Source organism: Aegilops tauschii, chromosome 7, assembly GCF_002575655.3.
Source record: "Aegilops tauschii subsp. strangulata cultivar AL8/78 chromosome 7, Aet v6.0, whole genome shotgun sequence".
NCBI classification, from domain to species: Eukaryota; Viridiplantae; Streptophyta; class Magnoliopsida; order Poales; family Poaceae; genus Aegilops; species Aegilops tauschii.
This window is the reverse complement of record NC_053041.3, coordinates 17,609,652-17,681,740: the sequence shown is the minus strand read 5'-3', so window position 1 is coordinate 17,681,740 and position 72,089 is coordinate 17,609,652. Positions and strand designations below refer to the sequence as shown.

At 45.7% G+C, this 72,089-nt stretch overlaps 3 protein-coding genes across 3 annotated transcripts; 2 read left to right on the top strand and 1 right to left on the bottom strand.

Annotated features, from left to right (window-relative positions):
- Positions 1-25,413: 25,413 nt before the first annotated feature.
- Positions 25,414-28,825, bottom strand: LOC109748312 (desmethyl-deoxy-podophyllotoxin synthase-like). Its single transcript, XM_020307348.1, has 2 exons — positions 27,917-28,825; positions 25,414-26,031 (listed from the first exon to the last, which is right to left on the bottom strand). Exons 1-2 carry the CDS (start codon positions 28,823-28,825, stop codon positions 25,414-25,416), a joined length of 1,527 nt encoding a protein of 508 aa, XP_020162937.1.
- A 5,596-nt stretch (positions 28,826-34,421) lies between these two features.
- On the top strand, positions 34,422-36,399 carry LOC141020640 (G-type lectin S-receptor-like serine/threonine-protein kinase LECRK3). The gene is made up of 2 exons (XM_073505603.1): positions 34,422-35,740; positions 36,306-36,399. Exons 1-2 carry the CDS (start codon positions 34,422-34,424, stop codon positions 36,397-36,399), a joined length of 1,413 nt encoding a protein of 470 aa, XP_073361704.1.
- Positions 36,400-47,786: 11,387 nt separating this feature from the next.
- On the top strand, positions 47,787-48,536 carry LOC109748307 (G-type lectin S-receptor-like serine/threonine-protein kinase LECRK4). The gene is made up of 2 exons (XM_073505604.1): positions 47,787-48,036; positions 48,127-48,536. The coding sequence occupies exons 1-2, from the start codon at positions 47,787-47,789 to the stop codon at positions 48,534-48,536; spliced, it is 660 nt and encodes a 219-aa protein (XP_073361705.1).
- Positions 48,537-72,089: the final 23,553 nt, after the last annotated feature.

The window sequence follows — 72,089 nt, the reverse complement described above, 5'->3', positions numbered from 1 at the left end:
AATAGAGAGAAGTGTCCTCGCTTATCTCCGTGCTTGGTCGACGCTACGTAATATACATAGAGAGGCCCTCGACACGCTAGCTAGTAAGAAAATGAAGGAAACCATTAAGTACAAAAGTTCGTCATGCATACCGAGAGAAGTGATCGACCTCTCCTTCTCCGAGAGATTGGTCGAACAACAAGTTTTCGTATTATCTATCCGACGCTACTGGCTACATACATATACAATATGTAAGATCTCTTACAATCCCCTAGCATTTGAACTCAAGTTCCACATGGTATTCTCTGGCTCTATTGATGACGTGGTCAAGAAAGGATCCCGCCAATTCCTCTTGAATTGCTTTCATGCGATCTTGTGGTAGGAGTTCATTCCGCATCTGCCGCGTCTAATTTGAAGAAGGGGGTTAATACATATATATGAATGAAACTCAGCAGAAATGGTGGTGTAATAAAATGAAATTGTGAATATTATTGCTTAGGCACTTCATATTTTCTTTTAGAGTAGCCCCGCTTATTTTTCAAAGTCGCGTTGTAGATGAACTCGCACACGTAGTATCCACAGTAATTATTCCCTTGATCCTCCCACAAGCATTTTACGAGAAATAGAGGTCAATCAAACTGATAATGAAGCATTATAAATGGCATTGATGAAAGTAGCTAGAATCAACGGGAGATGCGCGCAACTAGCTAGCTAGTAGTACTTACTTTCGGGTATCTATATTGCAGCTCCTTCGGCAGTCCCGGAGCTTCTGCGGTGAACTGTTTCCAAAGCCTGCAAGACAAAGAAAATAATTATTACTTGAGATATCAGGAAATGAACAAAAAGTTGCCGATATGGTGCGATAATGATCGATTGAACTTACTTGTTGAGAATTTTAGTCATTTCCGCATAGGCCTCGGGATCTTTTCGTCTCGAGTCTAAGACGGTTACTAGTCCCCGCTCAAGCTTAATCTCCAGGAGAATATAGTGGAAGCTGCGCACGCATGCATAACTCATCAATTACATTACTATAACGTCGCTCGAGTAATAAGGGAAACCGAATATGCACACGACAGTAACACTCACTTGAAGTTGTAAGGAAAGAGTATTAAATCTTTGTTTTGATTTATTAACAATGATTTTAGCAAGTTGGCCTCGGCCTCTTCTGCGTTCTTTGTAACCTGAAATTCATCTATGAGATTTGTGTTAATGAACCCAATATCATACATTTCTGCTTTTCTGCACTCGACGAGCTTCAATCTGCATAATATAGTGAGGATAATTATAAATACATGCAATGAAAGAGCTGAGCTATATATAGAGACTTAATGACAGAAGTAGTACTTATAGACAGTAGCAAGTGACCGTTAATTTATCGAGGGCCTTTTGATTGAAGAACTGGAAGGACTCCTCAAATGGAACATGCAACAGATCAGTTCCAACGAGGTCGTGCTCCTCTTTAATTCTCAGATACAAAGTATTCGTCCCCCCAGACTCTCTGCAGGTTTTCATGTACCAATTATGGAATCTTCGCATCATCGTTCTTACAGATTTTTCATCTTTGACGAGAGGCTTCCCGTACTCGTATCTGTGTTCGTCCACCTCCAAGAAATCATAATGTACATCGTCGGGCAGGTAATCTCCAAGATTGCTATAACCGGGCACCATCCCCGGAGCATTAGCGACGATGTCGCTAGACACATTGAGCGGGGGGCACGATTGGTTTGCTTGTTCGCCGAGCTGGGCAATTTTTTCCCCAGCTGCTCGTTCTTTTCACCTTTGATCACTGACAGTACTTCCCGACCGTGACGCTTCGACATATGCCTTTTCAGTAATGCGCTCATAGTTGGTTTTCGGCGGAGACTTTGGTGGTTTCCTCAGGGCATCGATAGTGCGCTTTGCTTTCACCGGATCTACCTTCTCCTCCGGAGGTGGATGTCTCTTTGCTTTCAACCCTTCAAAGAAGTCCTTCACTTCGGTCCGCACGATCTTCGCGTTTTCCTCCGGGGTCCTCTCGTACGGTAACTTCTCTAGAGGCTTGAGAGGTGGACCGTATCTGTATTGCCTCCCGCCTCTGGCTGTACTGCTAGACGCCGGAGCAGACGGAGCGGCTGCAGCTGTCTTCTTTCGTGCTTGCTTACGAGGCGGAGGAGAAGGACTACGACGCGCCGGAGCAGCCGGGGCAGCGGCGGGTCTCTTCCGCCCTTGCTGGCGAGGCGGAGAAGGAGGAAGCTGGTGGCTGCTCGGGCGCGCCGGCGCAGGCGGAGAAGGAGGCGGAGTGCCGCCACGCGCCGGAGAAGGAGGCTGAGTGCCGTGATCGTCACTCGCCGGAGGAGGTGGCGGTGGAGGAGGCGGAGTGCCCTGACTCGCCGGAGGAGGAGGAGGAGGCGGAGGCATCCAGTTCGGAAGGTTGATGAGCTCCTTCCGCCATAGGCATGGAGTCTTCAGACAAGAACCCAGCCGAGTCTCCCCTTCACCCGTAGGGTGGTCAAGCTGGAGGTCCTCAAATTCTTCTGTGGTTTCATCCACCATCACCCTAGCATATCCTTCTAGAATCAGCCGGCAGTGAAAAGCTGCGCCAGGTTCAGGAGGTGCAACAGAGCCAACAGCCGCCTTGACTTTCAATTCCATCTACTGCGTCATAAGGTGGCAATGCTGAGACTCCGTGATAGCATCTACGGGGTAGCTAGCAAGAGCCGTGAAGACAGGCTCCTGAAGCAGCTCCGTGGAAGCCATGCTGCTTCTCCGCTGAGATGGCGGGGTAGCTTCGGGTGTAGCTTCGGCAGGTCGCGTGATGCGAACTACCTCTCGTTCCTCTAGCGCTTGTACCCTTGCATGCAGCGCCTGTAGTTGGGTCAACTCCTTTTTCTTCTTCCTCTCCCGGCGTTTGTAACCGCCTGCGTCGGGAAATCCAGCCTTCCACGAAAGGGAGCCTGGCGTCCCTCGTGTCCGTCCGGGGTGCTCAGGATTCCTGAGGGCCTCTGTGAGCTCGTCGTTCTCTTTGTCCGGAATGAACGTCCCTGATGGGCGTGTTCAGCTACTCGTCGGTCCAAACACACTTCCCTGTTACAGGGTCCAATTTTCCCCCAACCCCGAAGAACCAAGTCCTGCAACGGTCTGGCCAGCGTCGCGTCTCTGGTTTGATCCCTTTATCAATGAGATCATTCTCAGCCTTGTCCCACAACGGCCGGGCTTTCAAGTAGCCACCTGACCCCGTGCGATGGTGATGCTTCTTCTTTGCAGCATTTTTCTTGTTTGTCGCTGGCATCTTCTCTGCTCTCTTAGATTTCTTTTTGGTGACAAATTCGGGCCACTGATCTTTGATCTTCTCAAATCGGCCGATGAATTCAGGAGTCTTGTCTTGGTCGACAAACGATGATTTCAGCTCATTCTCCCACCTCCTAAATAGCTCAGCTATTCCAAAAGACTCCTTTCATATTTCACCATGAAATTTTTTAGTAGTACGGATCCTAGCACTCCTACGCACCGCCGACGTAGGATAGATCTTCCGCTTCCACTTGCGTTTAGGCTTGTTTTGATCCTCCACATGGTCCTCACAATCGGGCTCCGTGGACCTAACTACTGCTTCATCAAAGGTATCATCCTCTTCCTCTGACTCAGGGTGGGATGGTACAAGATCCGTACAGAAGTTATCGAGTACTCTGACCCCCAATGCATCTATCTCAGAATCATTCATAGGCCTGACCGCAGCTAAGTTACGAATCATTTCTAAAGCGTGTTCTGCTTCCAAATCCAGAATATCATTAACGGAGTTAGAGATTTCACTATCGTTTCTCCCTAGTGAAACTCCTAATTGATTTGCATTATTAATAATCTCATCACTAGAAAAATGCAGAATGGAATTAGAGGTGTTGATCGACATACCAGTAGTGGCCTCAATGCCACAAAGCTGGGCCGCCCTCATGGCGCACCGCTGCTGCATGTCATCAACCTCCGGGAGATCCTGGAGATGACAGCTCATCCGTTGCCCCTCAGAGACCGGATCTGAAATCCCTCCAAAAGCAATGACCTCCTCCCGAGAAGCGGTCGCCGTCGGCCTCGAACCGAGTCCCGGGGCCGCCAGTGCGCCAGAAGAGGTAAGCACATGGGCCTCCTCCCTGTGCTCCCCTACCACCCCTGCCCTCGGGCTGGTGGGCATCATGGGCGCCACCGGAGGCGCGGCCACCCTAGTCACCGGAGAAGAGAAGGGAGTCGGGGCCACCTGCCCCGCACTCCCTCCCCTAGGCCTAGCCGCCAGCATCGGCCTCGTCTCCGCGGGAGGAGAAGAGGTAGCCGAGGCCACCTGCCCCAGGCCGCCTCCCCTAGGCACAACCGCTGTCAGCGGCTCCGTCGCCGCCAGAGGAGAAGGAGCCGAAGCCACCTGGCCCGGGCCCCCTCCCCTAGGCGCGGCCGCCATAGTCGGCTCCTTCTCCTGAGGTGCGGCAACAATCAGAGAGGGAGAGAGAGGGGCCCCCTACCCGAACTCCTCCCCCTCTCCCTCGACCAAGGTCGCCACAGGAAGAAGCACCTCCGAAGCCCCGAGCACGGGACTCACATCATCATCAAGATCGAGTGCAGGCAGCGTGCGCTCCAACACATCATCGGACTCCACCCGATCACTCCAGAGTCGGGGAGGAGCAGAAGCCGGCTCATTGGCACCGAATATGAAGGTGCCACCCCATACCCGGACTTCTGAGGAGCAGCCGCTGAACCATTGGACACCTCTCGTCCAGCCTCATCCACTGGCGCCTCCTTAGCGCTCGAACAGGCTGGAGTGGTTTTTTTACATGCCTGATGTCCTTGTATTTGTACATGTCCTTGTTTGTCACATTATTTTTATTTTATTAGAACATAGACGTGGGAGTTGGGGACTCTTTCTCTCTCAGCTGGGGACACTTTTTGTACGTGGGGAAGAGAAACACTTTTTTTTAACAGAACTGAGATGTGCTCGTTCGGGACTCTGTCTGTGTATTACGTACATCCAATGGATAAAGATTTTTAAATTACAGATGCGACGGTTAATTAGATAGTTTTTCTAGGATTAACGTGAAGTCTGAGATGGTGCATCCAATTAGTAAATATAAGATATAAAATAGCTAAGGAGCACTGAGGGTTCTTGCGTGTGAGCAACCAGCCACGGCGGCAATGGGGAATAGGAGTGAGGATAAGTTAAGTAGGATACCAGGGACTGTGAATACCTCAAGGGGATAGGAAGGAGGAGTGACGGGGATGGCGACGCCGGCGGCAGCGATCTTCGAGGCCGCCTCAGCTCCCGGGGGTCTTTTTTAGGCTTCCAGCCCCCATATGTGATATGTGGCAGCGAGAGCGATCAAGTTACTGATGCTCTCTATGGGCTGAACAGATTGTTGGGCCTGACCTGGTTTACAATTTTTTTTTTGGTTCTAAAATAGCAAAACTCTAGCAAATGTTCCTCAATCACGAGCAAGCAGCAAGTCATGCTTCAAATACACACATACATATGTATGTATACTACTTGTCTTGAAAGTTTCATGGTGAAATACTTTTGTACATATGTATTTCTAGCAAAGAGAGCTACACAAAGAATTAAAAATCATGTATTTCTAACACATATACTATTCACTATAAAAGTACATGATTTTGTTTATTTTGTACAGTTCACATCAAAATGTATTTCGTGATGAAACATCACACACATCTAATATACATCTATAAGTAATTGTGTATTTATTTTTAGATTTTTTTAACTTAAAAGGTTCATTTTTGAAAATTCGGGCTCCATGTAGCTTGAGAGCAAAAAATCAACTCTCATAAGGCTATTGATATACATTAAATTTCCGCAACAACACATGGGTAATTATGAAGTTGTTTATATATTTGGCAAAGAACAAAGCAAGCACACAATGAACCATGACAATAGATGTAGGCAGTCAGGATGCACTAGTAGAAAAAGGGCCATTTGTCCCGGTTCATAAGGCCCATCTGTCCCGGTTGGGGAATCGGGACTAAAGGGTCGTTACTAATGCCTAGGCCTTTAGTCCCGGTTCTTATACTAACCGGGACAGATGGGCCTCCACGTGGCCGGTGCTGCGAGCCCAGGCAGGAGGCCCTTTAGTCCCGGTTGGTGGCACCAACCGGGACCAATAGGCATCCATGCGTCAGCTGTTCAGGGGCTAGGGTTTTTGTTTTTTTCTGAAAGGGAGTGGATTTGGGGGTTTTGTATGGTTAATTAAGGTGTTTCATATATTATGTTAGGTAGCTAATTAACTAATAGAGAGAAGTGTCCTCTCTTATCTCCGTGCTTGGTCGACGCTACGTAATATACATAGAGAGGCCCTCGACACGCTAGCTAGTAAGAAAATGAAGGAAACCATTAAGTACAAAAGTTCGTCATGCATACCGAGAGAAGCGATCGACCTCTCCTTCTCCGAGAGATTGGTCGAACAACAAGTTTTCGTATTATCTATCCGACGCTACTGGCTACATACATATACAATATGTAAGATCTCTTACAATCCCCTAGCATTTGAACTCAAGTTCCACATGGTATTCTCCGGCTCTATTGATGACGTGGTCAAGAAAGGATCCCGCCAATTCCTCTTGAATTGCTTTCATGCGATCTTGTGGTAGGAGTTCATTCCGCATCTGCCGCGTCTAATTTGAAGAAGGGGGTTAATACATATATATGAATGAAACTCAGCAGAAATGGTGGTGTAATAAAATGAAATTGTGAATATTATTGCTTACGCACTTCATATTTTCTTTTAGAGTAGCCCCGCTTATTTTTCAAAGTCGCGTTGTAGATGAACTCGCACACGTAGTATCCACAGTAATTATTCCCTTGATCCTACCACAAGCACTTTACGAGAAATAGAGGTCAATCAAACTGATAATGAAGCATTATAAATGGCATTGATGAAAGTAGCTAGAATCAACGGGAGATGCGCGCAACTAGCTAGCTAGTAGTACTTACTTTCGGGTATCTATATTGCAGCTCCTTCGGCAGTCCCGGAGCTTCTGCGGTGAACTGTTTCCAAAGCCTGCAAGACAAAGAAAATAATTATTACTTGAGATATTAGGAAATGAACAAAAAGTTGCCGATATGGTGCGATAATGATCGATTGAACTTACTTGTTGAGAATTTTAGTCATTTCCGCATAGGCCTCGGGATCTTTTCGTCTCGAGTCTAAGACGGTTACTAGTCCCCGCTCAAGCTTAATCTCCAGGAGAATATAGTGGAAGCTGCGCACGCATGCATAACTCATCAATTACATTACTATAACCTCGCTCGAGTAATAAGGGAAACCGAATATGCACACGACAGTAACACTCACTTGAAGTTGTAAGGAAAGAGTATTAAATCTTTGTTTTGATTTATTAACAATGATTTTAGCAAGTTGGCCTCGGCCTCTTCTGCGTTCTTTGTAACCTGAAATTCATCTATGAGATTTGTGTTAATGAACCCAATATCATACATTTCTGCTTTTCTGCACTCGACGATCTTCAATCTGCATAATATAGTGAGGATAATTATAAATACATGCAATGAAAGAGCTGAGCTATATATAGAGACTTAATGACAGAAGTAGTACTTATAGACAGTAGCAAGTGACCGTTAATTTATCGAGGGCCTTTTGATTGAAGAACTGGAAGGACTCCTCAAATGGAACATGCAACAGATCAGTTCCAACGAGGTCGTGCTCCTCTTTAATTCTCAGATACAAAGTATTCGTCCCCCCAGACTCTCTGCAGGTTTTCATGTACCAATTATGGAATCTTCGCATCATCGTTCTTAGAGATTTTTCATCTTTGACGAGAGGCTTCCCGTACTCGTATCTGTGTTCGTCCACCTCCAAGAAATCATAATGTACATCGTTGGGCAGGTAATCTCCAAGATTGCTATAACCGGGCACCATCCCCGGAGCATTAGCGACGATGTCGCTAGACACATTGAGCGGGGGGCACGATTGGTTTGCTTGTTCACCGAGCTGGGCAATTTTTTCCCCAGCTGCTCGTTCTTTTAACCTTTGAGCACTGACAGTACTTCCCGACCACGACGCTTCGACATATGCCTTTTCAGTAATGCGCTCATAGTTGGTTTTCGGCGGAGACTTTGGTGGTTTCCTCAGGGCATCGATAGTGCGCTTTGCTTTCACCGGATCTACCTTCTCCTCCGGAGGTGGATGTCTCTTTGCTTTCAACCCTTCAAAGAAGTCCTTCACTTCGGTCCGCACGATCTACGCGGTTTCCTCCGGGGTCCTCTCGTACGGTAACTTCTATAGAGGCTTGAGAGGTGGACCGTATCTGTATTGCCTCCCGCCTCTGGCTGTACTGCTAGACGCCGGAGCAAACGGAGCGGCTGCGGCTGTCTTCTTTCATGCTTGCTTACGAGGCGGAGGAGAAGGACTACGACGCGCTGGAGCAGCCGGGGCGGCGGCGGGTCTCTTCCGCCCTTGCTGGCGAGGCGGAGAAGGAGGAGGCTGGTGGCTGCTCGGGCGCGCCGGCGAAGGCGGAGAAGGAGGCGGAGTGCCGCCACGCGCCGAAGAAGGAGGCTGAGTGCCGTGATCGTCACTCACCGGAGGAGGAGGCAGTGGAGGAGGCGGAGTGCCCTGACTCGCCGGAGGAGGAGGAGGAGGAGGCGGAGGCATCTAGTTCGGAAGGTTGATGAGCTCCTTCCGCCATAGGCATGGAGTCTTCAGACAAGAACCCAGCCGAGTCTCCCCTTCACCCGTAGGGTGGTCAAGCTGGAGGTCCTCAAATCCTTCTGTGATTTCATCCACCATCACCCTAGCATATCCTTCTGGAATCAGCCGGCAGTGAAAAGTTGCGCCAGGGTGAGGAGGTGCAACAGAGCCAATAGCCGCCTTGACTTTCAATTCCATCTACTGCGTCATAAGGTGGCAATGCTGAGACTCCGTGATAGCATCTACGGGGTAGCTAGCAGGAGCCGTGAAGACAGGCTCCTGAAGCAGCTCCGTGGAAGCCATGCTGCTTCTCCGCTGAGATGGCGGGGTAGCTTCGGGTGTAGCTTCGGCAGGTCGCGTGATGCGAACTACCTCTCGTTCCTCTAGCGCTTTTACCCTTGCGTGCAGCGCCTGTACTTGGGTCAACTCCTTTTTCTTCTTCCTCTCGCGGCATTTGTAACCGCCTGCGTCGGGAAATCCAGCCTTCCACGAAAGGGAGCCTGGCGTGCCTCGTGTCCGTCCGGGGTGCTCAGGATTCCCGAGGGCCTCTGTGAGCTCGTCGTTCTCTCTGTCCGGAATGAACGTCCCTGATGGGTGTGTTCAGCTACTCGTCGGTCCAAACACACTTCCCTGTTACAGGGTCCAATTTTCCCCCAACCCCGAAGAACCAAGTCCTGCAACGGTCTGGCCAGTGTCACGTCTCTGGTTTGATCCCTTTATCAATGAGGTCATTCTCAGCCTTGTCCCACAACGGCCGGGCTTTCAAGTAGCCACCTGACCCCGTGCGATGGTGATGCTTCTTCTTTGCAGCATTTTTCTTGTTTGTCGCTGACTTCTTCTCTGCTCTCTCAGATTTCTTTTTGGTGACAAATTCGGGCCACTGATCTTTGATCTTCTCAAATCGGCTGATGAATTCAGGAGTCTTGTCTTGGTCGACAAATGATGATTTCAGCTCATTCTCCCACCTCCTAAATAGCTCAGCCATCTTCTCATGAGCATAAGCCTTGATCATTGGCTTTTTAACTGGATTCTCCGGATCCTCCTCTGGCGGAAAGGTGAAATTTTCCTGCAGCGCGGTCCAAAGATCAGCTTTCTGCCTATCGCTGCCATAAGACACCTAAGAGTCTTTGTCCTTAGGCTTCAACCATTGCTCGATGCTGATCGGGATCATGTCCCTCACTAGAACCCCGCACTGAGCATTAAATTTTTGCTTGGTCCGGAGGGGTTCAATCGGTTGGCCAGGGCGATCAATTTCGATGATCGTGTACCTTTCATCCGCGCGCAACTTTCTCTTCGGGCCTCGTCTCGTTACCGAAGTGTTGCTCGATCCGGAGGGCTAGAAAAGAAGAAAAAGAATGGAGTTAATATGTGTACATACCAAAAACAATTAATGCATCAATTAGCTATAGTCAGCACATGCTTAATTAATTAATATATATACCTGGCCTGACTCCGTTCGGTCACCGGAGCCTGCTTCTTCATCCTATCCTTCCCCCTCCATTCGGTCACCGGAGTCGTCATCACGGTGTCCTTCGTCCTCCATTGTTTGATCATCGTCGTAGCCTGCTTCTTCATCCTGTCTTTCAAGACCATCGGTGCATGTGTCGTTGAGAAACGACAAGACGGCATCACTTCCGTGTGCGATTATCTCCCCCAACAACGCTTCTTTTGCTTCGTCTCGGGGGTGCGGATCCATAGTTTCTGCAAATATTTACAACATGGCAATTATTATTCAAACATGACAGATGGATATATTAGTGGCAAATGTTGAACTAGCTAGCTAAGCACAATAAGGAATCATATTAGTGGCATGGCCTCGACGCTTCTCTAGGGTTTAGGGTGGCCTCTGTTGGGGAACGTAGCAGAAATTCAAAAAAATTCTACGCATCACCAAGATCAATCTATGGAGTACTCTAGCAACGAGGGGAAGGGGAGTGAATCTACATACCCTTGTAGATCGCGATGCGGAAGCGTTGCAAGAACGCGGATGAGGGAGTCGTACTCGCAGCGATTCAGATCGCGGTTGATTCCGATCTGAGCACCGAAGAACGGTGCCTCCGCGTTCAACACACGTGCAGCCCAGTGACGTCTCCCACGCCTTGATCCAGCAAGGAGAGAGGGAGAGGTTGGGGAAGACTCCATCCAGCAGCAGCACGACGGCCTGGTGGTGGTGGAGGAGCGTGGCAATCCTGCAGGGCTTCGCCAAGCACCGCGGGAGAGGAGGAGGAAGAGGGATAGGGCTGCACCAAGAGAGAAAGGTTCTCGTATGGCAGCCCCAAATACCTCAAGTATATATAGGGGAAGGGGAGGGGCTGCGCCCCCATCTAGGGTTCCCTCCCCAGGGGTGGTGGCAGCCCCCAAACCCATCTAGGGTGCGGCCAAGGGGAGGAGAGGGCGGCGCCACTAGGGTGGGCCTTAAGGCCCATCTGGACCTAGGGTTTGCCCCCTCCCACTCTCCCATGCGCCTTGGGCCTTGGTGGGGGGCGCACCAGCCCACCTGGGGCTGGTCCCCCCCCCCCCCACACTTGGCCCACGCAGCCTTCTGGGGCTGGTGGCCCCACTTGGTGGACCCCCGGGACCCTCCCGGTGGTCCCGGTACATTACCGATAGCACCCGAAACTTTTCCGGTGACCAAAACAGGACTTCCCATATATAAATCTTTACCTCCGGACCATTCCGGAACTCCTCGTGACGTCCGGGATCTCATCTGGGACTCCGAACAACATTCGGTAACCACGTACATACTTTCCCTATACCCTAGCGTCATCGAACCTTAAGTGTGTAGACCCTACGGGTTCGGGAACCATGCAGACATGACCGAGACGTTCTCCGGTCAATAACCAACAGCGGGATCTGGATACCCATGTTGGCTCCCACATGTTCCACGATGATCTCATCGGATGAACCACGATGTCGGGGATTCAATCAATCCCGTATACAATTCCCTTTGTCCATCGGTATGTTACTTGCCCGAGATTCGATCATCGGTATCCTGATACCTTGTTCAATCTCGTTACCGGCAAGTCTCTTTACTCGTTCCGTAACTCACATCATCCCGTGATCAACTCCTTGGTCACACTATGCACATTATGATGATGTCCTACCGAGTGGGCCCAGAGATACCTCTCCGTTTACACGGAGTGACAAATCCCAGTCTCGATTCGTGCCAACCCAACAGACACTTTCAGAGATACCTGTAGTGTACCTTTATAGCCACCCAGTTACGTTGTGACGTTTGGTACACCCAAAGCATTCCTACGATATCCGGGAGTTGCACAATCTCATGGTCTAAGGAAATGATACTTGACATTAGAAAAGCTCTAAGCAAACGAACTACACGATCTTGTGCTAGGCTTAGGATTGGGTCTTGTCCATCACATCATTCTTCTAATGATGTGATCCCGTTATCAACGACATCCAATGTCCATGGTCAGGAAACCGTAACCATCTATTGATCAATGAGCTAGTCAACTAGAGGCTTACTAGGGACATGGTGTTGTCTATGTATCCACACATGTATCTGAGTTTCCTATCAATACAATTCTAGCATGGATAATAAAAGATTATCATGAACAAGGAAATATAATAATAACCTATTTATTATTGCCTCTAGGGCATATTTCCAACAGCCTCGGCAACGCTTCAAGGGTTTGGGGTGGATTCAACAACGATTCAAGGGGTTCGGGGTGGCCTCGACGACAACGCTCTTTTAACTTGGTAAATTTGGGTGGCCTCGAGAGAGTTTGTCGGGTAGGGGTGCGGCGGGAGGGGGTAGGAGACGAACATCTTTTTTCTAGGGTTTGGGTGTCCTCGAGAGTTTTAGTCGAGCGATAGGGCCGGGGGTGCTCCCGTGGTATAAGTTATCACGGTCGAGAGGGGGTTATGTCGACAACGACCTACCCGATAAAAAATAAGAAAAGGAAGAAGAAGAAAAAAAATAAGAAAAAAAAAGAGGAGAGGAAGAAAGGAATAGAGGAGAAGAAGAAAAAATAGAAAATATTCTATTTTTTCTTCTTCTCCTCTATTCCTTTCTTCCTCTCCTCTTTTTTTCCTTTTTTCCTCTTCTTATTTATTTCTTCTCTTCTTCATCTTTTTCTTTTCCTTCTTCCTAAACTAAACATAAACTAAAATAATCCTAAAACTAAACGAAACAAAAAAAATCCTATGAACAAAATTACAATAAAAAATCCTATGAACAAAATTACAATAAAAATTCTACGGACAAAATAAAAATTCATTGCATATGAACATACAAACATTTGCATATTCTACAATATCATCATCATATTCTACAATAATATCACCAAAAATCCTAACTTTTGCATATGAACAGGGGGCCTGCTTCGTCGTCGGCGTCGGGGCGGGAGGCGGCGTTGGGGTGGGCGCGCGACGGCGTTGGGGCGCGGGGAGGAAGGGGGGAGAGGAGGGGGAATGGCGTGGTGAGGCTCACACTGCAGGCGAGCGGCGGCGAGGTCGGGGCAGGGGCGACGGCGACGAGGTCGGGGCAGGGGCGACGGCGACGAGGTTGGGGCAGGGTGCGGCGAGGCCGGGGCAGGGGTGACGGCGATGACGGAGACGGCGGCGAGGTCGGGGCAGGGGGCTGCGAGGCCGGGGCAGGGGCGACGGTGACGAGGTCAGGGCAGGGGCGACGGCGACGAGGTAGGGGCAGGGTGCGGCGAGGCCGGGGCAGGGGCGACGACGGAGATGGCAGCGAGGTCGGGGCAGGGGGCGGCGAGGCCGGGGCAGGGGCGGCAACCCGGCGGCGTCGATGTCATCGGCGTCGTCGGGGCGGCAACTGCGAGATGAGAAGTGAAATTTTCACGAGTCCTGCTTATATACCAAGAGCATTGGTCCCGGTTCATGGAACCAACTGGGACAAATGCACCCCTTTGGTCCCGGTTGGTGCCACCAACCGTGACCAAAGGTCAGTTTTCGGCAGGCCAAAGGGCGGGAATCAGTGGCCTTTGGTCCCGGTTGGTGGCACCAACCGGGACTAAAGGGGGGCATTGGTACCGGTTGGTGCCACGAACCGGTACCAATGCACCCCTTTAGTCCCGGTTGGTGCTACCAACCGGGACCAGAGGTCCTGTGCTGCTGCGCCCGCGTCGAAAGTTTAGTCCCACCTCGCTAGTTGAGAGGGACGCGCAGTGGTTTATAAGCCCCACTAGCGCACCCCTCTCGAGCTCCTCTCTATTGCAGGCTTACGGGCCAAAATGTCATTGCTATGCCTGATGGGCCTACTGGGCCTTCTGCGGGCCTGAATCCTGGCCCATCGATGGGTTTCTAGTCGTATTCACGCCGTGGCGGCCCAGTAGGTGGCATATTTTTTATTTTTTGACTGTTTTTTGTTTTCTTTTTTGCTTTATTTATTTTGTTTTGTTTCTACTTATAACAAAAAACTTATTTATTTTATTTTATTTTCTTTCCAATTACTTATTTATTTTATTTTATGATAATTCTTTTTGCTATTAAAGTTTCTAATAAAAAAAGTTCTTTATGAAAATTCTGTTTGCTTTTCATGATTTTGAACAGAAAATACTTCGATAATTCTAGTTGCATCAATTTTATATAATTTTAGTTACAATAATACTAGAGGTTGCTTATAATGTTTTGAACAGAAAATACTTTGTTAATTTTAGTTTCATAAATGTTATTAAAGTTTATTTTATTTTGTTTCTACTTATATATTTTATTAAAGTTTATATTAATTTGTTTCAAATTACTTATTTATTTCATTTGTTATTTTTCATGCACCATTTTTTTGAACTTATTTGAACTCCATAGTTTTTCTGTGTTCAAAATGCACCATTCAAAGCCACATCATAAATTTTCAAACCTTTCTGACTTCATTTGTTATTTTTCATGCATTTACTGATTATTTTGAGCTATAAGACCCTCAAATTCAAAAGCACTACAAATGAACTCTGAAAAGGTTGAAAGTTGGCATGGTATCATCATTTCACCCACATAGCATGTGCAATAAAGTAGAGAGGCTTACGGCAAAAACTGGATGCACTTCGTGTACAAAACGGACAATCTCTTTCGAAGTATTAGGGTTTCATACGGAAACTCGTCTGTTACAAAGGGATTTCATGTTTTTGAACTTATTTGAACTCCATAGTTTTTCTGTGTTCAAAATGCACCATTCAAAGCCACATCATCAATTTCCAACCCTTTCTGACTTCATTTGTTATTTTTCATGCATTTACTGATTATTTTGAGCTATAAGACCCTCAAATAGAAAAGCACTACAAATGAACTCTGAAAAGGTTGAAAGTTGGCATGGTATCATCATTTCACCCACATAGCATGTGCAAGAAAGTAGAGGGGCTTCCGGCAAAAACTGGATGCACTTCGTGTACAAAACGGACAATCTCTTTCGAAGTATCAGGGTTTCATACGGAAACTCGTCTGTTACAAAGGGATTTCATTTTTTTGAACTTATTTGAACTCCATAGTTTTTCTGTGTTCAAAATGCACCATTCAAAGCCACATCATCAATTTTCAACCCTTTCTGACTTCATTTTTTATTTTTCATGCATTTACTGATTTTTTTTCAACCATAAGACCCTCAATTTGAAAAGCACTACAAACGAACTCTGAAAAGGTTGAAAGTTGGCATGATATCATCATTTCACCCACATAGCATGTGCAGGAAAGTAGAGAGGCTTACGACAAAAACTGGATGCACTTTGTGTACAAAACGGACAATCTCTTTCGAAGTATCAGGGTTTCATACGGAAACTCGTCTGTTACAAAGGGATTTCATGTTTTTGAACTTATTTGAAGTCCATAGTTTTTTTTTGGTCAAAATGCACCATTCAAAGCCACATCATCAGTTTTCATCCCTTTCTGACTTCATTTCTTATTTTTCAAGCATTTACTGATTAGTTTGAGCTATAAGACCCTCAAATAGAAAAGCACTACAAATGAACTCTGAAAAGGTTGAAAGTTGGCATGGTATCATCATTTCACCCACATAGCATGTGCAAGAAAGTAGAGGGGCTTCCAGCAAAAACTGGATGCACTTCGTGTACAAAACGGACAATCTCTTTCGAAGTATCAGGGTTTCATACGGAAACTCGTCTGTTACAAGGGATTTCTTTTTTTTGAACTTATTTGAACTCCATAGTTTTTCTGTGTTCAAAATGCACCATTCAAAGCCACATCATCAATTTTCAACCCTTTCTGACTTCATTTTTTATTTGTCATGCATTTACTGATTTTTTCAACCATAAGACCCTCAAATTGAAAAGCACTACAAATGAACTCTGAAAAGGTTGAAAGTTGGCATGATATCATCATTTAACCCACATAGCATGTGCAAGAAAGTAGAGAGGCTTACGGCAAAAACTGGATGCACTTCGTGTACAAAACGGACAATCTCTTTCGAAGTATCAGGGTTTCATACGAAAACTCGTCTGTTACAAAGGCATTTCATGTTTTTGAACTTATTTGAACTCCATAGTTTTTCTGTGTTCAAAATGCACCATTCAAAGCCACATCATCAATTTTCATCCCTTTCTGACTTCATTTCTTATTTTTCATGCATTTACTAATTATTTTGAGCTATAAGACCCTCAAATTGAAAAGCACTACAAATGAACTCTGAAAAGGTTGAAAGTTGGCATGGTATCATCATTTCACCCACATAGCATGTGCAAGAAAGTAGAGAGTCTTACGGCAAAAACTGGATGCACTTCGTGTACAAAACGGACAAACTCTTTCGAAGTATCAGGGTTTCATACGGAAACTCGTCTGTTACAAAGGGATTTCAGTTTTTTTTTGAACTTATTTGAACTCCATAGTTTTTCTGTGTTCAAAATGCACCATTCAAAGCCACATCATCAATTTTCAACCCTTTCTGACTTCATTTTTTATTTTTCATGCATTTACTGATTTTTTTCAGCCATAAGACCCGCAAATTGAAAAGCACTACAAATGAACTCTGAAAAGGTTGAAAGTTGGCATGATATCATCATTTCACCCACATAGCATGTGCAAGAAAGTAGAGAGGCTTACGGCAAAAACTGGACGCACTTTGTGTACAAAACGGACAATCTCTTTCGAAGTAATCAGGGTTTCATGCGGAAACTCGTCTGTTACAAAGGGATTTCATGTTTTTGAACTTATTTGAACTCCATAGTTTTTCTGTGTTCAAAATGCACCATTCAAAGCCACATCATCAATTTTCATCCCTTTCTGACTTCATTTCTTATTTTTCATGCATTTACTGATTATTTTGAGCTATAAGACCCTCAAATAGAAAAGCACTACAAATGAACTCTGAAAAGGTTGAAAGTTGGCATGGTATCATCATTTCACCCACATAGCATGTGCAAGAAAGTAGAGGGGCTTCCGGCAAAAACTGGATGCACTTCGTGTACAAAACGGACAATCTCTTTCGAAGTATCAGGGTTTCATACGGAAACTCGTCTGTTACAAAGGGATTTCATTTTTTTGAACTTATTTGAACTCCATAGTTTTTCTGTGTTCAAAATGCACCATTCAAAGCCACGTCATCAATTTTCAACCCTTTCTGACTTCATTTGTTATTTTTCATGCATTTACTGATTTTTTCAGCCATAAGACCCTCAAATTGAAAAGCACTACAAATGAACTCTGAAAAGGTTGAAAGTTGGCATGATACCATCATTTCACCCACATAGCATGTGCAAGAAAGTAGAGACGCTTACGGCAAAAACTGGATGCACTTCGTGTACAAAACGGACAATCTCTTTTGAAGTATCAGGGTTTCATACGAAAACTCGTCCGTTACAAAGGGATTTCATGTTTTTGAACTTATTTGAACTCCATAGTTTTTGTGTGTTCAAAATGCACCATTCAAAGCCATGTCATCAATTTTCATCCCTTTCTGACTTCATTTGTTATTTTTCATGCATTTACTAATTATTTTGAGCTATAAGACCCTCAAATTGAAAAGCACTACAAATGAACTCTGAAAAGGTTGAAAGTTGGCATGGTATCATCATTTCATCCACATAGCATGTGCAAGAAAGTAGAGAGGCTTACGGCAAAAACTGGATGCACTTCGTGTACAAAACGGACAATCTCTTTCGAAGTATCAGGGTTTCATACGGAAACTCGTCTGTTACAAAGGGATTTCGTGTTTTTAAACATATTTGAACTCCATAGTTTTCTGTGTTCAAAATGCACCATTCAAAGCCACATCATTAATTTTCAACCCTTTCTGACTTCATTTGTTATTTTTCATGCATTTACTGATTATTTTGAGCTATAAGACCCTCAAATAGAAAAGCACTACAAATGAACTCTGAAAAGGTTGAAAGTTGGCATGGTATCATCATTTCACCCACATAGCATGTGCAAGAAAGTAGAGGGCTTCCGGCAAAAACTGGATGCACTTCGTGTACAAAACGGACAATCTCTTTCGAAGTATCAGGGTTTCATACGGAAACTCGTCTGTTACAAAGGGATTTCATGTTTTTGAACTTATTTGAAGTCCATAGTTTTTTTTTGGTCAAAATGCACCATTCAAAGCCACATCATCAGTTTTCATCCCTTTCTGACTTCATTTCTTATTTTTCAAGCATTTACTGATTAGTTTGAGCTATAAGACCCTCAAATAGAAAAGCACTAAAATGAACTCTGAAAAGGTTGAAAGTTGGCATGGTATCATCATTTCACCCACATAGCATGTGCAAGAAAGTAGATAGGCTTACGGCAAAAACTGGATGCACTTCGTGTACAAAACGGACAATCTCTTTCGAAGTATCAGGGTTTCATACGGAAACTCGTCTGTTACAAAAGGATTTCATGTTTTTTAACTTATTTGAACTCCATAGTTTTTCTGTGTTCAAAATGCACCATTCAAAGCCACATCATCAATTTTCAACCCTTTCTGACTTCATTTGTTATTTTTCATGCATTTACTGATTTTTTTTCAGCTATAAGACCCTCAAATTGAAAAAGCACTACAAATGAACTCTGAAAAGGTTGAAAGTTGGCATGGTATCATCATTTCATCCACATAGCATGTGCAAGAAAGTAGAGAGGCTTACGGCAAAAACTGGATGCACTTCATGTACAAAACGGACAATCTCTTTTGAAGTATCAGGGTTTCATACGGAAACTCGTCTGTTACAAGGGATTTCATTTTTTGGAACTTATTTGAACTCCATAGTTTTTCTGTGTTCAAAATGCACCATCCAAAGCCACATCATCAATTTTCAACCCTTTCTGACTTCATTTGTTATTTTTCATGCATTTACTAATTTTTTCATCTATAAGACCCTCAAATTGAAAAGCACTACAAATGAACTCTGAAAAGGTTGAAAGTTGGCATGGTATCATCATTTCACCCACATAGCATGTGCAAGAAAGTAGAGAGGCTTACGGCAAAAACTGGATGCACTTCGTGTACAAAACGGACAATCTCTTTCGAAGTATCAGGGTTTCATGCGAAAACTCGTCTGTTACAAAGGGATTTCATTTTTTTGAACTTATTTGAACTCCATAGTTTTCCTGTGTTCAAAATGCACCATTCAAAGCCACATCATAAATTTTCAACCCTTTCTGACTTCATTTGTTATTTTTCATGCATTTACTGATTATTTTCTGCTGGATAGAGATAAGTGACCAAATTAATAGTAGTTCATCATCACATTAAAACCAAAGTACATACATAGTTCAAACTGAACAACATATAGCTCTCCAGAGCATCTAGTTAAACCATACATTGAAACTATGTAAAACCTTTCAATGCAACAACAAATGCGATCATAATCACAACTAAGGTAACAATTGATCCAACGGCATAATGATACCAAGCCTCGGTATGAATGGCATATTTTCTAATCTTTCTAATCTTCAACCGCATTGCATCCATCTTGATCTTGTGATCATCGACGACATCCGCAACATGCAACTCCAATATCATCTTCTCCTCCTCAATCTTATTTATTTTTTCCTTCAAATAATTGTTTTCTTCTTCGACTAAATTTAACCTCTCGACAATAGGGTCGGTTGGAATTTACGGATCAACCACCTCCTACATAAAAAAATATATGTCACGTTGGTCGGCATAATTGTCATAAACAATAAATGAACCAAATAGTTATAAAAAGATAATATATACCACATCCGAATCATAGACAGGACGAGGGCCGACGGGGGCGGATACCTGAACCGGGACTAAAGGGTTAGGGCTTTAGTAACGACCTTTTAGTCCCGGTTCTTACACGAACCGGGACAGAAGGTCCTCCACGTGGCCGCTGCTGCCAGCCCAGTCAGGGGGGCCTTTGGTCCCGGTTGGTGACACCAACCGGGACCAATAGGCAGGGCCTTTTGTCCCGGTTGATGTCACCAACCGGGACCAATAGGCATCCACGCGTCAGCATTTCAGGGGCTGTGGTTTTTGTTTTTTTTTAAAAGGGGGGGTTGGGGGGTTTTGGGGGGCTAATTTAGGTGTTTCATATATTCTGTTAGCTAGCTAATTAATAGAGAGAAGTGTCCTCTCTTATCTCCGTGCTTGGTCGACGCTACGTACTATATACGTATGGAGAGGACTAGACACGCTAGCTAGTAAGCAAATGAAGGAAACAGAAGATCATCATGAACATATGCATACAAAGAGAAGTGATATCGACCACCTCTCCTTCTCCGAGAGATTGGTCGAACAACAAGTTCTCATATATCTATCTGACACTACCGGCTACATATATACAATAATTATCTCTTACAATATAATCTCCTAATTAAATTGTAAGAACACAGGGTCCATATAGTATTCTTCATTTTCAGCGATCACGTGGTCAAGGAAGAATGCCGCCAATTCCTCTTGAATTGCTCGCATACGATATGGTGCTAGTAGTTCATCCCGCATCCGAAAGATCTAATTTGAAGAAGGGGGTCAATACATATATATATGAATAAAAGAAACTCGACACAAATGATGGTAATAAAATAAAATTGTGAATATTATTGCTTACGCACTTCATATTGTTCGTCAGAGTAGCCCCGCTCACAGATCGTGTGGCGGATAGACTCGCAAACGTAGTATCCACAGAAATCATTCCCTTGTTCCTGCCACAACCACTTTACAAGAAATAGAGGTCAATCTAACTTTTCCTTGCCAGTGACATCGGAGCCATCCGCGGTGAGCCGAGACCGAGGATGAACAATCTGCAGTCCCAGCCAGCCGCCTCTTTGTCTCCATCTCCAGGTGGTACTCCGAATGGACCGTGAAGACCCCATTTTTTGTGTGATTCCATGCAGAGTAATTCTTCCCTGCTCATGTTTTAATCGAAGACCCGTTCCGCTCCAATGTTGTCTTTTAAATCCCAGTGGTACGTCGATAATGGATAACCGAAAAATCCCAGATAAGCTTCCCCGTAAAAGCCCGTTGTCATCTGTCCGTGTATGTAGCAAAGCTCATGAATAACCGTTGGTGGTACCTTGGCTTATCACACACGATAGACTAGGTAGCAGACATGTGTGATGGAGTGAGCTATGGCCAACGATTACACAGAACAAAACATGTGAGAGGTGCAAACATATATATCTCTCTACTACTTAAAAAACGTAAGATTCCCATTTCACCTCTCTTTCGTTCAAACTTCCATATATACGTCCCACCATTTTCTTCTCCTCTTTCATTTTTCCCCCTATCTCTGATTTTTCTCCCATCCATTCTCCCTAAAATAGAATTAATTGTCTCAATTTTTATTAACTTATCAAAATAAAAACATATTTTGTTTGGTAAGTTATTAAATTCTTACCAAAGAATAAGTGCTTAACATTAAAATGACAGGTAAATCATGGTGATTGAATACAAAAACTTGCTAAGATTTTAGCGCATCACTATAATAATAGACGTGCAGTCATGGGCTAATCTACTAGAATGTTTATACTCCCGTTGCAACGCACGGGCAATTGTCTACTATTTAAAAGTTCAATGTATCTCAAAAGATGTTCCCATTTTTCAAATTTGTACAAAATTCAATAAATTATAAAAATACTTAAGAAATGTTCATGGTCTCGAAGATTTTTCCCAATTTCCAAAAATGTTAAGAAATTCCAAAAATTGTTCACAATTGTTAAGAGATGTTTGGAATTAAAAAAATCTTCAACTTTTTCAAAAAAATGTTTGCATTTTGAAATAATGTAAACAAGCTTGAAAAAATGTGTTTCTGAAAACATGTTCACTGGTTACAAAAAAGTTTGAACCACGCTACAGTCCCATGCACTTCTACTACTCTGCCTTCCAAAGGGCCGGCACAGTTGGGCACCGTTATGTGCCTTGGATACATTGGACGAACTAAAGCCTACACGAGACTTACATGAGACGGGCCCAAGTCTCCGGTTTGAGTTTGCTTTTCTTTGGAATTTTTGTATTTAACTTTTCTTAGGAAATGGTAAATTAGGTTATTTTTCTGGAAAACTATATTATGGATAATACAAAATGCTCATAAAAATGTTCGCCGCATATTTGAAAAATATTCGTCACTTATTTGAAAAAAATGTTCACCGTGTATTTGCAAAATGCTAATCATGTGTTGTAAGTGTTTCTGCGTATTAAACTGATCGTCACGCACTGGAAAAATGTTTGTCACATATTTGCAAAGTGTTCATCTACTCTTTGTAAAAACTTATCATCGAATATTGTGAAAATGTTCATTGCTTAATATAAAATTGTTCATTGCTTAATATAAAAATCTTCATTTATTCAAAAGAAATAAAGCAAGAAATCTCTACTACATACATAGAACGTAAGGTTCCCATTCCACCTCTCTTTCGTCCAACCTAACTTATATACATCCCACTCTTTTCTTCACCTCTCCCATTTTCCCCTCATCTCTCTTTTTTCTCCCGTCCCTAGAATAGGATTAATTGTCTCATCTTTTATTAACTTACCAAAATAAAAACATATTTTGTTTGGAAAGTTATTAAATTCTTACCAAATAATATGTGCTTAACAATAAAATGACAAGTAAATCACGGCGATTGCATACAAAAACTTGATAAGATTTTAACGCATCAATATAATAATAGATGTGCAGTCATGGGCTAATCTAATATAATGTTTATACTCCTGTTGCAACGCACGGGCAATTGTCTAGTATTTTAAAAGTTTGATGTATCTCAAAAGATGTTCCCATTTTTCAAAATTTTCACAAATTCAATAAATTATAAAAATATTTGAAAATGTTCATGGTCTCGAAGATTGTTCCCAATGTCGGAAAATGTTCAGAAATTCAAAAAATTGTTCACAATCGTTAAGAAATGTTCGGAATTCAAAAATCTTCACTTTTTTAAAAAAATGTTTGAATTTTGAAAAAATGTAAACAAGCTTGAAAAAAAGTTGTTTTCAAAACATGTTCACTGGTTTCAAAACAGTTTGAACCGTGCTACAGTCAGCATGCACTTCTGCTACTGTGCCTTCTAAAGGGCCGGCAGAGTTGGGTACTGTTATGTGCCTTGGACACTCAAATGGACGAACTAAAGCCTGCACGAGGCTTACATGAGACGGGCCCATGTCTCCGGTTTGAGTTTGGTTTTCTTTGAATGCTTGCATCTTTTCTTAAGAAATGGTAAATTGGGTTATTTTTCTGGAAAACTATATTATAGATAATACAAAAATGCACATAAAAATGGTCACCACATATTTGAAAAATATTCATCATGTATTTGCAAAATTTAATGTTCATCGTGTATTTGCAAAATGCTCATCATGTGTTGTAAGTGTTTCTGCGTATTAAATTGATTGTCGTGTATTTGAAAATTGTTTGTCACATATTTGCAAAGTGTTCATGTACTGTTTGTAAAAACATATCATCGCATATTGTGAAAATGTTCATTGCTTAATATAAAATGTTTCATTGCTTAATATAAAAATGTTCATTGCTTAATGTAAAAATGTTCATTTATTCAAAAGAAATCTCTACTACTTAAAAAAACATAATATAGTAATTTCACATCTCTTTCGTCTAACCTTACTTATATACGTCCCACTCTTTTCTTCTCCTCTCTCATTTTTCCTCCCATCCATTCTCCCTAAAATAGAATTAATTGTCTCATGTTTTATTAACTTACTAAAATAAAAACGTATTTTGTTTGATAAGTTATTAAATTCTTACCTAATCATAAGTGGTTAACAATAAAATGACAGGTAGTCATGGTGATTGCATACAAAAACTTGTTAAGATTTTAGTGCATCAATATAATAATAGACGTGCAGTCACGGGCTAATCTATTAGAATGATTATACTCCCGTTGCAACGCACGGGGAATTGCCTAGTATTTTAAAATTTTGGTGTATCTCAAAAGATGTTCCCATTTTATAAATTTGTTCACAAATTGAATAAATTATAAAATGTTAAAAAAATGTTCATGGTCTCAAAGATTGTTCCCAATTTAAAAAAATCAAAAATTAAAAAAATTGTTCACAATTGTTAAGACATGTTCGGAATTCAAAAATAATTCACCTTTTTCAAAAAAAATGTTTGCATTCTGAAAAAATGTAAAAAAGCTTGAAAAAATGTGTTTTCAAAACATATTCACTGCTTTCCAAGAAGTTTGAGCCGTGCTACAGCCCCAAAGGGCCGGCCCAGTTGGGTACCGTTGTGTGCCTTGGACACTCTATTGGACGAAAACATGAGGCTTACATGAGATGGGCCTAAGTCTCCGGTGTGAGTTTATTTTCTTCGGATTTTTTTATTTAACTTTTCGTGAGGAATGGTAAATTGGGTTATTTTTCGGGAAAACTGTATTAGATAATACAAAATTCTCATAAAAATGTTCGCCTCATGTTTGAAAAATATTCGTCATGTATTTGAAAAAAATGTTCATCATGTATTTACAAAATGACTATCATGTGTTTTAAGTGTTTCTGCGTATTAAACTGATCGTCGCGTATTTGAAAAATGTTTGTCACATATTTGTAAAGTGTTCATCTACTGTTTGTAAAAACGTATCATCGCATGTTCTAAAAATGTTCATTGCTTAATATAAAAATGTTCATTTATTCAAAAGAAATGAAGAAAAAACGGAGTAACAAAACAACCGGATAGAAACCCTGAAGAAACATGGCTCAAAGAAAAGTTCTCGGAGTTCAAACAAGAGAAACTTTCAAATGTTTTAGGCTCTAATATTTGTTTGTCAAAACATTTCACTATATATTTTTACTATTTAATAGGATAGTGCCCGTGCGTTGCAATGGGGTATAAATATTCTAGGAGATTAGCTCATAATTTACCTGCCCATATTAATTGTTTAACCAAATGTTCAACAAATTCTGCCGTGTTTGTGAAAATAAATGGTTACCAAATTTTGCCCATGATTTGATAAAAAAATGTTCAGTAACTAAGTTAAGGTGGAATTGGTGCAGAGTGTAAGCAAATTAAGTACATTAATTAGCTTACGAGGAAGCTGGAAAATATGGTGTGGCGTACTAAAAATCGGTTGGGTGGAAAAAATAATTGGTGAAGGTACGTGGTGTGAGGGGGGAGAACCGATTAGCAAACCATACAGCTGGCAGGAAAAAAATGCTACTCTTTTTTAAATAGTATATTTTTCAAAAGGAGGATAACCCCCAGCCTCTCCATCAAAAGATGCATATATCATTTTTATTATATTATTAAACAAAGCCTTACAAAGTAAATACACAACTCAACCCAAATCCACCTTCCACTTGCAGTGATGTAATTAACAGTACTTCTTGGCACTAGACAAAGAAATAGAAGGAACTCATACTTCAGATTTTTTCGTCACATATCAAGGCAAGTGCAAATTAAACCAGGGGTACACGAACCACAGCGTGCAGGTACAAGTTGTTCTTCCGTCGGACAGTGAGGCCCATCTCCTCTGTCATGTCCAACCCATCTGGTTTCATCCCTCCTGGGAGTTCCCAGTCGAAGTGGTAGAGAAGTGCGGCCAACACAATCTCGATGCTAGCTTGCGCGAACATCATTCCAGGGCACATCCTTCGACCTGCCCCAAACGGTATGTACTCAAAGTCTGTTCCTTTGAAATCAACCATGCCAGATTCAAACCTCTCTGGTTTGAACTCTTCAGCGTCTTCCCAGTGCTTAGGGTCTCTTCCGATTGCCCATGCGTTCACCAACACCGTGGTGCCCTTGGGGACGTCATACCCAAGGATTTTGCAAGGCTCCCTTGCCTCCCTAGGGAGAAGCAATGGTGCAGCTGGATGAAGCCTCATTGTCTCCTTGATGACGAGTCTAAGGTACTTGAGATTGATCAAGTCATCCTCGGTCACCTTAGGCTTTCCTTGGAGATTGTTGCGTACTTCGTCTTGTGCCTTCTGCATCACATTTGGGTGCCTCATGAGCTCTGACATGGCCCATTGGAGAGTGGTTGCTGATGTCTCACTTCCGGCACCAAACAGATCCTGCAATTTGCCGATTTGATGAAATTTGGAATTGCTACTTATTCTTAGCAGATTTGGATTGTCGCCCATATGTAGTGAGATATCCAGTAGAAAGTCCTCGAATAATAGTGAATAGGAAAAAGTCTAAAATATACCTTGAACTTGTAGACGAAAGATAATTCGAACCCTGAACTCTTAATCCCGGTCTATTTTAAACCTTAAGTGTGTTCCCAAACAGGGATTATCGATGTGGCACCTCAAATGCCGGGAAAGTTGAGTGCGCTCGCATCTGGGTCGGCCCAACAGGCACAAACCGATTTTTCTTTTGCTTTTTTGTAACATGGAAGTAAAATACCCAAAAAATATATATATAACTCTGGAGTAATGGAACTTGCGCTCACAAGGTTCAAACTCCACACACTAGCCACTAGAAGCATTGGCTATTAGTTTTATATAATTAGAGGCCCGAGCAATTTAACCACAGATCGTAGCATCCAGATTTGAAAATATCTTTTAGGGCACAAAAAAAGATTGGAAAAATATCTTTTAGGGCAAACGTATATTGGAAACGTGCAGACCAGAACGACTTTTGAAATATCCGTTCTTTTAAAGTGTGAACACTTACTAAAAATTCTGAACACTTATAAAAAAACGAACAATTTTCTTGAAAACACAATCAATTTTGAAAAAGCGAACACTATTTGGAACATAAACATTTTTAGCAAAATTGCAAATAATATTGAAACCTGAACAATCTTTTAAAACAATGTAAAAAAATGTTCATATATTTTTATAAAATGTAAAATGTATATTTGACAGTATGTTACCCTGTCATATTTTCGAATTTTTTTTGGAATTTCTTACATTATTTGTGTTAAAAAATATTCGTTATTTTAAAATTGTTCAGATTTTTTTCAAGAAATGTTTCGAAGGTTTTAAAAAGTGTCCATATATAAACGTTCCTCTCTGTCCTTATATGTAACGAGCAATTTATAATGACTAGCAGCCATCATGGCGATTGGCTATGTCCGGCCGCCGCGAGTTCCAGGTCCCTAGCTAGTTCGGGACCTCTCACAAGCTCACTGTTGCTTCTATGTTTTGTCACTCCTAATATACAAAAAGTGGGTCCGCGTGTATTTTGAAAAAAACGTTTATTATAAAAAAATGTAAAAGAATTAATTATGATTATGAAAATGTAAAACAAAGGAAAGAAAAGAGCATAACGAGCACGTGAGCGACCGTGCTACTGGGCCGGCCGATTTGTCCTAATGTGCAGCCAGCCCAGTCAACGATCCTGGCCACGTCAGCAAATACCAGTTAAACGCCCTCAAGGTTTAAAATAGACCGGGATCAAAAAGTTCCGTGTGCTAATTTTCGGGATTGAAAGTTTGGGGTTTGATTTAGCTTATGTCTACAAGTTCAAGGTTTGTTTTGGACTTTTTCCTAGCGAATATAACACATAAGTGAATAATTATTGCATTCCGTGTGAACTGGAGAAAAAAAAAACGAATTAAGAGACACTTGTGTCTTGCTAACTACTCTCTCGTGTCGAAATACATGACCTTTTTGTCTTGAGGTTACTACTCCACCGTTTTAAAATACTTGAACTTTTTTAATATATGTTGGTCAATTTTTTTGGTTTGACTCAAATTATTAAAAAAGTTTTAACATCAACAAGAACACATTGATAATACACTTAATCAAGCACGAAATGAACTATCAAAAATATTTATATTTATTTTTCTTTAATACAGCATATTTTGAACTGGGAGGTGGGCGTGGTGACTGGTGAATCATCTTCAAATCATTCAAAATTTAAAAATATGCATATTTCTTACGGAACTCTGTGGCCAAAGTATAACTGCTTGAAGAGGGGAGGCAGAACCTAAGAAATTGTTGTACTTACAAGTATAATTGCTTTGATCATTCCCATGGTAAGAGGCACGTCCAGGCCACCTTCCTTGCGTATCCTCAAGAGCGCGTCCACTAGGTCCTCTCTTTCCTCCACGGCATCATTCTCTGAAGCAGCGGTGGCCCTCTGCTCCTCGTGTTGCTTGATCGCATACTCCATGAGCTCGAAGCTCTTGTGGTGGTACTCCTTGGCCCGCCGTGTCGTGCCGCTGATGAAGCTCGCGAGCCACGACGACGGGAATAGATCGCCGAGGCTGAACCCGCTGGCAATCTTGACACCATCCTCGAGTGTCTGCAAGAACTCCTCACGCCTCTTGAACCTTTCCCCTATCATGGCCCGTACTGCCGAATCGGTGATGAGCACGGCAATCCGCTCGCTGACGTTCACGGGCTCCATGGGTAGCACCGCTGCGACAGCTGCCACGAGTCGGTAAATCTCGTCCTCCCGGATGTGGCGGAATGACTGCACGCGGCGAGCGCTGAGAAGCTCCAGGATGCAGATCTTGCGGAGCTGCCGCCACAAGGTGCCGTAGGGCGCAAATACTAGCCCTTCCGAGTTCATGATCTTCATGGTGGGGCTCCATGGCCGCGTAGCGAAGACAACATCATGCGTTCGCATGATCTCGCAGGCGGCCTCCGGGGACGTGGCCACCATCACCGGCACCTCGCCGAGCTTGAGGTACATGAGAGGCGCGTTTAGCCGGTGTGCGAGGTCGGCCATGACACGGTGCATGAGCGGGTTGCCGGCGAGGTGATGAAGGCTGCCGATGACCGGTAGCCGCCACGGACCGGGTGGCAGACGCACGCCGCCATTGCCGCTGCTATGCTTCCTGTTGAGCTTGAAGAGAAGGAGAGGAAGGAGGAGAGCTAAGAGAAGGCAGAGGTAGTACGCCCACTGCTCCATGGAGAGGTTTCGCGTGTTGAACTAAGGCGCAGTACGGTAGAGTGGAGGTGATGCTGCACTCTGAGTCTCTGACTCGAGGGCCTGATCTTATATATAATACTAAGTAGGTACTCCCGGAGTAGAAAATCCAATCTCCGTTAGTAATTTATAATACGTAGGTTTTAATAGATTTTCGTCTCTGGCTGTACGGAGAGCACAAGTGTTACTGAACGAGCTGACGCACATGCAATCAAATTTAAATGCTAGCTGTAGCTAAGCATTCCCTGATCCGAGGCTAGTGATTAATAGGCTTTCGTCTCTGGCTGATAGGTGAGATTAGCACATTACGCAGATTAGAGGGCAAAAAGCACCCTAACAAATCGAATGGTTTTATGGTAAATTATGTTGTCGCGAGGATGAGAATTTCCTTTAGCAAGCGTGCAAATCCTGTCAAAATGTTGAACATGGCAAGGATTTGCCATGTATGCTAAAGAAATTTGCCATCCTTCTGACAACGTGATTTTTCATAAAAACGTTCGATTTGCCATGCTAAAAAATGTGATGCTCGATTTGAAGCAAAGTCAGGTTTTTATTTGCTAGCTAAAAGATCTGATGCTTGATTTGTATGAAAGTTTAAAAGGCAACTTTAAAAAACTCTCATCTTTATATTTAGGGAACCAAAAGGAAATATAAACGGCACTTTATGTTGAGATTTTTGGTGGGACGAAACTTTCACACCAAACTCCTTCCTCTTGCCGTAGCCACCTTTGCTGCGTTGGCGCTGATTCTTGCACCCGGCATCACCGCGACCTTGCCAAGGTAAGACTTGTGGGTGATATCCAAAAGAATTACGTTGTATTGTTGTCCCATATGTATACGTTAATTTGGACATTGTAAATAGTGATAGAAAATAAAGTAGTTACAACTCCAACGTAAGCAGCTTGATGTGGATTCCTTTTTTTTGTGGGGGAGCTTGATGTGGATTCCAAAGCAAACAAACAAGAGAGCTAGCTGTGTTTGGCAACAATGACCTAAGTCAAGTACTCAAGTACATATGGTACAGGGATAGGCACACTCTCGATGGTTACTTCAAGCGAGCTGTAGCATATTGATTACTCAGCGCAACTGCCAAGATTATGTCAATACATGGTAGTTGTTCACGTCCTTCGATATGTCCCAAGTTAGTGCCGATCGGATGCATAGACCAATTGAAGGTTAGGGTTACTTAAACCAACTAGTAATCATGTACGATGCAATGCATGTTAATATTATGCACTATTTCTTGTAGGGGATATTAGGCAATAGATTAACTACATCGCGTTATCATACTAGTATTTGGCAAGATCTTAATTGCATGTTAATATTAGGCCATATATAATTAGTTGGTTGACGCTGACATTGATATTATGGATACTATTAATTAGGGAGGATGCTAACTTTCTTTAGCGCTACACCAAGGCAAAACAGACCATCGGATAGACTCGGTTGAAAGGATGAGATATGTTGGATCTCTACAACTAGCTCTTTTTATATTGGTATATAGATATAGATTACAATTTGATACAACATATACTACTAGCAAATGAGAAAACGAAGAATTAAATGGAAATACCGAATTATCTATTTCAAACCTAAGATTGTACCAAATGTATGTGTTCAATTTCAGATTTCATTTCCACAAAATAATTTGACCAAAAAAAGAACGCATAATTTCAGGCTTTTAAATATGCAATCTACTACCGAGTTTTGTTGGAATTATTGGGGTTTAGCCCATTGTTATTTTCAATAATTTCTGGGAAAATTATAGAGGCCCATATGGCCCATTCATGCATTACAGAATGTTTAGTCCCACCATGCTAGTGAAGGGCGTGGAAGACCAACAAATAAGGTGGGTTGTTCAACACACCTCTAAGAGCTTGAGCAGAGGACACATACATTTGTGCTAAACCCGTCTCGCACTCGTGCGTCGTGCTTCAAGATCGAGCTGAGCTGAGCGACGGTAGGAACAACACCACGTGGGTTGTTTCTCTTCCTCGGCGGTTGGATCTTCCTTCATCGTGGTTAAGCACGACGACTTCATGTCGACGTCAATGAACTCCTCGGTGACATGGCGAAGAGTTGGTCAAACAAAAACATGGCGAACAACGTGCCTGCATCTTCTTCCACCACACCACATGTGTTCTTATCCCTTCTGTTAGGGATATCATCCGGTCTACTAATCTTATCTATGATATGGATATGATGTTTGTTTGTTATGTACCCAATTGCATGACAACTTACATAATTTTGCTACTTTTTTTTCAATTTTCATCTCTAGTTTGATTATCATGTTTTATTTATCTTATTGGGGATTAAACATAATGAAGAAGTGCTAAAAGATTCAACAAGTTTTAGGCCGTGGACTATCTGCTCGTGAGCTCATAAGCTCCCGTATGAACAGTAAATTCAAAAACAAATGTTAAAGAAATCTGAATTTCTTTTGTGACAAACATTAAGGAATTTGTAGGGTGGTTGCAAAATTTCTTCATGAAATCACATTCGTGAAAATTGTGGAGAAAAACAAAAGTGATGCTCTGAAAATGGTACTTTCAAACGCATTTAGGAGCACTGATTTTTTTTTGCCACGACTTCCAACAATTTACATGATGAAACTTTGCAAGCACTCCAAACATTCCATAAAGTTTGCCCCAACAAAGATTCCGATTTTTTTGACTTTGTTTTATTTTTTGACTCAAAAGATTATATAGGTAAGGAAAAAAATACAATACGGTTGCAAACAACTCAAACGAATTCTATATTGATAATTCAATACATTTTCAAATAAAAATTCAATAAAATACATAGGTGATAATACACATAATGTAGTCAAAACCATTCAAAATGCAAATTTAAATGTGGTAAAACACATTGTAGTGTTGTTAGTAATGCTCTAGAGGGCAAAGTGAAAATATGTGGAGGAGTGGGTCAAAATGAAAGTGACGAACAAGAGATGTAACATAAGGAAATATTGGAAATTTAATTCAGATGGAGGAGGTGTTGGTCTCGCTCCAACAACCCCTCCCAACCCAGCCATCCTATCCCTTGCCGGGAGTGCAACTGGCAATCACGACCCGCTAACGTACTCCCCCCATGTGCTAGCCTGCTTGTAAGACCGACATGCACACACTCTCTAGTACACCCGCTTCAATCTGCACCTCCATGAGGCCGATGGACTGGATTTCCGTGTGCCATTTGGCGCTTATTGCGCTTGCGCATCTTGACAATCCCCAAGTGCATGGAGTTATTGTAGCTATTTCCACAGTGGAGGTTCTAAGAACGTAGTATTGAATGTCAAACCCAAAAGAAACTTAAGACAGGATTCATATTCTCTTGGCTTCTCTCTACCAATGATACAACACTACATACACCAAACGTTTTCTTTGCCTAGACCTTTCTAGCAAAAGATAGTTTGCAAGTTTCAAAGAAAGCAAGTGTGGAGTAACAATGCTAGGTGCAGCAAAATTGAACCTAGGTAATTGGTTGCGTTACTAGGAGGTAATTGACAGTTCCCCAACAACGCTCTGGTGACACCCGGAGAGACGGGGACCCCCCCCCCCCCCTCCTTTTTCTCCTTTCTTGCCCACCTTCTTGGTGGTAGAAGGTTTTCCCCCTCTGTTTCATGGTGTTCATAACCCCGGAGGGCGAGAGCCCCTTTTGAGATTGGAACTTTTTTCTTGCACCTTTCTACATTTCCTCAATGCTGAATCAGATTCCCGTCGCCATTTTATTGACCACCGGAGTTTTGTAACTCCGAAAAGTCCGGAAAAATTTTGGAGGCTCGGAATATTCCAAAGCAAGGTTGTGACCAATGGGCAGTCACAACCGACCTTCACAACCACCACATGGCCTGGGCAGGGGTGCGTGGACGTGGCATGTGGGGGGCACTCTGTGCGCCCCTCTTCAACCGATGGGCTCTTCTTGTGTAAAAATAACTTTCATATTTTTACTTTATTTTAAGCCCCGGAAATATCCTTGTCTGAAGAGTCCAAAATCACTCGAAATAGTAACCAGCCTTTGGCACTCGATTAATATGTTAGTCCAATAGAAATGTTCTGAAATTATGCCAAAACCATGTATACAAGTGATGCAAATATATCACATTAAGATGTGCTGCAATTTATTTTAAGTTGTAATGAGGTTGTACTTTAGTTCGCTGAGATTCAAATACTCGTGACTGCAACTCATGGCGAGAGGGAAGGGGGGTTGTCCCACAATTGCATGTCCACATTTTTTAAAAGTTCCTGATTTTTTTCATTTTTTATTTTACAAATTATTTAAAAAAAAATGTGAATTTTGTAAACTTGTCGCCGTCCCCAATATGGTTTTTACAGTTATTTTTTTGTTTACTAATTTTCTTATTTTTTATAGTACCCGCATTGTATTTTTTTTTATTTGAGATACTTTGTAATTTTTTGCGAATGAGATACTTTGTACTTCCAGGATCATATGGCAACACAAAATATTCCCTGGACACATTTTTCCGTTGACTTTTTAGTAGTCATCTTTATAATAGATGTGATCATATCGCGAAAAAATGCCTCGGGCATACTTTTCTGTTGATTTTCTTAGTAGTCATTTTCCAGCCAATTAATAAAAAGCAGCCCCGGAGACGACAAGCGAACGAAACACATAGAGCAAAATAAAGCATGGCAAACCCAGCCCTAAACATGGAAGAACGAGAAGTCTTTTCTTAATACAGTACAATTGTGGGCGCTCACATACACGAGCGTCCACTCACCCCTATGAACGCTCGCAAGCACACTCTACCCTTATGAGTACCTTCGAGAGACTGAGTTGGCATAGCATCTTGAGATTTTACGAAGTCACAACAGTCGACGGGAACGTCTCCTCCCACTGAACGAACATTGCCGGAAGCCTGAAATAAATTTTAGAATAATACAAGCACTAATATCAAGCCTAGAACTTGAACTCTGGTGGGCTGGGGATACCACTGTCCTCCCAACCATCCAATCACAGGTTGGTTTGCGAGCATTGAGAAGCTGTGGAAGGAAAATAGGTCGGGGTTATTCGTATGCTGTCGTTGGAGACTTTTTTTTTGGGAAAAAAAACTCAGTCGACTTAGCCTTAGAAGAAGAAGAAAAGCTCTCATTCTTGAATTTGTGGCACGGTCTTGAAGTATACTGCCAGTATCATTTTTATAGTACAAATAATCGATATCGTCAAGTACATTTCTTTGTGAAGACTTCTTGGTCAGACTCGAGTCTTGAGTGGGGCGGGAACCAAAGATGCTATACGTACGGATTTGTTTTACAAGGATTTACAGACCAACCCTCCTCCCCTCACTAATCTCTCCCCCCTAGTTTCAGGGTGGGGCCCGCCTCATCTAATTACCAATTAAACAAGCCCACCTCAGCATTGCCTGTAAAAGTCCCGTAAAGCCTCCGTATGTCTAGCATTGCCGGGCGGGAACCAACGCAGCATCCGTTGACGCCCACCCACCCACCCACCCAGCACGACGGTCATCTCACGCCCGGACCCAGCAACTTAATTATGATCGTACACGGCAGGCACTACGGCAACACACGCTACATGCTCCGTACGAAGCTGCGGTAACATCATGCCGCCGGCGGCGCTGCCCAGCTTTGCTCTGCTCCGCGTCGCCACCTCCATTGCCATGCTGCTGGTTCAGCAAGCTCGTCTGCTCCCAGTGGCCGTGGCGCGGACCAAACTGACAGCGGGAGACACCCCGACGGTGCCGGACTACATCACCAGCCGGTCCGGCAGCTTCGCCTTTGGCTTCCGCGCCCACGACTCTGACCCGACCAAGTTCCTCCTTGCCACGTGGTTCCGGTTCGGTTCAGTGCCGCCACAGGCGCAGTCCGTGGTGTGGTTCGCGAAAGAGTCCGCCATGGGCACCACGCCTAACGCCACGGCACTGTCCGTCCTCAGCATCCCCGCCGACGGCCAGCTCACGCTCACCGACGGCAGCATAGAGCTGTGGAGGGCCCCGACCCCCAGCATGAAGCGTGGGTCCGTCCTCGTGCTAACAGACTCCGGCAACGTTCAGCTCCTCGGGGACGGCGACAACGTGCTCTGGGAGAGCTTTGGGTTCCCTACGGATACCCTCCTTCCGGGCCAATCTTTGGAGGGGTTTCTATTTTCCAAGCGCGCGTACACGGGGTTCACCACGGGTCGGTTCAGCTTGGCAGCCCACAGCGACGGTAACGTCGTCCTCTGCATCGACCTCTTCACCGGTGACATATTGCAAAACGCCTACTGGGCCACAGCCACCAACGGCCCCTACGGCAACACGACCATCACCTTCGACGAGTATGGCCACCTAAGCTACACTCTCTATGACGGCAGCATCAACAACTTGATTTCGCCTCTCGCCACTGGCAGGAACTATTTCCGGTTCGCCAGGATGGACCCCGACGGCATCGTCCGTGCCTACGCCCATCCTAAACATGGCGGCGGTGGCGGCCAGAACACGACTTGGACCGTGTCGGGCACGCTCCCCAGTGCTGGGGGCTGCAAGTTGAAGACGACCAGGATGCAAGGCATGTGCGGCCCTGGGTCGTACTGTGTGGAGACCAAAGAGCGGCTCAACTGCCTGTGCCCGAGTGGGTACACTTACATCGATGCAGAGCATACTGAGAGTGGCTGCACGCCGGGGTTCGAGGCACAGAGGTGTGGCGAGGAGAACATCTCTGACAAGTTCTCACTCGTAGAGCTGCCAAACACCATCTGGGAGCTCTCAATATACTACAAGAAGTTCCCATCGGTCTTAGAGGAGCAGTGCCACGACTACTGCCTCAATGATTGCTTTTGCGCGGCAGCGCTGATGATCAACGGATCCGACTGTGTCGAGTTGGGGGCACTCGTGTACGGGCGACAGGGAAATGACGTCACATCACAACGAAGGCGCTGGTCAAGGTGAGGAAGGGGAATAATACTTCTTACATGGAGAGACCGCCCACTAGTAGAAAAATGATCATCTGTCCCGGTTGGTAAGGGCCTTTTGTCCCGGTTTTTGAACCGGAACTAAAGGGTCGTTACTAATGCCCTAGCCCTTTAGTCCCGGTTCTTACACGACCGGGACAGATGGGCCTCCACGTGGCCGGTGCGGCGAGCCCAGGTAGGAGGGCCTTTGGTCCCGGTTGGTGGCACTAACCGGGACCAATAGGCATCCACGCGTTATCATTTCAGGGGCTGGGGTTTTTGCTTTTTTGAAAGGGGGGTTGGGGGTTTTTCCGTGCTTGGTCGACGCTACGTACTATATACGTATAGAGATGACTAGACACGCTAGCTAGCAAGCAAATGAAGGAAACAGAAAATCGTCATGAACATATGCATACAGAGAGAAGTGATATCGACCACCTCTCCTTCTCCGAGAGATTGGTCGAACAACAAGTTCTCGTATATCTATCCGACACTACCGGCTACATATATACAATAATTATCTCTTACAATATAATCTCCTAATTATATTTGAACATAGGGTCCACATAGTATTCTCCGTTTTCAGCGATCACGTGGTCAAGGAAGAATGCCGCCAATTCCTCTTGAATTGCTCGCATATGATCTGGTGCTAGGAGTTCATCCCGCATCCGAAAGATCTAATTTGAAGAAGGGGGTCAACACACACACACACACACACACATATATATATGAATAAATGAAACTCAACACAAATGATGGTAATAAAATAAAATTGTGAATATTATTGCTTACGCACTTCATATTGTTCGTCAGAGTAGCCCCGCTCACAGGTCGTGTGGCGGATGGACTCGCAAACGTAGTATCCACAGAAATCATTCCCTTGTTCCTGCCACAACCACTTTACAAGAAATAGAGGTCAATCAAACTGATAAGCAAGCATGCTAAATGGTATTGATGAAACTAGCGCTTGAATCACTAGGAGATGCGCGGAACATGCTACTATAGTACTTACTTTCGGGTGTCTAAATTGCAGCTTCTTCGGCAGTCCCGGAGCTTTTTTGGTGAATTTTCTCCAAACCCTGCCAGACAAAGAAAACAATTACTTGATATCAGGAAATGAACAAAGTTGCTGATATGGTGGATAATGATCGATTTAACTTACTTCTCGAACATTTGAGTCATGTCCGCATAGTCCTGGGGATCTTTTCGTCTCGAGTCTAAGACGGTTACTACTCCCTGCTCAAGCTTAATCTCTAGGAGAATATAGTGGAAGCTGCGCACGCATGCATAAGTCATCAATTACATTACTATAACCTGGACTAATAAGGGAAACCGAATATGCACAAGACAGTAACACTCACTTGAAGTTGTAAGGAAAGAGTATTATATCTTTGTTTTCATTTATTACCAACGATCGTAGCAAGTTGGCCTCGGTATTTTCGGCATGATATTTAACCTAAGTTGCATCTATGAGATTTGTGTTAATGAATCCAATATCACCGATTTGTCTTTTCTTCAATTCGGCGATCTTCAATGTGCATAATATAGTGAGGATAATTATAAATACATGCAATGAAAGAGCTGACCTATATAGAGAGACTTAATGACAGAAGTAGTACTACTTACAGACAGTAGCAAGTGACCGTTGATTTATCGAGGGCCTTTTGATTGAAAAACTGGAAGAACTCCTCAAATGGAACATTCAACAGTTCAATTCCAACGAGGTCATGCTCCTCTTTAACTCTTAGCGTCAAAGTATCCCTCCCCCCACATAGCAGGTTTTCATGTACCAATCATGTAATCTTCGCATCATCGTTGTTAGAGATCTTTCATCTTTGACGAGAGGCTTCCCGTAATGGTATTTGTGTTCGTCCACCTCCAAGAAATCATAATGTACATCGTCGGGCAGGTAATCTCCAAGATGGCTATAAACGGGCACCATCCTCAGATCATTAGCGACGATCTCGCTAGACACCTTGAGCGGGGGGGGGGGGGGGGGCACGATTGGTTCGCTTGTTCGCCGAGCTGGGCAATTTTTTTCCCAGCTCGTCGTTCTTTTAACCTTTGATCACTGACAGTACTTCCCGACCGCTCCGCTTCAACAAATCTTTTTGCAATAATGCGCTAGTAGTTGCCTTTCGGCGGAGACTTTGGTGGTTTTGTCACGGCAGCCAGAGTGCGCTTCACTTTCACCGGATCTACCTTCTCCTCCGGAGGTGGATGTTTCTTTGCTTTCACCCCTTCAAATAAGTTCGTCACTTCGGCTCGCACGATCTTCGTGGTTTCCTCCTCAGTCCTCTCGTATGGTAACTTCTCTGGAGTCTTCAGAGAAGGACCGAATCTGTATTGCCTCCCGCCTCTGGCTGTACTGCTAGACGCCGGCAGAGCAGACGAAGCGGCTGCGGCTGTCTTCTTTCCTTGCTTACGAGGAGGAGGAGAAGGACTACGAAGTGCCGGAGCAGCCGGAGCAGCGGTGGGTCTCTTCCGCCCTTGCTGACGAGGCGGAGAAGGAGGAGGCTGGCTGCTCGGGCGCGCCGCCGCAGGCAGAGAAGGAGGCGGAGTGCCGCCACGCGCCAGAGAAGGAGGCTGAGTGCCCAGATCACTCGCCCGAGGAGGAGGCGGAGGAGGAGGCGGAGTGCCCTTACTCGCCGGAGGCGTCCAGTTCGGAAGGTTGATGAGCTCCTTCCGCCATAGGCATGGAGTCTTCAGAGCAGAACCCAGCCGAGTCTCCCCTTCACCGGTAGGGTGGTCAAGCTGGAGGTCCTCAAATCCCTCCGTTATTTCGTCCACCGTCACCCTAGCATATCCTTCTGGAATCGGACGACAGTGAAAAGTTGCGCGGGTTTCAGGAGGTCGAACAGAGCCAACAGCCGCCTTGACTTTGAAGTTCTCCCATTGCGTCATAAGGTGGCAATGTTGAGACTCCGTGATAGCATCCACGGGGTAGCTAGCAGGAGACGTCAAGACATGCTCCGGCTGAAGCAGCTCGATGGAAGCCACGCTGCTTCTCCGCTGAGATGGCGGGGTAGCTTCGGGGGTAGTTTCGGCAGGTCGATTGCTGCGAGCTACGTCTCGTTCCTCTAGCGCTTGAACCCTTTCGTGCAGCTTCTGAATTTGGGTCTGCTCCACGTTTTTCCTCCTCTCCTGGCATTTGTAACCGCCTGCGTCCGGAAAACCAGCCTTCCACGGAACGGAGCCTGGCGTGCCTCGTGTCCGTCCAGGGTGCTCAGGATTCCCGAGGGCCATTGTGAGCTCGTCGTTCTCTCTGTTTGGAACGAACGTCCCTTGCTGCGCTGCATCGATATAGTGCTGAAGCCTCTTGACTGGTATTCTCATTTGCTCGTTCGTCCAAACGCACTTCCCTGATACAGGGTCCAAGGTTCCACCAGCCCCGAAGAACCAGGTCCGGCAACGGTCTGGCCAGTTCATTGTCTCTGGTTCAATCCCTTTATCAAGCAGATCATTCTCAGCCTTGGCCCACTTAGGCCGGGCTTTGAGGTAGCCACCTGACCCCGTGCGATGGTGAAGCTTCTTCTTTGCAGCATTTTTCTTGTTTGTCGCTGACAACTTCTTACTCTTTTCCGGTGTCTTGTGGGCCACAAATGCGGGCCAGTGATCTCTGATCTTCTCATATTTGCCGATGAATTATGGTGTCTCTTCTTTGTCGACAAACGTTTTCAGCTCATTCTTCCACCTCCTGAATAGGTCTGCCATCTTCTTAAGAGCATGAGACTTGATTAATTGCTCTTTAACTGGCTTCTCCGGATCCTCCTCTGGCGGTAGGGTGAAATTTGCCTTCAGCTCAGTCCAAAGATCATCTTTCTGCATATCATTGACATAAGACACCTCAGGGTCTTCCTTCTTAGACTTATACCATTGGTGGATGCTGATCGGGATCTTGTCCCTAACAAGAACCCCGCACTGAGCAGCAAATGTTTCCTTTGTCCGGATGGGTTCAATCGGTTGGCCGTCACGCGTGATTGCTGTGATCTCAAACCTTTCATCCGAGCGCAACTTTCTCTTCGGGCCTCGTCTCTTTACCGAAGTTGTGCTCGATCCGGAGGGCTAGAAAAAAGAAGAAAGACGAGAGTTAATTAATATGTGTACATACCAAAACAATGAATGCATCAATTAGCTAGTCAGCACAGGCTTAACTAATGTATTTACCTGGCCGGACTTTGTTCGTTCACCGGAGCCGTCACCACGGGCTCCTTCTTGCACCAGCATTGGGTCACTGGAGCCATCATAATCATGTCTTTCCTCCTCCACTCTTCGATCACCATAGCCTGCTTATTCACCCTGTTCTTCCAGACCATCATTGTCGTTAAGATACGACAAGACATCACCTCCGGCTAAGATTATATCCCCCAACACCTATTCTGCTTCCTCGTCTCGTCCGTGCTCCATTGTTTCTGCAAATATTACAACATGGCAATTATTACACAAACATGACAGCAGGTGGATATATTAGTGCAAACGTAGACCTAGCTTATTCCGAGTTTGGGGTGGCCTCGGCAACGCTTCAAGGGTAGGGGCGCGGCGGGAGGGGGTAGGAGGCCGACATCTTTTTTTCTAGGGTTTGGGTGTCCTCGAGAGTTTTGGTCGAGCGAGAGGGCCGGGGGGTGCTCCCGTGGTATAAGTTATCACGGTCGAAGTTATCCGGGAGGGGTTATATCGACAACGACAACATACATACATGGGAAAATAATATTGTCGAGGAGGGGGTAGGTCGACCCCCCCCCCCCTTGTGTTGAAGTTATCGGGACACGGGGTATATCGACAACGACATATCCGATAAAAAATAAGAAGACGAAGAAGAAATAAAAAGAGGAGAAGAAGATATTAATAGAGGAGAAGATTGAAGAAAAAAATAAGAAAAAAAAGAGAGGAGAAGAAGAAAGGAATAGAGGAGAGGAAGAGAAAATAGAACTATTTTCTCTTCTTCTCCTCTATTCCTTTCTTCTTCTCCTCTTCTTTTTCTTCTTTTTTCTTCTTCTTATTTATTTCTCATCTTCTTCCTCTCCTCTTCTTCTCCTTTCTTCTTCTTCTTATTTTCCTTTTTCCTCTCATTCTTTTTCTTCTTCTTCCTTTCCTAGCTAGATATATAAAACTTTTCTAAAAATGTAACTTTTGCATATATAAATTTTTTTCTTCTTCCTTCTTCTTCCTTCTATTCCTTCTTCCTAAATATATAATTTTTTTTTCTAAAAATGGACCTAAAATGTACTAAATCAGAGAACATATATAGATAAAACTTTTCTAAAAATCTAACTTTTGCATATATGTATTTTTAAAACATCATTACAATTGAAAAAATACATACATACATACAAAAAACATGTAAAAAATACATACATACATATATGAACATACATCAAAAAAATACATATATCTAAAAAATACATACATACATACAGATATGAAAATCTAAAAACATGTAAAAAAATAGCACGGCGGCGGGGCCGGCAGAGGCGCGGTGCTCACAGAGGGAGGAGCGCGCGGCGGGCGGCGTCGGGGCAAGCAGGGGCGCGGGGAGTGGCACGGAGACGGCGTCGGGGCAGGAGCGGCACGCGGCGGGGCAGGGGCGGCGCACGTCGGGGCAGGGACGGCGCTCGGCGACGACGTCGGGCGAGGGCGCGGGCGACGGCGACGACGGGCGCTGGCGACGGCGACGGCGACGGCGGGGCGGGTCGGGGGCGCAGCAGGGGCGGTGCGCGTCAGGGCAGGGACGGCGCGCGGCGACGACGTCGGGCGAGGGCGCGGCGAGGGCGAGGGCGTGGGCGACGGCGAGGGCGCGGCAACGGGGAGGGCGCGGGCGAGCTCGGGCAGCCTGGCGGCGTCGTCGGAGGGATCGAAGAACTGACGAAATTTTCACAAGTGCTGGCTTATATAGCAAACCCATTGGTACCTGTTGGTGGCACAAACCGGTACCAATGCAACCTTTAGTCCCGGTTGGTGTCACCAACCGGGACCAAAGGCCTGCACCCCTTTAGTATTGGTTGGTGCCACCAACCTGGACCAAAGGCCTTGTGCTGTTGCGCCCGCGTCGATAGTTTAGTCACACCTTGCTAGTTGAGAGGGGCGCGCAGTTGTTTATAAGCCCCACTGCCGCTCCCCTCTCGAGCTCCTCTCCATTGCAGGCTTACGGGCCTAATTGTCACTGGTATGCCTGATGGGCCTATTGGGCCTTCTGCGGGCCTGAATCCTGGCCCATCGATGGGTTTCTAGTCGTATTCACGCCGTCGTGGCCTAGTAGGTGGCATATTTTTTATTTTTTGCCTGTTTTTTGTTTTCTTTTTTGCTTTATTTATTTTGTTTTGTTCCTACTTACAACAAAAAACTTATTTATTTTATTTTATTTTGTTTCTAATTATTATTTATTTTACTTTATGACAATTCTTTTTGCTATTAAAGTTTCTAACAAAAAAAGTTCTTTATGAAAATTCTTTTTGCTTTCAATGATTTTGAACAGAAAATACTTCGATAATTTTAGTTGCATCAATTTTATATAATTTTAGTTTCAATAATACTAGAGGTTGCTTATAATGTTTTGAACAGAAAATACTTTGATAATTTTAGTTTCATAAATTTTATTTATGTTATTAAAGTTTATTTTATTTTGTTTTTACTTATATATTTTATTAAAGTTTATATTATTTTGTTTTTAATTACTTATTTATTTTATTTGTTATTTTTCATGCACCATTTTTCATGCATTTACTGATTATTTTGACCTATAAGACCCTAAAATTGAAAAGCATTTCAAATGAACTCTGAAAAGGTTGAAAGTTGACATGGTATCATCATTTCATCCACATAGCATGTGCAAGAAAGTTGAGAGGGTTACAACAAAAACTGGATGCACTTCGTGTACAAAACGGACAATCTCTTTCGAAGTATCAGGATTTCATACGGAAACTCGTCTGTTACAAAGGGATTTCATTTTTTAAAACTTATTTGAACTCCTGACTTTTTGTGTGTTCAAAATGCACCATTCAAAGCCACATCATCAATTTTCAACCCTTTCTGACTTCATTTGTTATTTTTCATGCATTTATTGATTATTTTGAGCTATAAGACCCTGAAATTGAAAAGCATTTCAAATGAACTCTGAAAAGGTTGAAAGTTGGCATGGTATCATCATTTCATCCACATAGCATGTGCAAAGAAGTTGAGAGGGTTACGGCAAAAACTGTATGCACTTCGTGTACAAAACGGACAATGGTATCATACTCGTCTGTTACAAAGTTGGCATGGTATCATCATAATAGTTGCGGGAGAAAGTCTTCACTTTTTCTTCGCTTGTGTCGTTTGCTTATTGCGCCGTAACCATGGATAATCTTCATCGTTTATCAGGATGCTTCGGTCAGCCTTGACTTTGAAGGGAGAAATTTCATGAAACTTTTCATAATCTTCAGACGTGTCTGTCTTGCCCTCCACTCCCATGATGTCCTTTTTTCCTGAAAGAACTATATGGCGCTTTCGCTCATCGTATGATGTATTCGCTTCCTTATCTTTTCTTTTTCTCGATTTGGTAGACATGTCCTTCACATAGATAACCTGTGCCACATCATTGGCTAGGACGAACGGTTCGTCAGTGTACCCAAGATTGTTCAGATCCACTGTTGTCATTCCGTACTGTGGGTCTACCTGTACCCCGCCTCCTGACAGATTGACCCATTTGCACTTAAACAAAGGGACCTTAAAATCATGTCCGTAGTCAAGTTCCCATATGTCCACTATGTAACCATAATATGTATCCTTTCCCCTCTCGGTTGCTGCATCAAAGCGGACACCGCTGTTTTGGTTGGTGCTCTTTTGATCTTGGGCGATCGTGTAAAATGTATTCCCATTTATCTCGTATCCTTTGTAAGTCAATACAGTCAAAGATGGTCCCCTGGACAACGAGTACAGCTCATCACAAACAGTGTTGTCACCTCTGAGACGTGTTTCCAACCAACTGCTGAAAGTCCTGATGTGTTCACATGTAATCCAGTCGTCGCACTGCTCCGGTTGTTTGGAGCGCAGACTGTTCTTTTGTTCATCGACATACGGGGTCACCAAGGTAGAGTTATGTAGAACTGTGTAGTGTGCTTGAGATCAAGAATGCCCGTCCCTGCATATTATTGAGTCCGCTCCTAGCATGCCTTTTCCAGTCAGTCTCCCCTCATACCGCGATTTAGGGAGACCTATCTTCTTAAGGCCAGGAATGAAGTCAACACAAAACCCAATGACATCCTCTGTTTGATGGCCCATGGAGATGCTTCCTTCTGGCCTAGCGCGGTTACGGACATATTTCTTTAGGACTCCCATGAACCTCTCAAAGGGGAACATATTGTGTAGAAATACGGGCCCAAAATGACAATCTCGTCGACTAGATGAACTAGGACGTGCGTCATGTTATTGAAGAAGGATGGTGGGAACACCAGCTCGAAACTGACAAGACATTGCGCCACATCACTCCTTAGCCTTGGTATGATTCCTGGATCGATCACCTTTTGAGAGATTGCATTGAGGAATGCACATAGCTTCCCAATGGCTAATCAGACGTTTTCTGGTAGAAGCCCCCTCAATGCAACCGGAAGCAGTTGCGTCATAATCACGTGGCAGTCATGAGACTTTAGGTTCTGAAACTTTTTCTCTGGCATATTTATTATTCCCTTTATATTCAACGAGAAGCCAGTCGGGACCTTCATACTGAGCAGGCATTCAAAGAAGATTTCTTTCTCTTCTTTCGTAAGAGCGTAGCTGGCATGACCTTCATACTGCTTCGGAGGCATGCCGTCTTTTTCGTGCAAACGTTGCAGGTCCTCCCGTGCCTCAGGTGTATCTTTTGTCTTCCCATACACGCCCAAGAATCCTAACAGGTTCATGCAAAGGTTCTTCGTCACGTGCATCACGTCGATTGAAGAGCGGACCTCTACGTCTTTCCAGTAGGGTAGGTCCCAAAATATAGATTTCTTCTTCCACATGGGTGCGTGTCCCTCAGCGTCATTCGGAACAGCTAGTCCGCCGGGACCCTTTCCAAAGATTACGTGTAAATCATTGACCATAGCAAGTACATGATCAACGGTACGCATGGCGGGCTTCTTCCGGTGATCTGCCTCGCCTTTGAAATGCTTGCCTTTCTTTTGACATTGATGGTTGGTCGGAAGAAATCGACGATGGCCCAGGTACACATTCTTCCTGTCCAGGTATATACTTTCAGTGTCATCTAAACAGTGCGTGCATGCGTGGTATCCCTTGTTTGTCTGTCCTGAAAGGTTACTGAGAGCGGGCCAATCGTTGATGGTTACAAACAGCAACGCGTGCAGGTTAAATTCCTCCTGTTTGTGCTCATCCCACGTACGTGCACCGTTTCCATTCCACAGCTGTAAAAGTTCTTCAACTAATGGCCTTAGGTACACATCAATATCGTTACCGGGTTGCTTAGGGCCTTGGATGAGAACTGGCATCATAATGAACTTCCGCTTCATGCACATCCAAGGAGGAAGGTTATACATACATAGAGTCACGGGCCAGGTGCTGTGATTGCTGCTCTGCTCCCCGAAAGGATTAATGCTATCTGCGCTTAAACCAAACCATACGTTCCTTGGGTCACCTGCAAACTCAGCCCAGTACTTTCTCTCGATTTTTCTCCACTGCGGCCCGTCAGCGGGTGCTCTCAACTTCTCGTCTTTCTTACGGTACTCACTGTGCCATCGCATCAACTTTGCATGCTCTTCGTTTCTGAACAGACGTTTCAACCGTGGTATTATAGGAGCATACCACATCACCTTCGCAGGAACCCTCTTCCTGGGGGCTCGCCGTCAACATCACCAGGGTCATCTCGTCTGATCTTATAGCGCAATGCACCGCATACGGGGCATGCGTTCAGATCGTTGTACGCACCGCGATAGAGGATGCAGTCATTAGGGCATGCATGTATCTTCTGCACCTCCAATCCTAGAGGGCATACGACCTTCTTTGCTACGTATGTACTGTCGGGCAATTCGTTATCCTTTGGAAGCTTCTTCTTCAATATTTTCAATAGCTTCTCAAATCCTTTGTCAGGCACATCATTCTCTGCCTTCCACTGCAGCAATTTCAGTACAGTACTGAGCTTTGTGTTGCCATCTTCGCAATTGGGGTACAACCCTTTTTTGTGATCCTCTAACATGCGATCGAACTTCAGCTTCTCCTTTTGACTTTCTCATTGCGTCCTTGCATCGACAATGACCTGGCGGAGATCGTCATCATCGGGCACTGGTTCCTCTTGATCTTCAGCAGCTTCCCCCATTGCAGCATCATTGGGCACATCGTCTGGTTCTTCTTGATCTTCAGCAGCTTGCCCCGTTGCAGCATCACCGTATTCAGGGGGCACATAGTTGTCATCGTCCTCTTCTTATTCGCCGTCTTCCATCATAACCCCTGTTTCTCCGTGCCTCGTCCAAATATTATAGTGTGGCATGAAACCCTTGTAAAGCAGGTGGGTGTGAAGGATTTTTCGATCAGAGTAAGACTTCGTATTCCCACATTTAGGGCATGGACAACACATAAAACCATTCTGCTTGTTTGCCTCAGCACTTCGAGAAAATCATGCACGCCCTTAATGTACTCGGAGGTGTGTCTGTCATCGTACATCCATTGCCGGTTCATCTGCGTGCATTATATATAATTAAGTGTGTCAAAAACCATTACAGAACATCATGAATAGATAATTAAGTGACCAAATTAATAGAAGTTCATCATCACATTAAAACCAAAGTACATACATAGTTCTCATCTAACAACATATAGCTCTCCAGAGCATCTAATTAATTAAACCATACATTGAAACTATGTAAAACATTTCAATGCGAAAACAAATGTGATCATAATCGCAACCAAGGTAACAATTGATCCAACGGCATAATGATACCAAGCCTCGGTATGAATGGCATATTTTCTAATCTTTCTAATCTTCAAGCGCATTGCATCCATCTTGATCTTGTGATCATCGACGACATCCGCAACATGCAACTCCAATATCATCTTCTCCACCTCAACTTTTTTTTATTTTTTCTTTCAAGAAATTGTTTTCTTCTTCAACTAAATTTAACCTCTCGACAATAGGGTCGGTTGGAATTTCCGGTTCGCATACCTCCTAGATAAATAAAATCTATGTCACGTTGGTCGGCATAATTTTCATAAACAATAAATGAACCAATAGTTATAAAGATAATATATACCACATCCGAATCATAGACAGGACGAGGGCCGACGGGGGCGGATACCAAAACCATCGCACTATATAATAACAAGCAATAAAATAGTAAGAAAATTAGACAAGTATCTATCTAAAGTAAGAATTTTTTTCTTTCAGAAAGAAGATAAGAACAAGAGGCTCACCACGGTGGTGCCGGCGACGAGATCGGCGCGGGCGATCGACGGCGGTGAAGACGGGAATGGGACGTGACGGGCCGCTAAACCTAGACAAATCTCGAGGAAAATGGATCTTTGAGGTCGAGCTTCGAGACGAGAAAGCTTAACTAGTGTGGCTCGGGCATTTCATCGAACACCTCATGTGCATAGGAGGTGAGGTAGAGCACCACAAAGCCCTCCCCTCGCTGGCCAGAGAAAAACAGAGCACTCACTCCGTGCTCTGCTCGCGGGCGAGGGGTATATATAGGCACCTCATTGGTCCCGGTTCGTGGCATGAACCGGGACTAAAGGGCAGCCTGTGGTCCCGGTTCAAGCCACCAACCGGGACCAATGGTGATGGGCCAGGAGCGAGGCCCATTGGTCCCGGTTCGTCCCACCAACCGAGACCAAAGGAGCCAGACGAACCGGGACCAATGCCCCCACGAGGCCCGGCAGGCCCCTGGCCTCACGAACCGGGACCAGTGCCCCATGGGTCCTGGTTCTGGACTGAACCGGGACTAATGGGCTGACCCGGCCTAAACCAAAGCCCTCTTTTCTACTAGTGCCATCAAAAACGACGACGATACTTGTAGGTCCATATAAGATCGTCACCATTTGCTTGGCCTTACTCTTAGTGATCTCCTTCAGCGGCAGCCTCATGGCATTGTATTACCTCACCAGGAACAAAGATAGCCAACGGTTGTTGAGCTCGAGCGTGAGATCGTTTAGTTGCAAGGAGCTTTACCAAGCCACCAATGGCTTCAAGAAACTGCTGGGCAAAGGGAGCTTTGGGGAGGTCTACAAAGGAATGATAAGATCGCCGCAGCCGCATCTCATTGCGGTGAAGAAGCTGATCGACTCGAACGAGTACAGTGAGCAGGAGTTCACCAATGAGGTGCAGTTCATCGGTCAGATCCACCACCTAAACTAGGTTCGTATGATCAGCTACTGCAAGCAAGGTAAGCATCGGATGTTGGTTTTCGAGTTCATGCCCGGAGGGTCTCTCCGTGGCTTCCTCTTCAACCCTGGGAGGCGGCAACCTTGGCGCTGGCGCGCTGAGGCCGCCCTCGCCATTGCTCGGGGACTTGAGTACCTCCACAACGGCTGCATTGCCCCTATCATCCACTGCGACATCAAGCCTGACAATATCCTATTGGACGATTGTGGAATCCCCAAGATCACTGACTTTGGGATCTCCAAATTGTTGGGGAGCCAGCAGGTGCACACCACAGTGACCCATGTCAGAGGTACCAGAGGGTACATCGCGCCTGAGTGGCTCCGCGGCGATACACGCGTTGACACCAAGGCAGATGTGTATAGTTTCGGTGTCGTCCTACATTTACTACAACAAAAATGCCATGTAGAGACGCTAAATGTAGGTGTTAAAGACGCACTAAGTCATCTCTAGCTGATTTTAGAGTCGCTCATTAGAGCGTCCTAGGAGCGTCTCCTCACGCACCGTCTCAAAGACCATTGAGACGCGGAGGAAGCCTGACTACACGGAAATGAGACGTTTAAGAGCGTCCTTACAAAGCGTGTCAACATGGATATGACATGTTTTATGAGCGTCCTAAAAAAGCGCGTCAACATGGATACGAGGTGTTTTGAGAGAATCTTTATGCCCCTAGGGATGCTTTGATAAATTCATGCTAGATGCAACTGCATATATCCTCTTTCTATTGTGTAATTTTTTTAATCAATTGGGCTTAATAGAATTACTTGCTCCTATGAAATAATTGGATTCTCATTTACATATCAGAAAATATTCGAAAATTGTATGGCATGGCACAAAATAATAACATTGTATTACTAAGAATAGTAGTAGCTTACAAACTTAATTGTACACATCACCTATGAACAATTACATGTCACAAAGTAGGTGAAACATATCTATATGATTTTTAATTTCTACATGCTGATAATGGAACAATGGCTCCTTGCTTTCTCTGCTTCTCTAGTTCATCCTTGTGGCAACTGCCTTCAAAATCCGCACATAGAAGTTTTTCTGCCAAGAAAGCCCAATGAGATATACATAAATTTACTGGAATTTCTATCAGTAAGTTTTCGTTTGCTGAACATACAGCCATAAGAATAAAGAAGAACGGTATTACATATACCACATGAGTAAACATGCACTTCAGAAGTTCAATCTAGCCGTGTAGATTTCATGTGCCCATATGAAATATAGATACATACTGTATTAAGAAGAAAAATGATTATGTCATCGATAGATTGGCCAAGGTGAGAATGCTTGAAGTGTATTTGTTAGAAAAATAACAATTAACTAAGTAAGTATTACCATACGAAGCATATATATGTAAAGAAATAACAGCTGCTTAACATACAGGGACTGAATTCTAATGGTTGTTGACACTGATAATCTCTAAGCCTTAATACTAGCTCTACTTATTAAGGGGGCGGGTTACCATAAAAAATACTGAACTCTCATGGTAGTTCATATTAATTATCTTCAGTCTAACACAATATATACGTATTTAAGCGAGCATTATACCATTTAGCTGCTCTAGACATAGTGTAACACATATGATTAAATCTTACCAAACATGATAATATATCCATCCACGGTGCTCTTTATCAGACAACATGAGAAAAGTTTTTGCAGGTGAGAAACTGCATGTATGAGTTGATCTCTCCGTTTAGAGTAGAAGCCATGTTAATTCTAAGAAATGTTAGAACGTGGGTGCAAAGCTCTTAATTTTAGTTATGGGAGGGGAGGAGGGTGAAGGTGATTTGATAGTTGATACACGAGCATTATTAACTGCATGAAAAAGAAAAATGTGTTAAGAACACTGACCATCTTATTCTATCAGGATATTCTCAGAGGCTTTTTATCAAGAACCTGCATACATGAGTGCCAATAATTTGGGAGCAGACAACGAAGAAAGCTATGTGTAAGATCTAATTTAAATTGTAGTAGTCTAAAAGTTTAATCAGTAAACAGATGAGAGTTCAGAAGAAAAAACCCGGCAAAGCAGCGTTGTCCTATCTTAATAGGATAATCTAAATTACAATGTCAAGATTCTCCTCCACACTTAAGTACGCATCATGGGAGCGGCTCCAATTCTTACTTGGAACGAATTGATAGAAAAACTAAAATAAAAAAGTAGATCGATTCACATATAAATAAACTTGCCGCCTTGCTGCTGGTCGACAGTGGCAAGCACGAGGTCAGCCTACCTGATGGAAACGAGCTTCACATGGCGGAGGACACTTGGAGGATTTTTTGGTCGCAAGACGTCGGGTTCTTAGAGACAAAGGATGCCGGCGAGCAAATGGAGGGCCGGGTGGGAGTCGTCACAGGGGCATATATCCCCCCTGTCTCTGATAACATTGATGCAGTGGGCGACCAATAAAACAACAACATACAGAAAGGTGGATCTCAATCTTAGTATGAACGAGAAGGACATCAAACATACAAATAAAAGAGCGCCTAACTGATCAATACCTTTTGTCCTCCTCGTCGATCTTGTTCATCTTCTACCATTGTTTTCACTGTTTTAAATAGCCCGCTATAGCTCCGCTATAGCATTTACAGAAGGTCTTGCGCTAAGAGACTTTGATCCAAACAAATGAACAAACATTTTAAATAGCTCGCTATAGCTTCGCTATAGCACGCTATAGCATTTAAAAAAGGTCCGCCGCTAAGAGGCTTAGCGCGCTATTTAAAACTATATTTGTTTCCTGTCGGGTCGTATGTCACTACGATCTCAGTAGGAGAAGGTGCGATGTCCAGTTCGGATCTGTTGCCCACTCCGCCACCCGTCATCTTCCCTTTCAGCCGGAGTGCACCGTGTGCCGGAGCTGCAGGTCGAGGCGGCCGGAGTGGGGCTAGGCCGCCGCCTGGAGGCCAGCGTCCCCGGGCCTGCTGTTGGATGCCGACGGACGAGGGGGGTGGACCTGCTACAGCGAGTCTGAGGTGAGGAGGAGCAGGATCTTGGCAGAGGCGGCGGTGTGGCATGGCGGTGCTAGGTTTAGGCTAGAGATTGCATGCTTTTTACATGGTAGTTACTACTTTCTTGGGACATCTCGCACGATGGGGGATTATGGTGATGGTGGTGGAGCAAGATATTCTGAACCACCGGGATCTTTTTTTATTGGAATCAAGGGACGATGTCCTTTGCGCCTCATAAATCGTCTCTGTGCACAAAGTGATTTTGAATAATGAGACGTACATAAAAGCGTCAACACGAAAACGTCCCTACATGCCTATTTTGTTGTAGATGATTTGCTGTCGGAGGTGTCAGGAGCCCATGACTCCTGTCATGCCACAAGGGCAGGGCATGGAGATCGATGAAACGGTCACGTTGTTTGGTTGGGCGGCCCAACTGGTTGTCGCACAAAGGACAGAGAGCTAATGCTACATGGTGATGCAGATGTCAACACCGCCGAGGACATGGAGAGGGTAGAGCGGTTCACCCGTGTGGCGCTCTGGTGCATCGAGCCAAACCCGCTACTGCGGCCGACCATCCACCAAGTGGTGCAGATACTGGAGACCAATGATGGGGTGAAGGTTCGGGCACTACCCGACCCTCCAGACTGTTACATGGAATCCTCGCCTTTAACTCCTCAGCTCAGGATGGAATGAGAACACAATTCACATTTCTAGCTTGCAAATTTTTATGCATGAAACTTTTTTTTTACTTTTCAGAAAACACAATTTGTGTCCCGGTGACCCAGTCCAAAAAGAATTGAGCCCGTAGAAAGTAATGAAAATGGTTGTGCGACATGGGGACAGGATTGTGTTCCCTAGATGAATATATCTTATTTTACTGCCTACCTTTATCAGCATGCAGTAGGTTGATCTGATAAATATATATATACCAAAATTAGTGGTTGATGATTTTCGCCATACTTTAACGACAGGAGTGGAACTGGCACCTACACTATCTCAAAATAAATTATATATACACCAGATAAATCAGGGTTTTCTAAAAAAAGGTACAACCTCTGAATCATGAGTCAGCCTTCTATTGTTCAAAGGAGTTTTTTTTCCAGGGAAACAAGGTTGGTGTCAAGGGCAGCTTATCTGAGCCCAGGCTCATCTATACTCACATGTGAATAGTAAAAATACCAAAGAAATGTGAATTTTTTTTACATCCAAGATGCTCGAGTTTACTAGGAGCTTGCAAAATTTTGAGCACAATTGATATTTGAGGAGCTGCAAAAAAAAACAAGGTTCAAAATTTCTTTAAGAGCCAATTTTTAAGATCACTTCACTTGAGTCCTAGGGTTATTGCGCTTGCCCAGAGAGGGAGCGGATTGTGAGGAAGGCAAGAGGAAGCATGGATACATATCTCAGGCAAGTGGAAGAAGCGACGCCGATGAGGCAGATAGCGGCAGGGGCGGCAGTATGATCTGATGCCACCCCATCGTCTGATACTCCGTGCCACTTCTTCCCCCCGGCACTTGATATAATTTATTGACCCAACAGCTTGTGCTGCGCTGGGCTGCTCCACGGTTAGTAAGATAAGGCCTTCATTTTACCCGAAAAAGAGGCCTCTCTGTATTAACCTCCGTTTCATACTCCATCATTTTTAGCCTAAAAAAAGAGAGTGCAGTATGAAACGCTGTTTTTTTTTAAATAAGAAATTATTTTTAAATTGTTTCAAATTTGTGCAAAACTATAAGAAGAAATTTGGATGTACTTGGGAACACAAGTTGGCATTTCGGTGGAGGAAAAAGAGACAGAAACTTTATCTATTTAGACTGAAAAAGGGTACCATCACCAGTGACAGTACGAGTGGTTTTTTTGAAGTACAATCAACCCAGGTTGCAGCCACATTTGTGCTAGAAAAAAAACTCCATTTGGCTCAGTTCAAGAGCAATCAACCAATTAACGAAAAGGGACCACAACCATAGATACATATCAGTGTTATTACACAGAACCATGCAAGTAAGTTCACCTTTCAGTCAAGAAATTCTTCCATTTCTTTGTGCTTGATTTGGATGATTGGATTTGGATCAAACCATAAGTAAACTCCCACTACAAAAATAGAATTGTATTTGGTCAAACATTTAGTGTTGGATTACTATCTGAAAAAAATGTACTTTGAATTACTCTCCCCCTACAAAAATAGACTTCTGATCCTGCATTACTCCAGGAAGTCCTCCATTTCCATTTTGTAGCAGATGTGTTTCCATGTAGCAATTCTTCAGTTCCTTTCTATACACTAAACGCTGCTTGGGTTCAGAGGCAGGGATCTCAAAAGCTCGGGGCCAAAATCAATTTCTGTTGGACTTCCACCTAAGCTGCGTGGGACCGGGAGATCAGATACCAGTGTGTCCTCTGAACATGAGAGAAGAACAGGCCATTGAACTGAATGTACACAACACGGGAGGAGAGCTAGCTCTTGTCCAAGTAATATCATTCAGCAACACAATTTAACCATGAACTACACACAGAACAACATGTACATCCGTATGTAGTCCGTATTGAAATCTCTAAAAGGCTTATATTTAGAAACAAAGGGAGTATTGTTTAATATACTCTACCTAACGGAACAAGCAGTCCAGTAAATTTCGTGATTAAACACTTGTTACTTGTACGATGAAAGAACAATGACGCTTCACAGAGTACACAGTACAATGTTACAGATGAGCCCAGATGATTTCTACCATGGTGTGTTCCTGATTGAGCAAAAAGGCATCGAGAAACTACAATTATTAGCTCAAAAACATGGCCGTGGATGTGGGTGATAACGGCCACGGCATCATCACGTCGTCGCTGCACCTTCGGATCATCTCAGGTGAGAAGGCTGGACAAGAAGGCAAGCCGTAGATGGCTTCAGGCTCTTGCTGTGCTCCCTCCTCCACGCCCGAGCTCGCATCCATCCGGTGGTCTGAGGTCATGTTCTGCACGACCCCTGCGGTGTGCTCCTCTGGCTGAGCTGCTGGTGCGCACGGCTCGCTCACCACGTCGTTGTGATACAAGCTCAAGAACTCTTGCTCGGTGTCGCATAAGAAGTTGCTAGGTGGTGGAGCAGCGTCGTCTATCCCCGGCTGCGGATCGACGCCGGCAAGCAATACAAACCAGTCTGTCTCTTGGTCGAGATCGACGACGTCCAACTCTGCTGCGTCCAACAGGTCTGCCTCGGGTATAATTTCATCCCCAGTGTCAGTTTGCCCATGGTGGTCGTCGTCATCGAACATGATCAAGTCGGGCAGATCGGGACTCTCCACAGGCTGTGGGTTTTCGTCGTTTTCAACTATGTGCCGAGGCCGGGCGCTCGCCCTAGTATCCTCGAGGTGGCCGCCGGCCGCCTTCCTCTTCTTGCAGGTATCAGTGACGTCACACAGTGACGCGGTTGGCGGCGTCGACGGCTTTCGAGGCGTGCGGTACACCTTGCAGATCACAAAGTCGCCGTCGCCGTGCTCCGTCGAGACGCCATACTCCTTCATGCGCCACCCGAGCCTCTCAACGTGGCCGTCCTTCTTGATCGCATAGACGAAGTCCTGCACGTAGCCGCCGACGGTGCTGCCCTCCACAGGTTTCTTGCCGGACTCGGAGTGCCAGTAGCTCTTCCCGGGGTCGTCGTTGATGGTGCGCACCTTCGTCTTCTTCTTCGTGGTGGCGTAGCGCACGGGGCTGATGAGATAGCAGGCGTTGTTGCCGTCCCGGTCGCGCACGTGCTCGCGGCCGGCGACCAGCTCGGTGGGGACCGTGGAGTAGACGTCGGCATGGTGGATAAAGGTGGAGAACACGGGACGGCCGGCGATCTGGCAGCCGAGGTAGACGTCCGTGAGCTCGTGATCCGCCGGAGAAAACACGAAGCCGGCCTCCATCCTCTTCTTTCGTTCTCCCGCGAAAGGAACTCTTAGCTTGTCAACTTCAAGTCTAGGGTTAGGCTTTGCTGTGTGTGGTCACGCCCGCACTTCCACCTATATATACTGTATGGATGGATCGATGCGTCTACGAGAGAAGGTTGGTCTCTAATTCGATTTGTTTATGTATATATGTCGTGCGTCATACGCTACTTAATAAACACGCGCCTAATTAAGTAGCCTGTTGTACTTAATCCGACTCGGCTAAGAGCTCACTAGTAGTAACGTACAGTACGCACCACGGCTGGTCAGTCATGTATACTGGTAGCATTTTTAGAGGAAAGGCATACGCCCGACTTTATAAATAAAGCCATAAGGCAGGTAGCAACATCATCACAGAAAAGTATCAAACACACCCAAGCCCCAACGCTGGACGAGACGACGAAGGATAAGGTCAGGTACATGGCTCCCACGCCAGTACACGGCACGCAGGCCGGAAGAGAAAGATCCAACTAAAGCTAAAGCATCCGGCCCAAAAGAAGCAATCAAGCATCCTGCTCTTGTCTGTATAACTGAGACGCCGCCGTCCGGATTTTGTAGATCAGCATAGAGAGCGCCTCTTGGTCGTCGACCTTAGTCAATGATTTTCACTGCTGCAGGAAAGCACACGATTTAAATAAACAGTCAGCCAGTTTAGCCGGAAACACGTGCTCCATAGTAAATTTGTTCCTAGTTGTCCACAGGGACCAGCATATAGCCCCCAAGCCCACCCAAAAGATGCGCCTAGATACACCGGAGAGGTTGGAAGCCAAGCTGTGCAACAGGCAAAGGAGGCAGGGGCCCAAGAGACACGAAGCCAGTCCCGCACGCAACTCCAAATAAGCTTAGCCAGCTGACAGTGAAAAAAGATATGATCCGAGTCTTCCACATCACCGCAAAGGGCACAGAACTGGGAGCCCGGCCCATTTCTCTTACGAATTTGATCAGCCGAGGGCAACCGGCCTCGGAAAGCTTGCCACAAGAAAATTTTAATCTTAGAGGGAATACGTGCCTTCCAAATTTGGGAAAAACGATTGGTAGGCGAGCCACCAACGAGCTTAGAATAAAGAGACTTAACAGAAAAATGCCCAGAGGCAGAAAGCGGCCAAAGCACCGAATCCTTGACCGTCGAGAGCGTAGGGAAGAGGGCAGTAAGACGTTGCCAATCTTCAAACTCTACAGGCGACAGAGAGCGGCGAAAGGCCAGGTTCCACCCCTGGGATGCAAGCTTCGCAATAGAAATACTAGGATCAGAGCAGTAAGAGAAAAGGGTAGGGAAGGTCACCGAGAGAGGTGAATCTCCACACCACCAATCAAGACAAAACCTAATCGAGGATCCGTCCCCAACAACAAACTTAACGAAAGATTGAAAAACAGGTCTAACTTTGACCAGAGACTTCCAGAACTGAGAGCCACCACGCGGCAGAGCAAACATCGGGCTCGAGGACGGAAAATATTTAGCCTTAAGGATCGACAACCAAAGGGGTTGATCCTCAACGCTCATAATCTTCCACCACCATTTAATCATCAAGCATTGATTCATGATGGAAGTATTAAGAATTCCTAACCCCCCAAGGTTTTTGGGCCTGCACATCAATTTCCATTTGACGAAGCAATATTTGCGACGATTGTCCGCAGCATTCCAGTAAAACGCCCCACGGTGTTTGTCAAAACCAGCATGAATCCCAGCCGACAAGAGATAGAAGCCCATAAGGAACATGGGGAGGGAGGAGAGGCAAGCATTAATTAGAGCCACTTTACCAGCATTCGTATTATATCTGCCCCACCAGGGAAGGACCCTATTCCCCACCTTTGTGACTACCGGGGCAAAATCTTTGGCATGAAGCACATCCAGGGAAATAGGCAAACCCATGTACTTGAACGGATAGAGCCCAGCTTACAGTTAAGAAGGTGGGCCACTCGCGCGGCTTCCGATTCGTCCACACCAGTCACAACCACTTCGCTCTTGGCGAAGTTAATCTTAAGCCCCGACATCGCCTCGAAGCATAATAAAATAAATTTGAGGTGGGCAAAGCAGGCCTCATTCAACTCGACCATAATAATAGTGCCGTCCGCGTATTGGAGATGGGTCAGACCATGGGGAATAAGATTAGAACAAACCGGAGTAATGTGCCCACAAGTGGCTGCCCTGGAGAGCAGGCGAGATAAAGCATCCGCAAAAAAATTGAATAAAATGGGAGAGGCAGGATCACCTTGCCGCAGGCCCCTACCGTTGGCAAAGAATTTGCTAACCTGACCATTAACATTGATGGCAGTGTGACCTCCCGAGACCAACTGCATAATCCTATGGAAAAGGGGCACCTCAAACCCTTTGGCCAAAACAACTCTACGTAAAAAAGGCCAACTCACCGAGTCATAGGCCTTCTCAAAGTCTAATTTTAGAATCACCGCTTTCGACTTGCGAATCTTAAGGTCATGAACGATTTCATGCAAGCAAAGAACCCCGTCCAGAATGAAATGACCCTTAATGAAAGCCGACTGAAAAGGGCTAATGGTACGGTGGGCAATGGGGGAGAGGCGAGTGGCTAACCCTTTAGCCGGAAACTGGGCGAAGTTATTAATAAGGGCAATCGGCCTAAATTGCGAGATCAAGTCCGCGCCCTTGACTTTAGGAATAAGGGTAATGACAGCGTAATTAAGGCGAGAGATATCCACCGTACCCAACCAGAACCCTTGGATAATCGTACAAATGAGATGCCGCAACTGCGGCCAGAATTTTTTAAAGAAGGGGATAGAAAAACCATCTGGGCCAGAAGCAGCATTCGGGTTAGCCGAGCTAATCACCTGCCAGATCTCTTTGTCAGATAAGGGGACCATCAGGCCCGAATTTTCGCCCGGAGAGATCTTAGACCCCTCATCCCAGAAGTCAGAGCAGAGGCCAAGCCCTGGGTTCGGCTTAGAGCCGAGTAGATTGGAATAAAAGCTAACAATGTGATTCATGATGAGGGACTGGTCCGAAACTCTAACACCGTCACTCAACAGAGTGTAAATGAAACATCTGTGGCGTTTGCCATTCGCAATCACAAAGAAATATGCCGTCATAGCATCAGCCTTCAAGGTCCAGTTAAGGGCACCTCGTTGGCGCTAGTAAATTTCTGACTGTTGGTGAAGCATCATCAAAGCGTCTTCCAGGGAGTAGCGAGTAGCCCACTGAGAGGCGGAGAGCCCAGATGTGTCAGCCGACTGGTCCAAATCCCGGATTTGAGATTCAAGGGACTCTTTGTCTCTACGCAGCTCGGCCGCCCTATTCTGAGACCACCCCCTCAAGAATTTACGCAGCTAATAAGACAACTTGTGCCAATCATCCATGGGGCCAAAGGAGCGATGACGAGAAGATAGAAGATTAGTAATCTTAGAAACCATCATGTCACAAAAACCCTCAACAACAAGCCAAGAAGCATCAAACTGGAAACGGGAGGGAGAAACAAGTGAAAGGATACCGGCATCCAGGATCAGGGGAACATGATCAGAGCCCACCGCAGGCCTGGCCTTAAGCAGCGCGCGGGGAAACAACGAATCCCATTAATCAGAAATAAAAACCCTGTCCAGCACCGACCGGACAGGCGAGGACTGATGGTTAGACCAGGTGAAACGCGCCCCCACCCTAGGGAGCTCACGAAGCGCGCAATTACTAACGAAATCATTAAAAGCATTCGCAAGAGGCCAGGAATAATTAGGATTGTTCTTGTCGGACGGAGAACGGAACAAATTGAAATCACCCCCAATTAAGAGAGGAATATTACAAGCTTCAATCTTAATCGACAGTTCATCCAAAAAGAGAGGAGCAAGCGTGTGATCCGCAGGACCGTATACCACCATAAATTCCCACAGAGTGTTGAGCTGACGATGATGAACCACACAGCTAGCCCAAAAGATGCCATGATCAAAAGCAATGAGATCAAAAACGTCCCGCTTGGACCCAATCAGGATTCCCCCAGAATGACCCGAGGCAGGGAGAAAGTGCCAATCAAACCTATCCATCCCAGCTATCGCAGAGAGTTCAGAAGGGGAAAAGGATTCCTTAAATGTTTCGACCAACCCTAAAATGTCAATATGTTCACCACAAATCAAGTCATGAATCTGGTCACGGCGCCCCCTAGCACCAAAACCACGAATATTCCAGAATAAAGCTCTCATTTGAAGGAAATGTTTTTAATACGAAGACTCGATCTACATGGAGCCACACAAGGCTTAGATTGTTTGGGACACCCAACCTTAGCAAGGGCCCGGGGGGCAGACGACTGGCCACAACCATTTGTCGCCTCCAAACCCCCGGCCTGGCCCTGAGCACCAGCAGGACCAGCACCCTTCGCGGCCTCCACGGCCTTAGCAATAGCAGCCTGGGCTGCCTCATTGGCCCTAATGACAGAGAGAAGGTGAGAGGGAGAGCCCATCCCCGGTATAGCAGCCACCCCAATATCAGACATGATATGCAACAAATGATCATCTGACAGAGATGGTAAAACAAGGCGAACAGGAGAGGCAGGAAGAGATGGTTGGGCAGACAAACCTGAAGGAGGGAGATCCCTGGCCGCGGCACGCCGTTCCGCTCGCACCGCCACCGAAACGCTAGAATCGTGCACGCGCCGGCCCTTCCGCGCCATGAACGCTGGAGAATGTAGCATAGGGGAGCACCGGATCAGCGACGCCGGCCCAGGGCCAGACCCCGAGGCGGAGCCCAGATCCTTGTCCAGACGATGAGCCAGACCCGCCGCCGAAAGCTTGGAAGTGGAGGAGGCCCGACTCTTAGCCGAGAATTTCCGGACCGATGGCTTCTTCTTCTTAGTTGAGGGCTCAGTGGAGCGCAAGGGGGAAGCGGGAAGATCCTCGATCCCAGAGAAGGACGGAGACTGCGGGCGAGTAGGCACATTGGAGCAAACACCAGAGAAGGGGGTCCCCTTACCAACAGCAGTGTCACGAGAAGCCAAGTCCTCTTTCTGAGGATTAGGAGTAGGGGCATTATCCTTGAGCAGCTCGAGTTCATCCGGATCCAACTTATCCCATTCAGATTGCGTAAAACGCGGATCAGTACCTCCACTTGGGTTATGCCCCCCAGCCAAACCATCCCCCTGCATGTCATCTTGGTCCGAAGGCTTGGAAGGAGGAGGCGGGGGTGGAGCACGGGGTTCAGCACCCTCCACCCGAACCCGAAGTCGCACACCCTCAGGAGAAGGGAAGACATCAATGGAACCATGAACACAGACGGGGTCGATGCACCAAACATTGAGACAAAACGGACCAACCTTGCCCAGAGATTCCGAATCCACTTCCACGGGCTTGCCAATGAGCTTACCAAACGCCATCATGAACTTCACCGATCGAAGCCCAACTGGCACGTCGTCAACTAGCACCCAAATCTTGCTGAGAGGGCCCACCGCCTTGGCACCACAAGTAGCCGCTTTGACAGATACCACAAGCTGGTTCATGGGGAGGGTAAAACTGGTGCACGAGGAGATCATCCTTAGACAGTCCTTGGAGGGGAAAACCACTGCGAATTCATACTCTGAAAGCTGGCGCACCTGCCAGTCCCAGCCACCATCGTCCCATATTTTCAAACCATCTAGGAGGGTCTGCGGAGAAATCAACTGGCCACACACCGTGATGATGGCCGTGTTAGAGAGGGGCGGCGCAGCCATCACCACAGGAACATCAGCATCCAGAGCGAAGAAAGAGCATCCGGGTAAACACAAGCCAAACTGAATGAAGGAGGGGCTCTTGGTACGGTTACAGTAGTCCACAGTAAGATGTACATCGGAGCGACAAATGAGGCAGAAGGGTGGGTTAGTGCATCTAGATTGGAAGTGGTTCGGGCGGTGGCAAGCAAAACAAGTCAGGGTCGGTGAAGGGCCCGAGGAAGCGGGATGCTGGTGAGGAGGGGGAGGCGGCGGCGGCAGGATGCCATCACCACGGATCGCAGAAGGGGCACCCGAAGCAGAGGGAGGAGGACGCCGATCCCTAGCCTGCGAAGAGGAAGAGCCAGGCCCGAAGCGCGGCCCCGAGTGAGAGGCGGCGCCCGCCGCAAACGAGCGAGGAGGTGGCCGGGGCGGAGGGACCGGGCCCCTTACCGGAGCAGGATGCGGCACTGACGAGGAGAAGCCACCGCCAGCCGAAGCAGCAGCGGCCTCCCACGGATCCAGCCCCAACCCCGACGCACCACCAGATCCAGGGAGCGCCGTCCCAGATCTGGCCACGGAGCGCTCCGGCCCCGCCTCCCAATCCTCCCGCTCGCCTGGCAGCACGCGCACCGCCCGTTCAGATTCGAGCTTCGACCGCAGCTCCGCCTCATAGGCCAGATCGACACCATCGCCCGGCGAAGCTTCACGGGCCCGCTTGCTACCCGAGAAGGCCTCGGAGGAGGAACCCCTAGACTTGTCCATGGCGATCACTTCAGCAAAGGAGAGGAGGAGAGGAGGTGGGGAGGGAGCGGATCTGGAAAAATGGCGGATAGGGCGACGCGCCCTGCGGATATCGGCGGTGGAAGCAGGAAACCCTAGGAAGGGGGGAGAGGCACCGCGGCGCACCCATAAATAGCCACAACATGCCAGGCCAGAGGGGGCCGAATGGGCCGGAACGGGACCGCAGGCCCGGGAAGGGGACGGACGTGGAGCAGTGGCCACAACCAGCTGCCCCGGGCCCATAGACGAGAGGGGGGAAGACTCGAGGGACGACAGGGCCGGGGGCCCGGGCGGCCCAGCCCGAATCGAACCAGGCGCCGCCAGGCCCACGAGCCCACCAAGGCCCAGCTCAACCGCAGGGCAGACCGGATCTAAGGTTTGGCCACCAACCGCCCCCGCACAATCCGGCGCGACCGCCGCCACCGCCGCCGGCCCGGGCCGGAGAGGAGGATGGCGAGCAGGACTAGCGACCGGAGACGCAACATCAGCCAAATCCAACATCACAGCGGACGGGGAGGGACCAAGGATACCACGCTCAGGGGTAGGAGCCGGGCCCCGACCCGCACGCCGCCGGCGCCGACCAACGCACCACCACCCCGACGACCCAGAGGGAAACGACACCGGCCACCCGGAGCAAATTTCCGGGCGCGGCCTGACGCAGGCACAGGAGGCACCACCGACGGAGCGCACTCCTCCGAATCAAAATCCGACTCCACTGAGTCGCCCAGAGCCCAGAAACGCGAACCGGGAAGGACGCCGCCGAAGAAGAGCAAGGAGAGCCAACCCAACCCGTAGATAACGGAGGGGACGGCGGGAGGGAGGGGAAGGCGGGGGAGCCATGGGCCGCGGCGAGGATAGGGGAGGAGGAGAGGAGCGGGGGGATGAAGGGAGAGAAGGGAGAGGAGCCATTATACTGGTAGCATGGCTTTTAATATGATGGAAACAAAAACTGAAATCTACAAAAGGGAACAATCTTGTAACTATTCAAGAGAAATGGGAATTCGGCAACTATCACATGCAATCAAGGAAAAAGACAACGCGCTGCAGCAAAATAGCGGCGGCCTCAGAATACTCTATTAGCGTGCTATAGCGTGCTATTATTGAGACGTTGTACACTGATATTAAGCGAGACAATTCTCAATACGCTATAGCATGCTATTAGCGATGCTACAGCACGCTATTTTTAGAGTGAAATGCACTGCTGGTCCATGAACTCAAACTAATTGCACACTTTAGGCCAACAACTCGAAAAGTGATCGGATTTAGTCCACAGACTCGTTGATTTGATCAAATAATGCCAAAACCGGCTTGAGAGTAACCGGCCACGTGGATGCCATGTCATCATTCTGTTGATAGCTTATGAGTTCACTATTTTGTACAGGGGTCTATTTACAAATTGGTCTGCTTTTCTCAAAAAGCGCTTGTGAGTTCACTATTTTGTACAGGGTCCATTTACAAATTGGACTGCTTTTGTCAGAAAGCATGCTAAGGGCGTTTGGAGTGAAAAAAATATTAAGAAAATTGCATCACCCAGGTCTTGAACCTGGGCTGTTTGTAATGCCTCAATGACCACCAAATTAACACCAGGCTTGTGCACTAGTCTACAGCCCACATCTTATATTTTCATCTAGAATCAGGAGAGAGAGAGAAAAATAAGAAGGTCCTGCATGTTAGGATTTAGAATTGTGGGAAACTGCTCGACACCCAACACGGGTCCGGCTATATATATATATATATATATATATATATATATATATATATATATATATATATATATATATATATATATATATATATATAAATAAAAGGGTACACGTAGTGTACAAAATACAATATACAAGGTATACATAGAAGCTACATATAGACATTATCTAACACCCTCCCTCAGTCTTAACTGTGACCTGAAGTACAAAGCAAGTTAAGATTGCACCTACAGCCATCAAACTGAGGTTGTGGAAGTGGCTTCATGAAGATGTCAGCAAGTTAATCTTTGGAGGAGTTGAACTTGATATGAAGAAGCTTCTCTGCAACACGTTCCCTCACAAAGTGATAGTTAACTTCGATGTGCTTGGTACGAGCATGGAAAACTGGATTAGATGAAAGGTACGTCGCACCAATATTATCACACCAAAGAACCGGTGGCTGTTCTTGAGAGACTCCCAACTCTCTCAAGAGACACTGTACCCAAATGAGCTTAGCCGTGGCATTGGCTACCACCTTATACTCTGCTTCAGTGCTACTCCGAGAGACTGTGGCCTGCTTGTGCGCACTCCAGGCGATCAAGTTGTGACGAAAGAAGACATCATAGCCCCTCGTTGATCGCTGGTCATCCAGGCTCCCAGCCCAATCAGCATCAGGAAACGCCGAGAGATCACTCGAGGAGGTAGACCGAAGATGCGAAGCATAGGAGACAATATGAGAGAGATAACAAAGTATGCGCTTCACAGCTGACCAGTGTGAAGACCGAGGAGCATGAAGATACTGACCACACGGTTTACCGCATAGGAGATGTCCGGTCGCGTGATAGTCAATTACTGCAACCCATCAACAATACTGTGGTACTCTGTAGATCATCTGAAGGAAGCAAGGCACCATCCAAAGCTGATAACCGATCAGTTGCAGACATAGGGGTGGTAGCATGCTTGCATTGTAACATACCAGCACGTCGCAGGAAGTCCAAGGAATACTAATGCTGAGTGAGAGTCAGGCCAGCAGGAGACCTTGAAACCTCCAGGCCGAGGAAGTAATGGAGAGTATCCAGATCCTTACAGCAAAATGACCACTAAGAGCGGACAGCAGACGACCAGCAGCAGTCACACTGAGGAGCTGATAAGAATAATGTCATCAGCATAAACCAGCAGGTACATAGTAAACATAGGACGATGGAACATGAACAGACATGTGTCAGCAGTGGACGGAGCAAACCCAAGACGTCGAAGAACCAAGCCAAGTCGGGCATAGCATGCACGGGGAGCCTGCTTAAGTCCATAAAGCTCCTTAACAAGACGACACAAATGATACGGATGAGCCGGATCAACAAAACCTGGAGGTTGCCGCATGTAGACCTCTTCCTCCAAGACCCCATGGAGAAACGCATTATGGACATCAAGCTGACGCAGAGACCACCCTTTGGCAACAGCCAAGGACAGAAGCAGACGAATGGTGGTAGGTTTGACAACTGGACTGAAGGTATCCTCATAATCAAGACCATACCATTGTTTAAACCCTTTATCCACCAATCATGCCTTGTACCGCTCAATAGATCCATCAGCATGCATCTTTACCTTAAACACCCACTTGTTGGGGAACGTAGTAATTTAAAAAAAATTCCTATGCACACGCAAGATCATGGTGATGCATAGCAACGAGAGGGAAGAGTGATGTCCACGTACCCTCGTAGACCGAAAGCGGAAGCGTTATCACAACGCGGTTGATGTAGTCGTACGTCTTCACGATCTGACCGATCAAGTACCGAACGCACGGCACCTCCGAGTTCAGCACACGTTCAGCCCGATAACGTCCCTCGAACTCTGATCCAGCCGAGTGTTGAGGGAGACTTTCGTCAGCACGACGGTGTGGTGACGATGATGATGTTCTACCGATGCAGGGCTTCGCCTAAGCACCGCTACGATATTATCGAGGTGGACTATGGTGGAGGGGGGCACCGCACACGGCTAAAAGATCAATGATCAATTGTTGTCCCTTTGGAGTGCCCCCTGCCCCCGTATATAAAGAATCAAGGGGGGAGAGGCCGCTGGCCAGGAGAGGGGCGCGCCAGGAGGAGTCCTACTCCCACCGGGAGTAGAACTCCCTCCCTTCCTTGTTGGATTAGGAGAAGGGGGAAAGAGGAGGAGGAGAAGAAGGAAAGGGGGTGCCCCCCTCCTTGTCCAATTCGGACTAGAGGGGGAGGGGGCGCGCGGCCTGCCCTGGCCGCCCCTCCTCTTCTCCACTAAGGCCCATATAGGCCCATTAATCCCCCGGGGGGTTCCGGTAACCCCCCGGTACTCCGGCATATATCCGATAACCCCCAGAACCATTCTGGTGTCCGAATATAGTCGTCCAATTTATCAATATTCATGTCTCGATCATTTCGAGACTCCTCGTTATGTCCGCGATCACATCCGGGACTCTGAACAACCTTCGGTACATCAAAACTTATAAACTCATAATATAACTGTCATCGAAACTTTAAGCGTGCGGACCCTATGGGTTCGAGAACAATGTAGACATGACCGAGACACGTCTCCGGTCAATAACCAATAGCGGAACCTGGATGCTCATATTGGCTCCCACATATTCTACGAAGATCTTTATCGGTCAAACCGCATAACAACATACGTTGTTCCCTTTGTCATCGGTATGTTACTTGCCCGAGATTCGATCGTCGGTATCTCAATACCTAGTTCAATATCGTTACCGGCAAGTCTCTCTACTCGTTCTGTAATACATCATCGCGCAACTAACTCATTAGTTGCAATGCTTGCAAGGCTTAAGTGATGTGCATTACCGAGTGGGCCCAGAGATACCTCTCCGACAATCGGAGTGACAAATCCTAATCTCGAAATACGCCAACCCAACAAGTACCTTCGGAGACACCTGTAGAGCACCTTTGTAATCACCCAGTTACGTCGTGACGATTGGTAGCACACAAAGTGTTCCTCCGGTAAACAGGAGTTGCATAATCTCATAGTCATAGGAACATGTATAAGTCATGAAGAAAGCAATAGCAGAATACTAAACGATCGTGTGCTAAGCTAACGGAATGGGTCAAGTCAATCACATCATTATCCTAATGATGTGATCCCGTTAATCAAATGACAACTCATGTCAATGGTTACGAAACATAACCATCTTTGATTAACGAGCTAGTCAAGTAGAGGCATACTAGTGACACTCTGTTTGTCTATATATTCACACAAGTATTATGTTTCCGGTTAATACAATTCTAGCATGAATAATAAACATTTATCATGATATAAGGAAATAAATAATAACTTTATTATTGCCTCTAGGGCATATTTCCTTCACCACTTGGAGTCAATGATGTTGACACCAGACACAGGAGGAACCAAGCGCCATCTATCATTCCTCTGTATTGCCTGAAACTCCTACTCCATGGCATTGCGCCAATGGCGAACCCGAAGAGCCGCCTTAAAATGCCGAGGCTCAGTAGTGGGGTCAGCATCTGTCTGTGCCATACACGCCGCAATCCACGCAATCGTGCCGTCAGTACGCTCCTTTGGCCGAAAAATACCACTCTGACTACGCGTACGAGGACGCAGAACAGCGATAGGCGGCAGAGGTGGCGGTGGAGACGGGGTCGATGAAGATGACGATGATGATGCATACTGCTCCCAGATGCAGAACCAGCCACACCAGGTGACTGGCCAGGCAAGGGAGTCGGCTCGGGCGCAGATGCCTGCTCGGCCGACACAAGCGGGGACACCGGCTCGGCCGGCGCGTCGGGAAGCTTTGTAGCGCTCGGCTCGGACAACCCCGTCGGCAGGCCAGGTGACGGAGGGACGTCGCGAGCGGGCTCGGCGGACATCCGAGGAGACGCGGGCAGCTGCTCATCCAGAAGCTCAAGGCGTGCTCTGCACCCAGTACCCGCACCATGGTTATGTAGCAACAAGGGAGTATATGCAGCATAAACAAATTGACCAGACAACGGTAAACTAGATTTCTCAGGTGAAGTGGGAGTGGTGAAGGTGACCGAAAGTGTGGAAAAAGGAAAATATTCTCATCAAACACCACATCACGTGAGATGTAGATGCGGTTAGAGGGAACATGAAGACACTTGTACCCTTTATGAAGAGAACTATAACCAAGAAATACACACTGTTTAAACCGAAACTCCAAATTTCGTTGGTTATATGGACGAAGATGTGGCCAACACACGCACCCAAAGACCTTGAGAAATGTATAATCAGGAACTTCATTCAGCAAGAGCTCAAGTGGTGTTTTCATCTGACAGAGTCGTGTAGGGAGTCTGTCAATAAGAAAGCATGCGGTGGAAAACGCATCACTCCAAAACCGGAAAGGGATGGAGGCATGGGCAAGCAAAGCAAGACCAGTCTCAACTATATGACGATGCTTACGCTTAGCTACACTGTTTTGCTGATGTGTATGAGGACAAGAAACACGATTTGTAATTCCAAGCTTATTAAAGATTGAATTGAGGTCGTGATACTCACCACCCCAATCGGATTGCACATGAATGATTTTATGACTGAGCAAACGCTCAACATGTGCTTGGAATTGCAAGAAAACATTAAACACATCAGACTTGCATTTAAGAAGATAAAGCCAAGTGAACCGATAAGCATCAATGAAACTGACATAGTAATTATGACCACTAACAGAGGTTTGGGCATGGCCCCATACATCCGAAAACACAAGTTCAAGTTGTTTATTGAATACATGACTCGACTCAAAAAAAGGAAGCTGATGACTCTTGCCTTGCTGACAGGCATCACAAACTATATCAACATGTTTATTTGACACTACTGGAAGCTCATGATGATGAAGTATGTTGGTGTCAAAACCGGCGGATCTCAGGTAGGGGGCCCCGAACTGTGCATATGAGGATCGAAGGTAACAAAGGACGAGTGTGGGACACAATGTTTACCCAGGTTCGGTCCCTCTTAATGGAGGTAATACCCTACGTCCTGCTTGATTGTATTTGATGAGTATGGGGTTACAAGAGTTGATCTACCTCGAGATCGTAATGCCCAAACCCTAGATGTCTAGCCTATATGAATTCTGATAGCCTCTACGGACTAAACCCTCCAGTTTATATATACACCGGAGGGGCCTAGGGTTGTACAAAGTGTTGGAAATATGTCCTAGAGGCAATAATAAAATGATTATTATTATATTTCCTTGTTCATGATAATTGTCTATTGTTCATGCTATAATTGTGTTATCCGGAAATCGTAATACATGTGTGAACACATAGACCATAACATGTCCCTAGTAAGCCTCTAGTTGACTAGCTCGTTGATCAATAGATGGTTACGGTTTCCTGACCATGGACACTGGATTTCATTGATAACGGGATCACATCATTAGGAGAATGATGTGATGGACAAGACCCAATCCTAAGCATAGCACTAGATCGTGTAGTTCGTTGGCTGAAGCTTTAATAATGTCAAGTATCATTTCCTTAGACCATGAGATCGTGCAACTCCCAGATACCGTAGGAATGCTTTGGGTGTACCAAACGTCACAACGTAACTGGGTGGCTATAAAGGTGCACTACAGGTATCTCCGAAAGTGTCTGTTGGGTTGGCTCGGATCGAGACTGGGATTTGTCACCCCGTATGATGGAGAGGTATCTCTGGGCCCACTCGGTATTGCATCATCATAATGAGCTCAATGTGACTAAGTAGTTAGTCACGGGATCATGCATTAAGGAACGAGTAATGTGACTTGCCGGAAACGAGATTGAACGAGGTATTGGGATACCGACGATCGAATCTCGGGCAAGTAAAGTACCGATTGACAAAGGGAATTGTATACGGGATTACTTCAATCCTCGACATCGTGGTTCATCCGATGAGATCATCGAGGAGTATGTGGGAGCCAACATGGGTATCCAGATCCCGTTGTTGGTTATTGACCGGAGAGTCGTCTCGGTCATGTCTGCGTGTCTCCCGAACCCGTAGGGTCTACACACTTAAGGTTCGGTGACGCTAGGGTTGTAGAGATATTAGTATGCGGTAACCCGAAAGTTGTTCGGAGTCCCGAATGACATATCGGACATCACGAGGAGTTCCGAAATGGTCCGGAGGTAAAGATTTGTATATAGGAAGTCCAGTTTCGGCCATCGGGAAAGTTTCGGGGGTCACCGGTATTGTACCGGGACCACCGGAAGGGTCCCGGGGGTCCACCGGGTGGGGCCACCTATCCCGGAGGGCCCCATGGGCTGAAGTGGGAAGGGAACCAGCCCCTAGTGGGCTGGTGCGCCCCCCATGGGCCTCCCCCTGCGCCTAGGGTTGGAAACCCCGGGGGTGGGGGGCGCCCCACCTGACTTGGGGGGCAAGTTCCCCCCTTGGCCGCCGCCCCCCCTGAGATTGGATCTCTAGGGGCCGGCGCCTCCCCAGGGCCCCTAGAGGGGGGAGGGAGGGCTGCGCACCCTAAGCCCTGGCGCCTCCCTCTCCCTCCCGTAATACCTCTCCCTCTCGCTGAGCTTGGCGAAGCCCTGCCGAGATCCCCCCTTGTGCTGCTGGATCTCCATCAACTTCTCCTCCCCCCTTGCTGGATCAAGAAGGAGGAGACGTCTCTCCCAACCGTACGTGTGTTGAACGCGGAGGTGCCGTCCGATTGGCGCTTGGATCATCGGTGATTTGGATCACGACGAGTGCGACTCCATCAACCCGTTCTCTTGAACGCTTCCGCTCGCGATCTACAAGGGTATGTAGATCCACTCCTCCCTCGTTGCTAGATGACTCCATAGATTGATCTTGGTGATGCGTAGAAAATTTTAAAATTATGCTACGTTCCCCAACAGTGGCATCATGAGCTAGGTCTATGCGTAGTTGCTATGCACCAGTAGAACACAAGATTGTTGTGGGCGTAGATCATGTCAATTTACTTGCCGCTACTAGTCTTATCTTGATTCGGCGGCATCGTGGGATGAAGCGGCCCGGACCGACCTTACACGTACGCTTATGTGAGACAGGTTCCACCGTCTGACATGCACTAGTTGCATAAGGTGGCTAGCGAGTGTCTGTCTCTCCCACTTTAGTCGGATCGGATTCGATGAAAAGGGTCCTTATGAAGGGTAAATAGTAACTGGCATATCACGTTGTGGTTTTTGCGTAGGTAAGAAACGTTCTTGCTAGAAACCTATAGCAGCCACGTAAAAGTTTGCAACAACAATTAGAGGACGTCTAACTTGTTTTTGCAGCAAGTGTCATGTGATGTGATATGGCCAGAAGGATGTGATGAATGATATATGTGATGTATGAGATTGATCATGTTCTTGTAATAGGAATCACGACTTGCATGTCGATGAGTATGACAACCGGCAGGAGCCTAGGAGTTGTCTTAATTTATTTACGACCTGCGTGTCAACTGGAACGTCATGTAATTACTTTACTTTATTGCTAACCGTTAGCCATAGTAGTAGAAGTAATAGTTGGCGAGACAACTTCATGAAGTCATGATGATGGAGATCATGGTGTCATGCCGGTGACGATGATGAACATGGCGCCCCGAAGATGGAGATCAAAAGGAGCAAAATGATATTGGCCATATCATGTCACTATTTGATTGCATGTGATGTTTATCATGTTTTACATCTTATTTGCTTAGAACGACGGTAGCATAAATAAGATGATCCCTCGCTAAAATTTCAAGAAAGTGTTCCCCCTAACTGTGCACCATTGCGAAGGTTCGTTGTTCCGAAGCACCACGTGATGATCGGGTGTGATAGGTTCTAACGTTCGCATACAACGGGTGTAAGCCAGATTTACACACGCAATACACTTAGGTTGACTTGACAAGCCTAGCATGTACAGACATGGCCTCGGGGCACAAGAGACCGAAAGGTCGAACATGAGTCGTATAGCAGATACGATCAACATGAAGATGTTCACCGATGATGACTAGTCCGTCTCACGTGATGATCGGACACGGCCTAGTTGACTCGGATCATGTATCACTTAGATGACTAGAGGGATGTCTGTCTGAGTGGGAGTTCGTTAATAATTTGATTAGATGAACTTCATTATCATGAACTTAGTCTAAAACTTTTACAATATGTCTTGTAGATCAAATGGCCCACGCTAATGTTGCCCTCAACTTCAACGCGTTCCTAGAGAAAACCAAGCTGAAAGACGATGGTAGCAACTACACGGACTGGGTCCGTAACCTGAGGATTATCCTCATAGCTGCCAAGAAAGCATATGTCCTTGAAGCACAGCTAGGTGATGCACCTGTTTTCCCAGCAACTCAAGACGTTCTGAACGCCTGGCAGTCACGTAGTGATGATTACTCCCTGGTTCAGTGCGGCATGCTTTACAGCTTAGAACCGGGGCTCCAAAAGCGTTTTGAGCAGCACAGAGCATGTGAGATGTTCCAAGAGCTGAAAATGGTTTTCCAAGCTCATGCCCGGGTCGAGAGATATGAAGTCTCCGACAAGTTCTACAGTTGTAAGATGGAGGAGAATAGTTCCGTCAGCGAACACATACTCAAAGTGTCTGGGTTGCACAACCGCTTGTCTCAGCTGGGAGTTAATCTCCCGGATGACGCGGTCGTTGACAGAATCCTTCAGTTGCTCCCACCTAGCTACAAGAGCTTTGTGATGAACTTCAATATGCAGGGAATGGAAAAGACCATTCCTGAGGTATATTCAATGCTTAAATCAGCGGGGGTGGAGATCAAAAAGGAACATCAAGTGTTGATGGTGAATAAAACCACTAAGTTCAAGAAAGGCAAGGGTAAGAAGAACTTCAAGAAAGACGGCAAGGGAGTTGCCGCGCCCGGTAAGCAAGCTGCCGGGAAGAAGACAAAGTATGGACCCAAGCCTGAGACTGAGTGCTTTTATTGCAAGGGAAACGGTCACTGAAAGCGGAACTGCCCCAAGTACTTAGCGGATAAGAAGGCCGGCAATACCAAAGGTATATGTGATATACATGTTATTGATGTGTACCTAACCAGTGTAGGAGATATGCCCTAGAGGCAGTAATAACAGTTATTTTGTATCTCCAAGTTTGTAA

Bases quoted from the DNA above. Each gene is read 5' to 3' on its own strand.
- LOC109748312 (XM_020307348.1), bottom strand. From the start codon at position 28,825: ATGGAGCAGTGGGCGTACTACCTCTGCCTTCTCTTAGCTCTCCTCCTT. The intron at 26,032-27,916 runs GTAAGTACAACA...GGCAAATTGCAG, and splicing joins TGATCAAAGCAATTATACTT to GATCTGTTTGGTGCCGGAAG.
- LOC141020640 (XM_073505603.1), top strand. From the start codon at position 34,422: ATGCCGCCGGCGGCGCTGCCCAGCTTTGCTCTGCTCCGCGTCGCCACC. The intron at 35,741-36,305 runs GTGAGGAAGGGG...ATTTGAACATAG, and splicing joins CAACGAAGGCGCTGGTCAAG to GGTCCACATAGTATTCTCCG.
- LOC109748307 (XM_073505604.1), top strand. From the start codon at position 47,787: ATGGCATTGTATTACCTCACCAGGAACAAAGATAGCCAACGGTTGTTG. The intron at 48,037-48,126 runs GTCAGATCCACC...TCATGCCCGGAG, and splicing joins CAATGAGGTGCAGTTCATCG to GGTCTCTCCGTGGCTTCCTC.